The 63,139-nt window shown below is 42.5% G+C and overlaps 4 protein-coding genes across 4 annotated transcripts in view; all 4 read left to right on the top strand.

Annotated features, from left to right (window-relative positions):
• The window catches only part of LOC135511816 (zinc finger protein 691-like), a 5,901-nt gene extending 3,792 nt beyond the window's left edge, over positions 1-2,109 (top strand). The window contains exon 4 of the mRNA XM_064933295.1: positions 1-2,109. This exon is cut by the window's left edge and continues 1,706 nt beyond it. The gene's annotated coding sequence lies outside the window, so the exon portion shown is untranslated.
• A 17,357-nt stretch (positions 2,110-19,466) lies between these two features.
• Positions 19,467-37,078, top strand: LOC135511861 (zinc finger protein 263-like). Its single transcript, XM_064933360.1, has 4 exons — positions 19,467-19,787; positions 33,904-34,004; positions 34,147-34,261; positions 34,467-37,078. The coding sequence occupies exons 1-4, from the start codon at positions 19,583-19,585 to the stop codon at positions 35,567-35,569; spliced, it is 1,524 nt and encodes a 507-aa protein (XP_064789432.1). The 5' UTR covers positions 19,467-19,582; the 3' UTR covers positions 35,570-37,078.
• A 2,713-nt stretch (positions 37,079-39,791) lies between these two features.
• On the top strand, positions 39,792-42,707 carry LOC135511905 (uncharacterized). The gene is made up of 4 exons (XM_064933429.1): positions 39,792-40,247; positions 40,348-40,468; positions 40,620-40,734; positions 40,953-42,707. The coding sequence occupies exons 2-4, from the start codon at positions 40,439-40,441 to the stop codon at positions 41,444-41,446; spliced, it is 639 nt and encodes a 212-aa protein (XP_064789501.1). The 5' UTR covers positions 39,792-40,247; positions 40,348-40,438; the 3' UTR covers positions 41,447-42,707.
• A 9,057-nt stretch (positions 42,708-51,764) lies between these two features.
• LOC135511855 (zinc finger protein 26-like) lies at positions 51,765-60,264 on the top strand. The gene is made up of 4 exons (XM_064933347.1): positions 51,765-52,376; positions 55,014-55,135; positions 55,294-55,408; positions 55,626-60,264. The coding sequence occupies exons 1-4, from the start codon at positions 52,172-52,174 to the stop codon at positions 56,726-56,728; spliced, it is 1,545 nt and encodes a 514-aa protein (XP_064789419.1). The 5' UTR covers positions 51,765-52,171; the 3' UTR covers positions 56,729-60,264.
• The last annotated feature ends 2,875 nt before the right edge of the window (positions 60,265-63,139 follow it).

Here is a 63,139-nt window from a genome sequence, read left to right on the forward strand (position 1 = left end):
TAATAATTGCATAGTTTTTCTGTAACACTTTCTATGTAAAAATGTGTTACAGAAGGTAATTTGAGACATTTTGACAAGCTTTTCCTCCAAATTGATTTGTAAAATGGTTTTCATGTTTGACTGTTGACGGCTCTTCACTTTAATTTCAACAACCTATTTCCAACTGGTAATTTGTGTTTGTACCACAAAATCATAAAAACCATGCTATATTCAATAACATATATTTAATGAAAGAGTCAATTTGCCAAAATAAAAAGTTTTAGCTTCAATGTTCGAATAAATAGTAGGGGAGTGTTTATGTATGTGCCTTAAAAACCCTAAGTAAAGGACCTCAATGTAAATCAGCTATAATGCATCAATAGTTACTTGAAATATATCATGAAATTAAGTTTACATGAAACTAGTTTATGGTCTTTGTTTGCCAGCTGTGTTTTAAACAAGTTATATACTTTTTTCTCTCCTTTAATAAATACCATACCACATTTTCAGAATGGTTTCATTAGGTTGTGTCGATGAGAATGGAGATGACAATATCAAAGCTGCACACACGTACAGTTTTATCAATTGTGGCCACCTCCCTGTTTTCCATTTTGTACCGCGGAGTCTTCACAAACTGAAGAGGAAGTGGCCCATTAAGAATATGGAACCTCCCCTTCAAGACGCCGATCACCCACTTTATAACAAAATGCACATTCATATTTTCATAATATTATTTTGGTTCATGAAATATGTCATAGCCTTTCAACATAGTTTTGTCTTTCGGAACCACGACAGCCAACGCTCCGTCCTTGTTCATCCTATAACATCCTGACTCTTCTCCACTCTGCTGTTCTCGGGTGTGTTCAGCAGGATGCAACATTTTAAAACATTTGTACCTTTGGAACCAACCTGGTCTAAGAGCATTTCATATTATTCTGCAGGTAAATCTGAGACACTCCTTTTGGTATGATATGTTATATTTTGTATGGTATGTATTCATTTGTGGATGTCCATCACCCATTTCATATGATATGTTTCGAATTACAATTCAAATTATATCTTACGAATTTTCAAAATGTACAATGTGTTATGAAATTTCAAAACGTATGATATGTTACAAATTCTAGCTAGGTGGTTAACGTTAGCTAGCTGGCCAACATTAGCTGGGTTAGGGTTAAGTTAAAGGGTTAGGGGAAGGGTTAGCTAAAAGGGTTAGTGGAAGGGTTAACTAACATACAAAGTAGCTAAAAAGTAGTTAAAACATTGCTAAAATGCTAAACTTGTCCTTGATAAGATTCAAACTCGCAACCTTTAACGTTATGCATCCACCCCGACAAACCACCCTACTTTCATTTTTGCCCTAAGTAACCATCTGTCTTGTGTAACCAAATGTAACATATCATATCATACTAATTTGAGAGTCCCGGAGGTATATTTACTATGTTATGTCTAGTCTATGAGACCAGGCTGTTGGAACAGCCTGCTGGAGGATCTGACGGCCTCAGAGACGGGAGACATTTTTAAGAGAGAGCTCAAGACATACCTTTCTATCTGCTTTTATTTAGGGTAATTTTATTGTGCTATTTTATCTACCTGATATAATTTTATTTGCTTTATACAATTTTATTTATCTTATTTTCCTTCCAACAGTCTCTCTGGTTTCAGTGTTGTTTTATTACTCCTGTTATTATTTTAATATGATCTGTTTAATTTTAACATTTCCATTTGTCTAGATCATCTATTTTATCTTTAATTTTTATTTATTATTTTACTTTTTGTTTTAAAAACTTTGAAATGCATTCACTTGTAGAAATGTGCTCTATAAATAAAGTTTGATTTAACATAGAATTACGCCGTACCGTAGAACAAACATGTCTTTCTAACATGGAAATAAGGAATCCTTAGGAGTCCTTCCTCTTCCTAAAACACCAAGTACTTTAGAAGAAATAGGAAGGGTGTCAATACATTTGTCTGGCACTGTATGTTCAGGATATCAGGATGGTTGGACTTGGCTAGTTTGACTCTAATCGTCACTTGGGCATGCGAGTCTGCATCAATTCCTTCCTTGTATTAAATATTATCACTTGTTTTCATTTTTAATTGGAAAATAAATAAACCTATGTAAATATACACTGTTTTATTTTCTCCACAGAGAAGAAATCTTTCCATATTCCCTATCAGAAGCATCAGAAATATATTGCTCAAAAAAATAAAGGGAACACTTAAACAACACAATGTAACTCCAAGTCAATCACACTTCTGTGAAATCTAACTGTCCACTTAGGAAGCAACACTGATTGACAATAAATTTCACATGCTGTTGTGCAAATGGAATAGACAACAGGTGGAAATTATAGGCAATTAGCAAGACACCTTCAATAAAGGAGTGGTTCTGCAGGTGGTGACCACAGACCACTTCTCAGTTCCTATGCTTCCTCACTTTTGAATGCTGGCGGTGCTTTCACTCAAGTGGTAGCATGAGACGGAGTCTACAACCCACACAAGTGGCTCAGGTAGTGAAGCTCATCCAGGATGGCACATCAATGCGCGCTGTGGCAAGAAGGTTTGCTGTGTCTGTCAGCGTAGTGTCCAGAGCATGGAGGCGCTACCAGGAGACAGGCCAGTACATCAGGAGACGTGGAGGAGGCCGTAGGAGGGCAACAACCCAGCAGCAGGACCACTACCTCCGCCTTTGTGCTAGGAGGTGCAGGAGGAGCACTGCCAGAGCCCTGCAAAATGACCTCCAGCAGGCCACAAATGTGCATGTGTCTGCTCAAACGGTCAGAAACAGACTCCATGAGGGTGGTATGAGGGCCCGACGTTCACAGGTGGGGGTTGTGCTTACAGCCCAACATCGTGCAGGACGTTTGGCATTTGCCAGAGAACACCAAGATTGGCAAATTCGCCACTGGCGCCCTGTGCTCTTCACAAATGAAAGCGGGGTCACACTGAGCACATGTGACAGAGTCTGGAGATGCCGTGGAGAATGTTCTGCTGCCTGCAACATCCTCCAGCATGACTGGTTTGGCGGTGGGTCAGTCATGGTGTGGGGTGGCATTTCTTTGGGGGGCCGCACAGCCCATGTGCTCGCCAGAGGTAGCCTGACTGCCATTAGGTACCGAGATGAGATCCTCAGACCCCATGTGAGACCATATGCTGGTGCGGTTGGCCCTGGGTACCTCCTAATGCAAGACAATGCTCGACCTCCTGTGGCTGGAGTGTGTCAGCAGTTCCTGCAAGAGGAAGGCATTGATGCTATGGACTGGCCCGCCCGTTCCCCAGACCTGAATCCAATTGAGCACATCTGGGACATCAGGTCTCGCTCCATCCACCAACGCCACGATGCACCACAGACTGTCCAGGAGTTGGCGGATGCTTTAGTCCAGGTCTGGGAGTAGATCCCTCAGGAGACCATCACCCACCTCATCAGGAGCATGCCCAGGTGTTGTAGGGAGGTCATACAGGCACGTGGAGGCCACACACACTACTGAGCCTAATTTTGACTTGTTTTAAGGACATTACATCGAAGTTGGATCAGCCTGTAGTGTGGTTTTCCACTTTAATTTTGAGTGTGACTCCAAATTCAGACCTCCATGGGTTGATAAATTTGATTTCCACTGATAATTTTTGTGTGATTTTGTTGACAGCACATTCAACTATGTAAAGGAAAAAGTATTTAATAATATTTCATTCATTCAGATCTAGGATGTGTTATTTTAGTGTTCCCTTTATTTTTTGAGCAGTGTATATTTAAGCAAGGTAAATGATGACATATTGACATTATTTTATCAAAGATCAAGAGTTGCTGTTTTGAATGACTGATATGAATTACAATTATGTCAGAGTGCATCCTTATGTATCCAAATGATAAAATCATGTTCTCAACATTCTGTCATTTTTCAGTTCTAGAGTCAGTGATGCTGTTTCAGATCAAATTGCTTAGAAGAAAAAGGCTGTCTTGTGATACCATGGTCAAAATAATGTTTATAACACATTTCTAATGTACACTATTTAGACAAAAACCTGGTTACCTCTGCCAGTGTAGCGGACATAAGCTGAAGAATGGTTGCTCATGGTCACGTGAAGGTGAAGCCCCACCTGTGTCTCCAAAATCAATGTCTGCCCTCGGCCCAAGAGGGAGTTGGTTTGGTTTAATAGTAAAAAGTTGGTTACTCCTGCAGTAGACTCAGGGTTTGTATCCACTCTGTCACACCAGGAAGTTGAATTTCCAGCAAGGCAATAACCCCAAGCACACATCAAAATCACAATTTGCAATTGAAGGTCAAAAGTAATGCACTCTTTGGGCTCCCGAGTGGCGGTCGAAGGCACTGCATCTCAGTGCTAGAGGCATCACTACAGATACCCTGATTTTAACGGGGCTCCCGAGTGGCGTAGCGGTCTAAGGTACTGCATCTCAGTGCTAGAGCCGTCACTACAGATACCCTGATTTTAACGGGGCTCCCGAGTGGCGTAGCGGTCTAAGGTACTGCATCTCAGTGCTAGAGCCGTCACTACAGACACCCGGGTTCTATTCCAGGCTGTATCACAACCGGCCGTGATTGGGAGGCCCATAGGATGATGCACAATTGGCCCAGCGTCGGCCGGGTTTGGCCGGTGTAGGCTGTCATTGTAAATAAGTATTTGTTCTTAACTGACTTGCTTAGTTAAAAAAAGGTTAAATTAAAAACATATAAATAAGGAATAGGATGCCATCTGGAACGCACACCTAGCCTGTCATTTTTATTGAGAAATGTGATTAAAATTCAACCACTAAACTCACGCAGGCTGTCAGAAAGAAATGTACTATTGCCATAGTCAAAGCAGGGGAAAATTAAACACAGCTGCAGAACGGATGTGTGGAATATCACTGGGTGTGGAATAGATGAAAAGTGTTAATTCAAACAGAGAGGAATGTACACTGAACAAAAAATATAAACACAACATGTAAAGTGTTGGTCCCATGTTTCATGAACTGAAATAAAATATCCTAAAAATGTTCCCTAAACACAAAAAGTTTATTTCTCTCAAATTTTGAGCACAAATTTGTTTACATCCCTGTTAGTGACAATTTCTCCTTTGTCAAGATAATCCATCCACTTAACAGGTGTGGCATATCAAGAAGCTGATTAAACAGCATGATTATTACACAGGTGCATCTTGTGCAGTTTTGTCACACAACACAATGCCACAGATGTCTCAAGTTTGGAGGGAGCGTGCAATTGGCATGCTGACTGCAGGAATGTCCACCAGAGCTGTTGCCAGATAATATAATGTACATTTCTCTACCATAAACCGCCTTCAACGTTGTTTTAGAGAATTTGTCAGTACGTCCAACTGGTGTCACAATCGCAGACCACATGTATGGCGTGTGGCCAAGCGGTTTGTTCATGTCAACGTTGTGAACAGAGTGCCCCATGGTGGCGGTGGGTTTATGTTATGGGCAGGCATAAGCTACGGGCAACGAACACAATTGCATTTTATTGATGTCAATTTGAATGGACAGAGATCCTGTGACGAGATCCCAAGGCCCATTTTCGTGCCATCAACTCATGTTTCAGCATGATAATGCAAGGTCACATGTCGCAAGGATCTCCAACCATCCAAGCCATAAACTATTCTCTCTTCTTCCGCACGGCAAGTGGTACCGGTTCATCAAGTCTGGCACCAACAGGCTCTTGAACAGCTTCCATCCCCGAGCAATATGACTGATAAATAGCTAACAAAATAGCTACACGGACTATCTGAGTTAACCTTGTATCCTCATTGACCTTTTTATTTGTATTTTTGCACTGGCTCTATGCACACTCACAGGTTCCTACACACTCACACACACACACTCGCATCATCATCTGGTCACTCACAGAACAAGTATTTGATACACTGCCCGATTTTTCAGGTTTTCCTACTTACAAAGCATGTAGAGGTCTGTCATTTTTATCATAGGTACACTTCAACTGTGCGAGACGGAATCTAAAACAAAAATCCAGAAAATCACATTGTATGATTTTTAAATAATTAATTAGCATTTTATTGCATGACATAAGTAAGTATTTGATCACCTACCAACCAGTAAGAATTCCGGCTCTCACAGACCTGTTAGTATTTCTTTAAGAATCCCGCCTGGGATGGGCTACAGGACAATAGACAAGCAGCTTGGTGAGAAGGCAACAACTATTGGCGCAATTAATAGAAAATGGAAGAAGTTCAAGATGACGGTCAATCACCCTCGATCTGGGGCTCCATGCAAGATCTCACCTCGTGGGGCATCAATGATCATGAGGAAGGTGAGGGATCAGCCCAGAACTACACGGCAGGACCTGGTCAATGACCTGAAGAGAGCTGGGACCACAGTCTCAAAGAAAACCATTAGTGACCCACTACACCGTCATGGATTAAAATCCTGCAGCGCACGCAAGGTCCCCCTGCTCAAGCCAGCGCATGTCCAGGCCCGTCTGAAGTTTGCCAATGACCATCTGGATGATCCAGAGGAGGAATGGGAGGTCATTTGGTCTGATGAGACAAAAATATAGTTTTTTGGTCTAAACTCCACTCACCATGTTTGGAGGAAGAAGAAGGATGAGTACAACCCCAAGAACACCATCCCAACCGTGAAGCATGGAGGTGGAAACATCATTCTTTGGGGATGCTTTTCTGCAAAGGGGACAGGACGACTGCACCGTATTGAGGGGAGGATGGATGGAGCCATGTATCGCGAGATCTTGGCCAACAACCTCCTTCCCTCAGTAAGAGCATTGAAGATGGGTCGTGGCTGGGTCTTCCAGCATGACAATGACCCGAAACACACAGCCAGGGCAACTAAGGAGTGGCTTCGTAAGAAGCATCTCAAGGTCCTGGAGTGGCCTAGCCAGTCTCCAGACCTGAACCCAATTGAAAATCTTTGGAGGGAGCTGAAAGTCCGTATTGCCCAGCGACAGCCCCGAAACCTGAAGGATCTGGAGAAGGACTGTATGGAGGAGTGGGCCAAAATCCCTGCTGCAGTGTGTGCAAACCTGGTCAAGAACTACAGGAAACAAATGATCTCTGTAATTGCAAACAAAGGTTTCTGTACCAAAGTTCTGCTTTTCTGATGTATTAAATACTTATGTCATGCAATAAAATGCAAATTAATTACTTAAAAATCATACCATGTGATTTTCTGGATTTTTGTTTTAGATTCCGTCTCTCACAGTTGAAGTAACTATGAAGTAACTATGATAAAAATTACAGACCTCTACATGCTTTGTAAGTAGGAAAACATGCTAAATCGGCAGTGTATCAAATACTTGTTCTCCCCACTGTACATATATACTGACTCTACACACATGCACACCCACTCACATACAAGCTGCTGCTACTCTGTTTATCTTATATCCTGATGCCTAGTCACCTTACCCCTATACATATCTACCTCCATCACTCCAGTATCCCTGCACATTGTAAATATGGTATTGGAACTGACCCTGTATATAAAGTATGCTTACTTACTTATTGTGTTCTTCATATTTTTTTTAGGATTGCGTTTTTATCTTCTAGTGTTACACTGTTATTGACTATTGCATTGTTGGGTTTTGAGTTTGTAAGAAAGGCATTTCACTGTACTTGTGCATGTGACATTAAAATTTGAAACTTGATCTGCACATAATTCCTGGAAGCTCAAAATGTCCTAGTTCTTCCATGGCCTGCATACTCACCAGACATGTCACTCATTGAGCAAGTTTTGGATGCTCTGGATGGATGTGTACGACAGCTTGTTCCAGTTCCCAGCAATATCCAGCAGCATTGAATAGCCATTGAAGAGGAGTGAAACATTCCACAGGCCACAAAAGCCTGATCAATTCAATGTGAAGGACATCTGTCCCACTGCATAAGGCAAATGATGGTCACATCAGACACTGACAGTTTTTTTCATCCACGCCCCAACCTTTTTTTTAAGGTATCTGTGACCAACAGATTTATATCTGTATTCCCAGTCATGTGAAATCCATAGATTTGGGCCTAATGAATTTATTTCAATTGACTGATTTCCTTATATGAACTGTAACTCAGTAAAGTCTTTAAAATTATTGCATGTTGTGTTTATAGATTTGTTTATGTTGCATTTATATATTTTTTCATATTTCTGCATAATGCTAACAAAGCCTTTTCCCTGTAATTTTAATTTGATAGTATAAAGTATACTGTAGGCCTATCCTTCTTTTTCAGTCAATCAACCATTCACTGCTCCACCAGGTGTGTGGGAAACTTTGATCTTGTCCCTCCCTCCTCCACTGATAAATAAGGACTGATGCTGAGAGTGGTGGTGGGGGTACCCATGATGTATTGAGCATTTGGTTAAGAAAAAGTGAAGAAAAATAGCAGAGAGTATTGATTGATTTTATTTTAGGTAAAACACATTGTACAGTAAAAAAAGCATAATTTAAGAAAAAGAAAATCCAGAGGTGTCACGTCCTGACCAAGAGAGACCTTATTTTCTATGGTGGAGTACATCAGGGCGTGACTGGGGGAGTCTAGTTTATTATTTCTATGTGGGATTCTAGTTTTGTTTTCTATGTTGGTGATTTTGTATGATTCCCAATTAGAGGCCGCTGGTAATCGTTGTCTCTAATTGGAGATCATATTTAGGTAACTTTTTTCCACCTGTGTTTTGTGGGATATTGTTTATGCGTAGTTGCATGTTAGCACTCCATTGTCGTCACGTTTCGTTTATTCTTTATTGTTTTGTTGTGTGGTTCACTTACTTTAAATAAAAAAATATGTTGAACCCAGATCACGCTGCACGTTGGTCTGAGTATGCTTCCAACGATCGTGACAACAAGATGACACGTGAAAGTGTACAAACACTTATTTCTGGTGTGGTCCTCGGTTAAAGATATACTACTTTTCATTGAGCTATAAAGCATTTAGTGCTGCATCAGTGCAGCTTGTTATTATAGGTACAGTGTCAGTGATAATATTAGCATGTACAGTGCCTTGCGATAGTATTTGGTCGCCTTGAACTTTGCGACCTTTTGCCACATTTCAGGCTTCAAACATAAAGATATAAAACTGTATTTTTTGTGAAGAATCAACAACAAGTGGGACACAATCATGAAGTGGAACGACATTTATTGGAAATTTCTAACTTTTTTAACAAATCAAAAACTGAAAAATTGGATGTGCAAAACTATTCAGCCCCTTTACTTTCAGTGCAGCAAACTCTCTCCAGAAGTTCAGTGAGGATCTCTGAATGATCCAATGTTGACCTAAATGACTAATGATGATAAATACAATCCACCTGTGTGTAATCAAGTCTCCGTATAAATGCACCTGCACTGTGATAGTCTCAGAGGTCCGTTAAAAACGCAGAGAGCATCATGAAGAACAAGGAACACACCAGGCAGGTCCGAGATACTGTTGTGAAGAAGTTGCACTGAGAAGTACCACCTGCACTGAGAATGTCAAAAAGCTACAAGTTTGACCAGCTCTCACTTTTTCATCCATTGTACAGAGACAGAGGACACTGAATCAAAAAGCCTACCAGATGATACAAAGTGCTCATTGAAACAATTCAGCATTTCAGTTTTGTCATACATAGCAATAGAGTCCTTCAAAACACATGACGGTAATTCATTATCATTACTGTTACCAGACATAGACTTATTGACCTTGGCAAGATGCTGGAGGAAACAGGTATAAAAATATCTATGTCCACAGTAAAACGAGTCCTATATCGACATAAGCTGAAAGGCCAATCAGCAAGGAAGAAGCCACTGCTCCAAAACCGCCGTAAAAAAAAGCCAGACTACGGTGTGCAACTGCACATGGGGACAGCGATCATACTTTTTGGAGAAATGTCCTCTGGTCTGATGAAACAAAAAATAGAACTGTTTGGCCATAATGACCATCGTTATGTTCTTGGGGGGAGCGGGAGAAGAGGAGGATGTCATCAATGAAGACGAACTAGTTCAACATGTCATGGAGAACATAATTGACCAGAGTCTGGAACACAGCAGGGGCGTTGGTAAGGCCAAATGGCATTACCAAATACTCATAGTGGCTGCTGGCCATGTGGAAAGCGGTCTTCCACTCACCCCCCCCCCCCACCCCCCGTGTCCACACCAGGTGGTAGGCGTTCCATAGATCCAGCTTGGAAACCACGGGGGCCCCCTGGAGTGGCTCGAAGGCAGAGGAGGTGAGTGGTAGTGGGTAGCGGTTCTTCACCGTTATGTCATTGAGTCCCCAGTAGTTGATGCACAGGCTCAGGGTCTTGTCCACAAAGGAGAACCCTGCGCCAGCAAGAGAGGAAGAAGGATGGATAAATCCTCCAGCTCGGGAGTCCCCAATGTAGGTCTCCATAGCCTTGGTCTCCGGTACCAACAGCGAGTGCAGTCGTCCCTGGAGCGGAGTGGTGCTAGGTAGAAGGTCAATCCCGCAGTCATATGGTTGGTGTAGCAGAAGCGAAGTGGCCCGGGCCTTGTTGAACAACCCCCGAAGGTCCTGGTACTCAGCGGGAATGGCGGAGAGGTCCGGGGCAACTTCTGAGCCACCACGAAGACGTTACATAGTCTCTGGAAATGGTGACTCGGCCGTCTTCGGCGACTCTCAGGGAACCTCGGGTAGCCTCGGCTTCTCTCGGCAACGGGGCCATCGGGGACTTCCGGGATGCCTCGGAGGTGAGGTGGAATCCTTGCACGGGTGAGCAAATTCGAATCTCCTCTCCCTCTGTCGTTCCCGTAGTCGCCCAACGATCCTGATGGTCAAGGCGATGAGGGAATCGAAATCTATCTGCAATTCTTGGGCTGCAAGCTCGTCCTTGAACTCCTCTGAGACTCCGTGTAGGAACATGTCGAACAGTGCTTCCTGGTTCCTGGCACTCTCAGCTGCCAACGTGCTGAAATCCTACCAAAGCTGGAGTAGCTTCTGGGTAGCCTCTCTTCCGGAGAATGGGGCATCAAACACCTTCTTTACTTCTCCCCTGAACTCCTCCAGACTGACGCATATGGACAGCTGTTGCTCCCATACAGTTGTAGCACAGGCGAGCGCCTTCCCGGACATCAGCGTGATTAGGTACGCTATTTTAGAGCGGTCCGAGGGAGAGGAGGAGTGCTGAAGCTCAAAGATGAAGGCACACTGAGCTAGAAACCCCCGACAGGCTCTCCATTAAAGCATTCCGGGGGAGGTAAGAGGGGCTCCCGGGAAGGCAGAGTGAACGATGAAGCTGCGCTGCTAACTGCTGAGTTACTGAGGGGCTGTGAGGTTACCGTCATAGTAGGCTGCCTGCCAACCAACCCACAGAGTTTCTCCAGCAAGATGTCCAACGCCTGGGCATGGCGTTCGGCCAAGATGTGGACCCCTCCATAAGGCCACGAAGCAATTCCTTGTGCCTACCAATGGTGGCTCCTTGGGAGGAGATGGCATTGCGCAGCTCGTCCGAGTCTGCTGGGTCAGACATGGTCAGTTCGTACTATCACATTTCAGGTAAGACCCAGATGCAGACAACGTCGAAGTAACAACAGTTAATCGAACAGGTGCTGGCAAAAGACAGGTCAAGTGCAGGCAGAGGTCAGTAATCCAGATAGGTGGGGCAAAGGTACAGGACGGCAGGGTCAGGGTCAGGGCAGGCAGAATGGTCAACACCGGGGAAACTACGAAACAGGAACAATCAAGAGACAGAAGCAGAGGGGAAAACGCTGGTAGGCTTGACGAAACAAAACGAACTGGCAACAGACAAACAGAGACCACAGGTATAAATATACAGGGGATAATGGGGAAGATGGGCGACACCTGGAGGGGGATGGAGGTGAAAAGACAGGTGAAACAGATCAGGGTGTGACAGTTAGGGTCCAGATAAAGCTGTCCCAACAGCAGAGCTTTCTGTTCAGCACCATGGAGTGAATCATTACCACTGCAACACCTGGCTATCAGCGGAACATTATCTGGCAGCAAATGTGGTTTCTACTGACAATTGAGATGTACAAACTATGGCATAACGGGAGGACAAGAGGCAATCTGTAATTTTGATTCAGACATAAATGAGCATGCTAAGATGGACATAGTCTATATAAATATTTGTTCAACACTTTTAAAATGTACAGCAAGAGAATTCAGAACATGGGCCGTTCTTACAGTATTCTCCCTGTACACTAAGTCAGAACCGTAGAATAAATGAAGGGGGCATATAAGCAGACAATAAAAGCTCTTACAATAGTCGATGAATGCTATAGGCTACATGTGCACCACCAAGTCAGAGCAGTAAGTTATGAGGAGGAAAGAGACCAAATTATTAGGGTGAGGCACATGGGCTACTAACAGCTTACTACAAACATACACTTAGTATTACTTTCTTAGCTACAGTATACATATCTCCATGGCACATTACATCATTTATGGAGCAGCATACAATACATTTTTGGACTCACTTGAACAGGAAGGTGGCACGGCGATCCTTCTTGTGGGCAAATTTTGTCATCAAACTTTGTCATCAAAGTCTGGCATTCTCTGGATTTATGGTGCTTTCAAGACAACTGGGAACTCTGAAAAAAACAAGGTCGAACCATGACATCAGTGGTCTTAAGGTCGGAACTCTAGAAGAGGCCCGTGCTCCCGACTTGGAATTCCGAGTCGGATGACCGTTCAAAACGTATTTTCCCAGTCGGAGCTCATTTTTCAGTTGTCCCAGTTGTCTTGAACTCACTGAAGTCTGAGATTTCCCAGTACCAAGGTTCCAGTTGTTTTGAACGCGGCAGAAGTCATGCTGGTTTGACAGGATGGCCAATATATTTAACCTTTTTTGGCCCATGGTGTTGAATGTTTATCCTTTTAAGCTCTAAAAAGAGACCCATAAAGTCAGACTTGGGTCACACATCCACTCCACTGAATAGCAGGCTATTGATTGCTTTGCAATGCTTGCAGTTAGCCACTGATTCCTTCCAAACCACTCATTGTTGAATTTGTGATTTCCAACTTGTTGTGTAATGTCCAATGGCCGATGAGCACTGATACGTTTTTATCTATAACTATGTCTTTATATGACAAGGATTGAGAAGGATTTGCCTGTAGATTGTCGACATGATTCATGATGATGATTGCTTGTCTAGCTTGCTAGCTAAGATTGTGAAAGTATGATGTTGACAGGATCAGTCCAATCAAAGCTACGGTAAATATAACATGATTTGACGTCATTTTATCTGTGGCCAATGACCTTGAATTTATGAGCTCTCCCTGTATATTTTGAGGTGACGAAGTGTCCCCATGAGTGACAGAATACTGAGCCAATCACGGCGCAACCAGAGAACATTACCAACCTATACATTACATTACAAACCAATCTGGCTCTCAAACCATCACGGTCACCTAATAATCCCCAGTTTACAATTGGCTCATTCATCCGCCTCCTCTCCCCTGTAACTATTCCCCAGGTCGTTGCTGCAAATGAGAACGTGTTCTCAGTCATCTTACCTGTTAAAATAACGGATAAATAAAAATAAATAATACACTCCGTATTTTCCGCTGGCTGCTCCATCACCACAGAAAACACTGAGCTCGGCTGAAACACCGGCGTTTTGGACCTGCCTTACTCAAGAAAGCAAAAAAAAGACCATGTTTGTATGCGGCTTTATTAACCAAATTTTTGGGGGGTGACATTGTTTTCATACTGGTATGTGACATGTATTAATACCAAAATAACATGCAAAACAGGCAATAAACCGGTGGGGCTCAAAACCTGTGGGGCTCTGCCCCACCTGCCCTGAATGACGGGTTGCCCCTATACAGTATATACTGTAGGTCTATGGAGCAGACAGCTACACTGTAAAAATATAAAGTCTCAAAACACCATGATTGTGTAATGAAACCATGAAAATTAGTGCACCTAAGCTGAGATCTGGTGTTTGGAGGGTGTTTGAATGTAAACCCAATATAAATATTTTAATGCACAGAATGTGTGAAACTGTGAAACACCCAATGTGGTTCTTCAACCTTAATATTGGTGTTTTTAAGAGAGTGTTGTGAAAACAATTGGAGGGTTTCAGTGCATGTAAAGGGCAGCATTAAAACCAAAAAATTGTGTTTCTCATACAGTCAATGGTTTAGAAATTAAAATGGTTAATGTCCCAAATATTCATTGATATAAAGGGCCTACGGAGAATATTTTTTTGTGGAACTCCACCTTAATTTTTTCAATGCTTTATTTAGATGGACTAGAAATAGGAGGGGCAGTAAGATGGTACATTTCGCTGGAATTTTACCCACTCAACCACACTGTAAGAAATGATTCTCAGGTGATTTTTATTTTTTAATCTTGAAACAACCAACATATACTTCATAAAAATGAATGCAAGTCAAACAGAGCCAGTGTTCTAGTGATAACACTCCGGCTTAGACACCGGGGTTAAATTCCCTGGTCCAAGCCTTCAGTCTGTTTCTCCCACCTATAGTCCTTTCAGAAAGTATTCATACCCCTTGACTTTTTCCACATTTTATTGTGTTACAGACAGAATTGAAATCGTTAAATCAATTAAATTGAGAGCTTTTGTCACTGGCAAACACACATTACCTCATATTGTAAAAAAAAATACAAAAATAAAAACCTGAATGAATTAAAAGTGAAAAGCTGAAATAAGTATTCAACCCTTTTGTTATGCAAAGCCTAAATAAGTTTAGGAGTAAAGATTAGCTTAGTAAGTTACATAATACAGCCCCGCAGTGGAGGTTTCATATTATCCATAAAACCTAGCGGTCAAACAGGGAAATGGTTCCAATCATTGTTCCACCATTCATTTTTCCCATAGTTGATTTTAGAAACACTTAAAATAAAGGCTGTGTTTCATGTAGGCTTACTCTGGCGTGACGTTGTGATAACCAAATCTCGCTCTGACAAGATGACTTATCGGCCCTCAACCAATCATGCTATTTTGTTTGTTTTTTCGTGTTGTTCGTAACTTGTTTTGTACATAATGTTGCTGCTACTTTCTCCTATGACTGAAAGATCTTCTAAACAACAGAACTGGGATTGCTCACCTCGAAATGGACAAAGAAGTTTTTCAATGAGTCGCACGCGGGGGATATATTGTTGACACCTGACCAGGCCCCGATCCCCGTAATTCGCTGGAGAAGGAAACAGAGATTTTGAAGCAAAAGATCAGGGTTCCTTGTGAGGACCAGGCGATGAGTAGTTAATCTGCCCTTGCCCCCCATTCTGCTAGCTAACGTTCAATCGCTAGAAAATAAATGGGACGAACTGAAAGCACGTATATCCTATCAATGTAACATTAAAAACTGCTTCACCGAGTCGTGGATGAACGACGACATTAAGAACATAGAGCTGGCAGGTTATACACTCTATCGGCAAGACAGAACAGCACCCTCTGGTAAGACACGGAGTGGGGGCCTATGCATTCATGTAAACAACAGCTGGTGCACAAAATTGTTGCTTGCCTGAGGTTGAGTACCTTATGTTAATGATAAGCTGTAGACCACACTATTTACCCAGAAAATTATCTGTATTTTTCGTAGCTGTCTACATACCACCACAGAGCGATGTTGGAACTAAAACCGCAGTAAATGAGCTGTATACCGCCATAAGCAAACAGGAAAACGCTCATCCAGAGGCGGTGTTCCTAGTGGCCGGGGACTTTAATGCAGGGAAACTTAAATCAGTTTTACCGAATTTCTATCAACATGTCCAAAGTGCAAAGAGAGAAAAAAACATTCTTGACCACCTCTACTCCGTACAAAGCTCTCCCTCGCCGTCCATTTGGCAAATCTGACCATAACTCTATCCTCCTGATTCCTGCTTACAAGCAAAAATTAAAGCAGGAAGCACCAGTGACTCGGTCTATAAAAAAGTGGTCAGATGAAGCAGATGCTAAATTACAGGACTGTTTTGCTCGCACAGACTGGAATATGTTCCGGGATTCTTCCGATGGCGTTGAGGAGTACACCACATCAGTCACGGGCTTTATCAATAAGTGCATCAAGGATGTCATCCCCACAGTGACTGTACGTACATACCCCAATCAGAGGGTGGAAAAGCTGATGGAGAGGCTGTCTTCATTAAAGTGTAGGGATTCTATTGGAGGATATAGGTAGCACACATAAGGACATTTTTCTCTGTTGAGATAATTTCCTTATTCATTTCTAGCCAGATGTCAAATGTTCCTGTTTTGACTCATTTAATAGTGGGTTATGTGTTCTATATCAAATTAGCATACCCCCTGAGTCTCTTTCCTGTTTCACACCTGGTAGTTTGGTGCATGTGACTACCAGCTCTCTGTAACCTAGAGGGAAACGAGTGGGTCCGTCTCCTCTATACCATGTTTCTTGTAGGATGACAATGTATGTATTTCCAATTCATTTGATGAAGTCTGGGTTCCTGCTCTTTGGGCCAAAGGCAGATGACCTCAGTCCTTGTATATTCCAGGATGAGATAGTAAAATCTTTGTGTTCCATAGTGTCTAGTGTTGTTTTCGTGTGTTAAGGCTCAACCATTACAGTACGTGTGAGCAGAGCATGTTGAGCATCTGATACATACCTCTTAGATCACAGGAGGGAGCTTTGGTAACTGATGTGAAATGGCTAGCTAGTTAGCGGGGTGCGCGCTAATAGCGTTTCAATCGATGACGTCACTTGCTCTGAGACCTTGAAGTAGCTGCTCCCCTTGCTCTGCAAGGGCTGTGGCTTTTGTGGTGCGATGGGTAACGATGCTTTGTGGGTGTCAGTTGTTGAAGTGTGCAGAGGGTCCATGGTTCGAGGCGAGGAGAGGGATGGAAGCTATACTGTTACACCTTGTCACCTAGACAATCTGGACCCTTTCTTTCTAAAATTATCTGCCGAAATTGTTGCCACCCCTATTACTAGCCTGTTCAACCTCTCTTTCGTGTTGTCCTAGATTCCCAAAGATTGGCAAGCAGCTGCGGTCATCCCCCTCTTCAAAGGGGGGGACACTCTTGACCCAAACTGCTACAGACCTATATCTATCCTACCCTGCCTTTCTAAGATCTTTGAAAGCCAAGTCAACAAACAGATTACCGAACATTTCGAATCTCACCATACCTTCTCTGCTATGCAATCTGGTTTCAGAGCTGGTCATGGGTGCACCTCAGCCACGCTCAAGGTCCTAAACGATATCTTAACCGCCATCGATAAGAAACATTACTGTGCAGCCGTATTCATTGATCTGGCCAAGGCTTTCGACTCTGTCAATCACCACATCCTCATCGGCAGACTCGACAGCCTTGGTTTCTCAAATGATTGCCTCGCCTGGTTCACCAACTACTTCTCTGATAGAGTTCAGTGTGTCAAATCGGAGGGTCTGCTCTCCGGACCTCTGGCAGTCTCTATGGGGGTGCCACAGGGTTCAATTCTTGGACCGACTCTCTTCTCTGTATACATCAATGATGTCGCTCTTGTTGCTGGTGAGTCTCTGATCCACCTCTACACAGACGAAACTATTCTGTATACTTCTGGTCCTTCTTTGGACACTGTGTTAACAACCCTCCAGGCAAGCTTCAATGCCATACAACTCTCCTTCCGTGGCCTCCAATTGCTCTTAAATACAAGTAAAACTAAATGCATGCTCTTCAACCGATCGCTGCCTGCACCTGCCCTGCCCGAATACGTGGACAACTAGAAATACCTAGGTGTCTGGTTAGACTGTAAACTCTCCTTCCAGACCCACATCAAACATCTCCAATCCAAGTTAAATCTAGAATTGGCTTCCTATTTCGCAACAAAGCATCCTTCACTCATGCTGCCAAACATACCCTTGTAAAACTGACCATCCTACCAATCCTCGACTTCGGCGATGTCATTTACAAAATAGCCTCCAATACCATACTCAACCAATTGGATCCAGTCTATCACAGTGCAATCCGTTTTGTCACCATTACATTACATTACATTTAAGTCATTTAGCAGACGCTCTTATCCAGAGCGACTTACAAATTGGTGAATTCACCTTCTGACATCCAGTGGAACAGCCACTTTACAATAGTGCATCTAAATCATTTAAGGGGGGGTGAGAAGGATTACTTTATCCTATCCTAGGTATTCCTTGAAGAGGTGGGGTTTCAGGTGTCTCCGGAAGGTGGTGATTGACTCCGCTGTCCTGGCGTCGTGAGGGAGTTTGTTCCACCATTGGGGGGCCAGAGCAGCGAGCAGTCACCAAAGCCCCATATACTACCCACCATTGCAACCTGTACCCTCTCGTTGGCTGGCCCTCGCTTCATACTCGTCGCCAAACCAACTGGCTCCATGTCATCTACAAGACCCTGCTAGGTAAAGTCCCCCCTTATCTCAGCTCGCTGGTCACCATAGCATCACCCACCTGTAGCACGCGCTCCAGCAGGTATATCTCTCTGGTCACCCCCAAAACCAATTCTTTCTTTGGCCGCCTCTCCTTCCAGTTCTCTGCTGCCAATGACTGGAACGAACTACAAAAATCTCTGAAACTGGAAACACTTATCTCCCTCACTAGCTTTAAGCACCAACTGTCAGAGCAGCTCACAGATTACTGCACCTGTACATTGGCCACCTATAATTTAGCCCAAACAACTACCTCTTTCCCTACTGTATTTATTTTGCTCCTTTACACCCCATTATTTTTATTTCTACTTTGCACATTCTTCCACTGCAAATCTACCATTCCAGTGTTTTACTTGCTATATTGTATTTACTTTGCCACCATGGCCTTTTTTGTTGTTGTTGCCTTTACCTCCCTTATCTCACTTCATTTGCTCACATCGTATATAGACTTGTTTCTACTGTATTATTTACTGTATGTTTGTTTTACTCCATGTGCAACTCTGTGTCGTTGTATGTGTCGAACTGCTTTGCTTTATCTTGGCCAGGTCGCAATTGTAAATGATAACTTGTTCTCAACTTGCCTACCTGGTTAAATAAAGGTGAAAAATAATAATAATAATTGGCAACGAAGAAAAGCTATTTCTCCTCTGTGGCTAAATTATGGTATTTTTCATGGTGTAGTAGGCTATTCTGAATTATTTCATTTATTTCTGAACAGACAGCAGTTATTCTATAACTTTGGCAAATTATTTTAAATTTAAGTTCAATCAACTTCGATCGCTTTTATTCGAATTTATACAACGGACAATTCTTTTTCGTGCCACGAGAGGTACCGGATCTGGCCAAATAGGTTCCGGAACGAAACAGTCCAAAACATAGAGGTGCTGGACCCGGTTCAAATTAAGCACTGAATAGTATTTTATGCATTAATAACCATGTTTGTCACTGCATTGCACTGCACTCTCCCCTACATGTAGCCATATCTATTAATTTAAAAACAGATTACGTTTTTACGATCCGAATTCTTTATTTTTTCAAATTTGTATTTTTTGTAAATAGATATGGCTACCTTACATGCAGTCTGGTATATACCTTGGTATTTACTGGCCAGTGCTAATACCACCAATTTTGTAGGGATGTTGTAGTCTTATATTTACGGTAATAAATACTTACGCCACGAATTGAACGGAAGAGCGATTGCTCACACGTTACCCACTCACTACATTGTTGCCATTGATCAACATCTACGGATTGTTCATTGCACATTTTATATTATCTACTTCACATAGAGAATACACATCTGTAATTTGGGCAGGACAAGATGGCGAGCTGCAATTTTCAGGCGCAGTTGGTATCCATTATGGAGGTATTAGCTAAAGCTGCTGTAGCAGAAATAAACAAACGTGTAGATGATAGCTGTGCTGTTATACGTTTGGAAATGACCCAAAGCCAGCGAGATATTGATGTATTGAAAAGGAAGTGGCAAATGATGGAGAGCGAGCTGGAGAAGACGCGCAGACGAAAAGGTAGTTGTGTTATTATTCATGGTAAATTAATGTTGGAGAGTGGAGACCCCGACGTTGAATTTAATTGGATTCAACGTCGGGCATAAATGAGCCTTTGGATCAGGGAAGTTTCCTCTCACGATCTATAATGTTACCTTACAAGCTATAATTTTGAATAAAGTTATATTTGAACTTAATTTCCCGGCTGTCCGTGCAGTTAGTCTATTTGCAGGTAGGAATGTGAGAAATATATCCACAGAAAAATATCATTCAATTAACTTTTCATAGTGCTGGTTGTGTGTTCAGATTTATATCACCTGAAGTATGAGCTTAACGCCTCGATCACACTGACAGGGTTTTGCGCTTTGACAGGGCAATTGTGTTTTGGTCCACCAGAAGTACATTCATTTCCAATAGAATGCTGCGTTTGCCTTGCAGTATTGCATTGCATTGTGTTCTATGTGGCGCATACCGTGGATTTATCAAAAGTATACACCAAATTGTATGCGTAGAAGACTTGACATAAATGGTAGCATAAAGTGAATGTTGAACTTTTGTTGCACACACATCCAGATGATGATGCGTACCCTTTTGCGCAAAACTCTGTAGGTGTGATCAAGGTGTTATGGATGGTGAAATTCCTGAGAGGTTTCCTTCCTCTCATCAGCAACTGAGTTAGAAAGGACACCACCTTTTTTACCCATCTACCAATAGGTGCCCTTCTTTGCTAGGCATTGGAAAACCTCCCTGTTTTTTGTGGTTCAATCTGTGTTTGAAATTTACTGCTCGACTGAGGGACCTTATAGATATTTGTATGTGTGGGGCACAGAGATGATGTAGTCATTCAAAAAAATCATGTTAAACACTATTATTGCACACAGAATGAGTCCATGTAACTTACTATGTGACTTGTTAAGCAAATGTTTACTCCTGACCTTATTTAGGCATGCCATAACACAGGTGTTGAATACTTATTGATTCAAGACAATTTGTTAACATTTTGAAAAACACAATTCCACTTTGACATTATAAGGTGTTGTGTGTGTGCCAGTGACAGAAAATCTCAGTATAGTCCATTCAGGCTGTAACAATTTGTTTTGGAAAAAGTCAATGATTGTGAATACTTTCTGTAGGCACTGTATGTACATCTAGGTAGGGGTAAAGTGACTAGGCTACAGGATAGATGATAGACAGAGATGTAGCAGCAGCGCATGTGAAGCAGTAGCAGCATGGCAATTCAACTATAACAGAATGACACTTTGACTCTTTTGACTATTTTACTTTGAAATGTATGCCAAACAAAAACCATTTGTTTCAAAGTTTAACAAACCATACAACTCTATGCACAAGGACTACTTTTAACAATTTCCACTGAAACATTTACAAAAATGAATTTAGTAGAAGAACTGACGCAATCTTGGTAATGGAATTACTGTAAAATCTCCCACAGGTTTTTATGTGAACACATTTTCCCAAAACTCATTTTAATACGGCATCTGTTCTGAATTAAGATCAAAGGTGTCTGCAAAAAGATTGGGGTGTCAGCTATGACATGGCACCTTGCGTTAGAAAAAAACTATGATAACAGAATTACATCAAGGCTCCCTGATCTGTACCACACAAATGCATCATTATGGATATGAATGTCATTCTCCTCATGTTTCACAAGTTTGGACATCACAAAAAAGTAGTGTACAATACAGCAGTGCAGTAGAGTACAGTGCAGTAGAGTACAGTGCAGTAGAGTACAGTGCAGTAGAGTACAGTGCAGTAGAGTACAGTGCAGTGGAGTACAGTAGTGTTAGAGTGGGCTCATGGGTAGGTGTCAGTAAGAGCTAGGAGAGGTGACATTAACTGGAGAGTGAGAAAGTCAGAGAGAGAGATGGGTTGTCCAGACTCATACACTCTTGTTTTGACCACCAGACAACAGAAAGACAAATAAGAGTTATGAGCTGAAAGTAACAGTATGCCAGTGGAAGGGAGGACAGTAGCAGGTGACACAACTGGTTTGTGACTATTGTGATTTCTCATTTTAGCCAATTCAGTTGCAGTTATTCCATTACTGTATTTTTGGGGGGTGGGGGAATTAAGAGTATTATTCACTTAATAATTCTAAAACAAAATTGATATCAGTAAAATGACAGGTCTACCATTACTTGTTACTTCTGTGAACTTTCATTATTCTCCCTCGTGAGGGAGAGCGATATTAGAACATGTCTTGAAGATGTATGGTTTCTTGGAAACGGAATTACAAAGCACAAGGCAATATCTCTTAACTTACAGAAGGTAAACTATTTCTCAAACTAATTTTGTGTTGATATTGGTTGGCAGGGGTCTTTACATCAACATTGTGTTTTGATGTATTTCTAATACCTTATAAGACTTTCTGGTAGTTGTTTTCTAAGATCCCATTTTTGTTTGTTATCCAGAAATCAAAGCCTTTACCTATGCCTAATTTTTAAGATGGAAAATGGTTGAAAATTGTATATTTGCCTTCATTTCACAAATATAGGCTAGTAGCTTTCATCTGACACCCAATTCGATATGCTCCTATGAACTTTACGTGTGTGTGTGCTAGAGGTCGACTGATTATGATTTTTCAACGCCGATACTGATTAGTGGAGGACAAAAAATGCCGATACCGATTTAATCGGCCGATTTATAAAAAATAAAAAATAAAATGTATTTATGTGTGTATATATATACAGTGGGGCAAAAAAGTATTTAGTCAGCCACCAATTGTGCAAGTTCTCCCACTTAAAAATATGAGAGGCCTGTAATTTTCGTCATAGGTACACTTCAACTATGAAAATCACATTGTAGGATTTTTAATTAATTCATTTGCAAATGATGGTGGAAAATAAGTATATATATATATATACACACACACATTTTTGTAATAATGACAATTGCAACAATACTGAATAAACAATGAACACTTTTATTTTAACTTAATATAATACAAATTATGGGCTTTTGGATGGGTGTTCTTAAGGTGATTCCACAGGTTGGTGGTATGTTTTGATTTAGCCGTTGCTGACCACATGCTTACATCTTTATCACAAATAAGACACCTTGCTTTTCCTGGTGCCAATTCCATGTAATAGTCCCACACTGGTGCTCTGCTTTTCTCTGCCATCTGTAAAATACACACACACACACAGCTCTGAAGTGACAATGATACTGAAGAGTCTGCTTAGGAGACAAATACTTCAACTGTTTGAATAAAAATAGATTTTAAGTTACCTGTGATGAATGTTGAAAACAAAAACTGTCATTTCTATATGTAGGAAATCCTATTTTAATAATGGGCATGGTAAGAATTGACTACCAAAGTGCGCGTCATAATTCCCATGACACCTTCTAACAAAATCTGAAAAGCGGTTCCTTCATTAATTTATTCCATAGGATATTTTTAGATTCACTTAAAATAAGGTCGGTGTGTCGTGTAGGCTTACACCACCTTGCCAATTTTATAACTGTGTAGATATCCATAGGACAAGGTAACTCTGATCAATATTGGCTAAATATAAGCGAAGATAAAAAAAAAAATTGTAGAGTGGATTTATGAAAATATGTTGACAAACCTTACCTTATCCTTGTAATATTTGTGTTGTGGAGAAATGACCAGGCAGGAGACTGGAGTACAGTTCGTTTTCGTTTAGTCAAAACCCCTCGTGCTCTACAGTTCCCGGCACCCCAGTGTGCATGTGCATTTCCTATTAGGTGTAGTAACGTAACACTGCCGTAATGCATTACTGCTTAGTAACAGCACAGTAACTAACATAAACAGATGTAGATCCCAGTTACTACACTCCTCCCCCATAGTGTTTAACTCCCAGAGAACAAGGTAAATATGTTAGGTAACTACTAATGCAATATCTGAACAATGCATTCTTAAACATTTTTCAACTACTGGGTTGAAGCAGACTTTTCAGAGCCCAGCACAAATCCAGGGTATTATTCTGCCCCGAGATGGAGTTTGTGTCCTAATAACTAACCCAGGTAATGTCCTTTTTCTTTTTTATCTAGGACATATTAAAGTGTTTGTTTGTTTTACTGTCTGTTACCTCCTTAACCAGCTCAAGTCACAGGTCAAGCTTTTGAGGTGCTCTTCGCTGTCGAATAGGATATCTCCGCTCCTCCTGGGCTTCCTGTGGTGGGCCAGGTTCGGGTGGAAGGTCAGGCTCTGTCTCTGCCGGTACGTCCACAGTCAGGAGAATAGTCCTGGGGGTCGTTATTGTTCTTGTTCTCTCGGCATGTCTCTGCTGATGCGTTGGACCGTAGCAGATGATCCACATGAACGTTGACCTGGCGATGACCAATTTGGATTTGGTAAGTCAAAGGTCCTCTGCGTTGCAAGATCACACCTGAGTTCCACAGGCGCTTGGGGTGTCTGAAATCATGTACCATCACCCTCTCTTCCTCTTTGAATTCTCTGACAGTCTTTGAGTGTCTGTCGTGAGCTTTCTTCTGCTGTAGCTGGTGCTTTGCCACAGTGCTTGACAAGTCTGGTTTCAACAATGTCAGGCGGGTACATGGTTGGCGTTTCAGAAACAGTTCAGCTGGTGTACATTCCGTTACTGTGTCTGGGGTGTTACGGTAAGTAAACCAGAACTGGGGAAGCCTTTGGTGGGTGGGCACAGACTGAACCTCGAGTCTAGTCCAGGCCTTCTTAAAGGTTTGCATGGTTCTCTCCGCTGCTCCGTTTGATTGCGGATGGTAAGGTGGTGACAGGATGTGCCTTACTCCGTTGTTCTTGAGAAACATTTCAAAATCGTTTGACGAGAACGGAGGGCCATTGTCCGATACGAGCTCCTTGACTAGTCCAAAGGATGCAAACAGGTGTCTGAGAAGATCGATGGTCTTCTCAGCTGTGGTTAGTTGAGTAGGGAACACTTCCATCCACTTGGAATGGACATCGACAACAACAAGGAAATGTCGGCGTAATCCACATGGATGCATTCCCAAGGTGTAGCAGCTCTGGACCATGGATGAAAAGGTGCAGCAGCAGGCTTGTTGCGAACAGCTTCACAAGGTGAGCAGTGGCCTATATGCTGTTGAATGTCCCGATCCAGTCCAGGCCACCACAGATAACTGCGAGCGAGTGCTTTCATTCGAGTGATCCCTGGATGTCCCTCATGCAGATCAGATAGCAGTCTCCTCTGGAATGTGTGAGGTACCAACACCCTTGATCCCCACAGAACACACCCTTGATCAGTGGACAACTGGTCTTTCTTGTCGATGAATGGACGAAGGTTATCATCATTTACGAAGGTTGGCCAACCGCCTAATGTTAAGTCCAAGGCTTTGGAAAGCACTGGGTCTTTCCTTGTTTCCTCTGCTATGTCAGAAGCAGATATAGGCAGTTCATCAATGAGAGAGATCTGGAAGACTGCTCTATCATCTTCACTGTCGGAGTCACTATTGCACGGTAGTCTCGATAGTGCATCGACATTTGCGTGATCACTGGATCGTCTGTACTCAATCTCGTAGTCGTAGGCTAACAATATCAGAGCCCAACGTTGCATTCGTAGTGCAGCAAGGGTTGGTATAGCTGATTTTGGTCCAAGGATGGCCAACAGAGGCTTGTGATCTGTCAGCAGTTGGAACTTTCTTCCGTAGAGGTATTTGTGAAACTTCTTTACTCCGAATATTATGCTCAGGGCTTCCTTCTCAATTTGAGCATAATTTTTCTCACTTGGTGACAGAGTCCGTGATGCAAATGAAATAGGGTGTTCTTCACCTGATGGTAGAACATGTGAGATGACGGCTCCTACTCCGTATGGAGATGCATCACACGCGAGTCTCAACTTCATCTCTGTGTTGTAGTGGGCAAGCCAATTGCTCTTTAGCAGACCCTGTTTGCAAGTCTTGAATGCTGCTTCTTCGCATTGTGAGGACCAATTCCACTTTGTATCGGCCTGCAGCAGTTGGTGAAGCGGATGCAACAATGTGGACAAGTTTGCCACAAACTTTCCGTAATAGTTCAGGAGCCCCAAAAAGGACCTCAGCTCTGAGAGATGTGGGTGCTGGTGCGTTTACGATTGCTTCCACCTTGCTGTTGGTTGGGTGCAGGCCTTGTGCATCAATCTTGTATCCAAGATACTCCACTGAGTCCTGGAGGAACTCCACACTTGCTGCGTTTCATTCTCACTCCATATTTCTCCAGTCTTGACATCACTTTGTCCAGCACTACAAGGTGCTCACCAATGGTTGGTGCTGACACGAGGATGTCGTCCATGAAGCACACAACATGGTCTATACCGTCCAAGATCTGATCCATTGTGTGTTGGAATATCGCTGGAGCTGTCGAGATTCCATAGGCCAAGCGATTGAATCTGAATAGCCCCTTGTGTGTATTGATGGTCAGATACTGTTCTGACTCCGAATCCAGCTTCAGTTGCTGATAAGCGAATGCCAGGTCCACCTTACTGAAAACCTTCCCACCAGCTAGAGTGGCAAACAGATCTTCAGCGTTTGGTAGTGGATATTCCTCTGGTAGTATGCAGCGATTTACTGTGACCTTGTAGTCACCGCACATTCTGACTGTCTTGTCTTTCTTTGGAATTACAACAATGGGAGCGGCCCAGTCGCTCCTCGCTACTTTCGTGATTGTTATTCTTCTGTAGGCGGTCCAGTTCCTTCTCTACTGCTTCCTTAAGAGCATAGGAAACCGGACGTGGTTTGTGAAAGATAGGCTTGGTTCCTTCTTGCACTCTGACTTTTGCTGTGAAGTCATGTATTTCACCGTAGCCATCTTTGGAAAGTTCTTTGTGCGTCTCCAGCATGTTAGTGAGTAGCCTGACTCACTGGTTTGTCATTTCTCAGACTGAAGATTTCTCCCCAGTTCAACTTGATCTTTTGTAGCCAGTTTCTGCCTAGCAAGGCTGATTTTTCTCCTGTAACAATGACAAGCGGTAGCGTCCACTCCTTTCCCTCATACCGGACTGGTACCTGAATCTGCCCTAACACAGAAAGGCGGCTGGACGCGGGCTGAAAAGGGCACTCTTTCAGTTTTTCTTTGTAGAGTCTCTCTGGAACCAGAGATACAGACGCTCCGGTGTCCAGCTGCATTTTTACTGGTTTTCCCGCTAACTCCATGTTGAGATAGATTCCATCTTTTTGTTGTTGAGCTGTGTACACTGAACAGTTCCTCTACTGTTTCAGTTGTACCTTCCTCTTCTTGTGCTGTGTCTGACACTTTGTGCGCTCTTGCTGTGCGTTTTGAGGCCTTACACACTCTCTGTAAATGTCCAACCTTTCCACAATTGTGGCACTTTTCATTTTGGAATTGACATTCACTGTGCTGATGATTATCTCCCCCACATCTGTAGCAACTTGGCTTAGACCTTTTGAGATGTGGACTGCTTTGTTCTTGTGTAACCTTGAGGACTGAAAAAAGTGTGACTTTTTTGTGAGCTTTTTCCACCAAGTGCATCACTGAACTTGTGAACACCTTTCTGACGTTCTGCATGTCCCGATAGCTCAATAGTATCCCTGTGGGCAAGCTCGAGTCCAAGTGCTATATCACAGGCTTTCTTAAAGGTCAGGTCCTTCTCTGACAGGAGCCTTCTGTGATATGCTTCACCTGTGAGACCACATACAAACTTGTCTCGGAGAGCATCATCAAGAAATCGTGCAAACTCACATGTACTTGACAGCCTTTTTAAAGCAAGGATGTAGTCAGCCACGGTTTCCCCTTGACCCTGGTGACGTTGGTAATATCTGAAACGTTCTGCAATGATAATTGGCTTAGGCTTGAAATACCTTGAAAGAGTTTCCGTCAGTTCTGTATAGTTCAACTCCACTGCTTTTATGAGACCTTTCAGCAATCCATACTCAGTTGGACCCAAAACACTGAGAAATACATCTGCTTTCTTTTCATCTTTGATTTCATTTGCAGCCAGCCAACGCTCAAAACGCTCCAAATAGGAATCAAAATCCTCTTTTGTAGCCGCAAGTGATGTCACCGATTGAAACGCTATTTAGCGCGCACCACTAACTAAGCTAGCCGTTTCACATCCGTTACACTTGTTTTCCTTAATTTTCATCTAATTCTTCACTTCAGAATTTTCTGCAATTACTCGCTATTCTGGACTCCAATAGTCCTGCTACTTGGCAGCTCCTGAATAACGTACTAGCAGTGCTAGCAGTGCTTAGCCTTCTCTACTGGCGAAAGAAAATAAAAGTAGTAGAAGAAAATAAAAGTAAAAGTTGAAGTAGATCAAGACATTTCAAATTCAGCCGCAAGTTATTACAGGAATTATAACGCGTCGACTATTTCTCTCTAAACCATATACCTTTGACTATTACGAGCCTGCTGCTGCCTACCACCCCTCGGACTGCTCTGTCAAATATCAAATCATAGACTTTACTATAATAAACACACAGAAATCCGAGCCTTAGGACAAATCCGGAAACTATCATCTCGAAAACAAAACGTTTATTCCGTTCCGTATTTTATCTAACGGGTGGCATCCATGAGTATAAATATTCCTGTTACATTGAAGGTTGTGCAATGTTATGTCATAATTGCGTACAATTCTGGCAAATTAGTTCGCAAAGAGCCAGGCAGCCCAAACTGTTGCAAATACCCTGACTCTGCGTGCAATAAACGCAAGAGGTGACAATTTTACCTGGTTAATATTGCCTGATAACCTGGATTTCTTTTAGCTAAATATGCAGGTTTAAAAATATATACTTGTGTATTGATTTTAAGAAAGGCATTGATGTTTATGGTTAAGTACATATTGGAGCAATGACAGTCGTTGATTGATTGTTTTTTATAAGATAAGTTTAATGCTTGCTAGCAACTTACCTTGGCTTACTGCATTCGCATAACAGGCAGGCTCCTCGTGGAGTGCAATGTAATCAGGTGGTTAGAGCGTTGGACTAGTTAACTGTAAGGTTGCAAGATTGAATCCCCCGAGCTGACAGGGTAAAAATCTGTCGTTCTGACTCCTAGGCCGTCATTGAAAATAAGAATGTGTTCTTAACTGACTTGCCTAGTTAAATAAAATTGGCAAAATCGGTGCCCAAAAATACAGATTTCCGATTGTTATGAAAACTTGAAATCGGCCCTAATTAATTGGCCATTCCGATTAATCGGTCGACCTCTAGTGTGTGCGTGCATGCATTCACGCGCATAGAGTCAATGCAAGTTGGTTAGTTAAAGGTTCAATGCAGGTAGTTTGGGTAGCCATTTGATTAACTATTTAGCAGCCTTGATTTGCAGTCTTATTGGTTTGTGGTAGAAGCTGTTCAGGGTCCTATTGGTTCGTGGTAGAAGCTGTTCAGGGTCCTGTTGGTTCCAGACTTGGTGAACTGGTACCGTTTGCCTTGCGGTCTATAGCTATGGTGACTGGATTCTTCCTCTGACACCGCCTGGTATAAAGGTCCTGGATGGCAGGGAGCTCGACCCCAGTACTCACCACCCTCAATAGCGGCTTGTGGTCGGGGCCCTTGCAGTTGCCATACCAAGCAGTGATGGAGCCAGTCATGATGCTCTCAATGGTGCAGCTGTAGAATCTTTTGAGGATCTGAGGGCCCATCCTTCCTAAGGGGGAGGAGGCGCTGTCATGTCCTCTTCACAACTATGTGGGTGTGTGTGGATCATGTTAATTCCTAATTGATGTGAACACTGAGGAACTTGAAGTGCTCGCTCCTTCATTTCTTGTAGTCAACAATAATTGCTGACGTTAAAGGAGAGGTTTCTGTCTTTGCACCACACTACCAGGTCTCTGACATCCTCCCCCTGCCTCGTCGTCGGTGATCAGTTCTACCACCGTTGTTTTCAGCAAATTGATGGTGTTGGAGTCGTGCACCGCCACGCAATGGTGAGTGAACAGGGAGTACATGAGGGGAGCCATGACCAGCCTTTCAAACCATTTATTTTGCTATAGATGTGAATGCTTCGAAGCGATAGTAATTTAGGCAGGTTACCTTGGCGTTCTTGGGAACGGGGACAATGGTGGTCTGTTTGAAACAGGTTGTTATTACAGACCGGCTGGTCAGCGCATGGTCTGAGTACTCGTCCTGCTATTCCATCTGACCCCAGCCTTGCGAATGTTAATCTGTTTTAAAGGTCTTACTCACATTGGCTACAGAGAGCAAGATCACTACTGTGATCCGGAACAGCTGGTGCTCTCATGCATGGTTCAGTGTCAAGCAACACTGAACCATGCATGAGAGCACCACCTGTTAGCTCATCTGGTAGGCTCGTGTCGCTGGGCAGCTCGCGGCTGAGTTTCCTTTCTAATTCGTGATAGTTTGCCAGCCCTGCCACATCCGTAAAGCGTCAGAGCCGGCATAGTGGGATTCGATCTTAGTCCTCTATGGAAGCTTTGCCTGTTTGATGGCTCGTCGGAGTTTATAGCAGGATTTCTTAAAAGCGTCTGGATTAGTGTCCCGTTCCTTGAAAGCGGCAGCTGTAGGCTTTAGCTCAGTGCGGATGAAAACCATGGCTTCTGGTTATGGTATGTATGTACAGTCACTGTGGGGACAACATCGTTGATGCACTTATTAATGAAGCCGATGATTCTTCAGCGTTACCAGATGAATCCCGGAACATTTTCCAATCTGTGCAGTCCTGTAGCTTAGCATCCGCTTCATCTGACCACTTCCGTATTGAGCTTGTCACTGGTACTTTCTGTTTTATTTTTTTTGGAAGCAGGAAGATAGAGTTATTGTCTGATTTGCAAGAGGGAGGGCGAGGGAGGGCCTTGAATGCGTTTTTGTGTGTGGTGTAAAGGTGATCTCGAGTTCTGTCGCCTCTAGTTGCACAGGTGATGAACTACTGGTAACAATTTGGTAAAACGGATTTCAGTTTCCCTGCATTAAAATCAGCGGCCACAAGACACGCCGCCTCTGAATGTGCATTTTGTTGTTTGTTTATGGCCCTATACAGCTTGTTGCGTGTGGTCTTAGTGCCAGCATCTGTTTGGTGTTAAATGGCTACGAGAAATATAGTATGGTCTGCAGCTTATCAGGAGGTAAATCATGCGAGCAACAACTCAACACTTCCTTAACATTAAAGGTCACATACCAGCTGTTGTTAACAAAGAGACACCCACCTCTTCCCTTCGCCTTACCTGAATCTGCTATCTGGGCTTGATGATGCATGGAAAAACCAGCGAGATGTAAATTCGGCAAAAAAAGAAACTTTCAGACCCTGTCTTTCAAAGATAATTTGTAAAAATCAAAATAACTTCACAGATCTTCATTGTAAATGGTTTAAACACTGTTTTCCATGCTTGTTCAATGAACCATAAATAATTCATGAACATGCACCTGTGGAATGGTCATTAAGACACTAACAGCTTACAGATGGTAGGCAATTAAGGTCACAGTTATGAAAACTTAGGACAGTAAAGAGGCCTTTCTACTGACTCTGAAAAACACCAAAATAAATATGCCCAGGGTCCCTGCTAATCTGCGTGAACATGCCTAAGGCATGTTGCAAGGAGGCATGAGGACTGCAGATGTGGCCAGGGCAATACATTGCAACCTCTGTACTGTGTGACGCCTAAGACAGCACTACAGGGAGACAAGACGGACAGCTGATCATCCTCGCAGTGGCAGACCACGTGTAACAACACTTGCACAGGATCGGTACATCCGAACCTCACACCTGCGGGACAGGTACAGGATGGCAACAACAACTGCCCGAGTTACACCAGGAACGCACAGTCCCTCCACCAGTGCTCAGACTGTCCGCAATAGGCTGAGAGAGGCTGTACTGAGGGCTTGTAGGCCCGTTGTAAGGCAGGTCCTCACCAGACATCACAGACAACAACGTCGCCTATGAGTACAAACCCACCGTCCCTGGACCAGACAGGACTGGGAAAAAAGCTTTTCACTGACAAGTTGTGGTTTTGTCTCACCAGGGGTGATGGTCGGATTTGCGTTTATGGTCGAAGGAATGAGCGTTTCACCAAGGCCTGTACTCTGGAGCGGGATCGATTTGGAGGTGGAGGGTCCGTCATGGTCAGGGGCGGTGTGTCACAGCATAATCGGACTGAGCTTGTTGTCATTGCAGGCAATCTCAATGCTGTGCGTTACAGGGAAGACATCCTCCTCCCTCATGTGGTACCGTTCCTGCAGGCTCATCCTGACATGACCCTCCAGCATGACAATGCCACGAGCCATACTACTCGTTCTGTGCGTGATTTCCTGCAAGATAGGAATGTCGATGTTCTGCCATGGCCAGTGAGGAGCCCGGATCTCAATCCCATTGAGCACGTCTGGGACCTGTTGGATCGGAGAGTGAGGGCTTGGGCCATTCCCCCAGAAATGTCCGTGAACTTGCAGGTGTCTTGGTGGAAGAGTGGGGAAACAACTCACAGCAAGAACTGGCAAATCTGGTGCAGTCTTTGAGGAGATGCACTACAGTACTTAGTATCTGGTGTGGCCAACAGCTGCATTGACTGTTACTTTTGATTTTGACCACCCCCCTTTGTTCAGAAACACATTATTCAATTTCTGTTAGTCACATGTCTGTTGAACTTGTTCAGTTTGTCTCAGTTGTTTAATCTTGTTATGTTCATACAAATATTACACATGTTAAGTTTGCTGAAAATAAACGCAATTGACAGTGAGAGGACGTTTCTTTTTGGCTGAGTTCATGGCCTCGTTCAACCACGACTCTTGAGAAACATAGTATATTACAATTTTTCAGGTCCTGTTGATTGGATTTGAAAAGTGTAATTATACTTTCCTGTGGGTTATATTGTCTCACATTCCTATACTATAAATACAACAGTACGTGGACACCCCTTCAAATTAGTGGATTCTGCAATTTCAACCACACCTGTTGCTGACAGGTGTATAAAATTGAGCACATAGCCATGCAATTGCCATAGACAAACATTGGCAAGTAGAATGGCCTTAATGAACAGCTTGGTGACTTTCAACGTGGCACTCTCATAGGATGCCACCTTTCCAACAAGTCAATTCGTCAAATTTCTGCCTTGCTAGAGCTGTGCCGGTCAACTGTAAGTGCTGTTATTGTGAAGTGGAAACGTCTAGGAGCAACAACGCCAAGAGGTAGACCACACAAGCTCACAGATCGGGAGTGCTGAAGCGAGCACTCGCAACATTCACTACCGAGTTTGAAACTGCCTCTCGAAGCAACGTGAGCACAATAACTGTTTGTCGGGAGCTTCATGAAATTAGTTTCCATGGACGAGCAGCCACACACAATCCTAAGATTACCATGCGCAATGCCAAGCGTCGGCTGGAGTGGCATGAAGATCGCCACCGTTGGACTCTGGAGCAATGGAAACATGTTCTTTGGAGTGATAAATCACGCTTCACCATCTAGCAGTTCGACGGATGCCAGGAGAATGCTACCTGCTCAAATGCATAGTGCCAACTGTAAATTTGGTGGAGGAGGAATAATGGTCTGGGGCTGATTTTCATGGTTCAGCTAGGCCCCTTAGTTCCAGTGAAGGGAAATATTAACGCTACAGCATACAATGACATTCTAGATGATTCTGTGTTTCCAACAATTTGGGGAAGGCCCTTTCCTGTTTCAGAATGACAATGCCTCCGTGCTCAAAGGGAGGTCCATACAGAAATGGTATGAGATCGGTGTGGAATATCTTGTCTTGCCTGCACAGAGCCCTGACCTCAACCCCATCGAACATCTTTGGGATGAATTAGAACGCCGTCTGCGAGCCAGGCCTTATTGCCCAATATCAGTGTCCAAATATCACAAATATTCTTGTGGCTGAATGGAAGCAAGTCCTTGCAGCAATGTTCCAACATCTGGTGGAAAGCCTTCCCAGAAGAGTGGAGGCTGTTGTAGCAGCCAAGGGGGACCAACTCCATATTAATACCCATGATTTTCGAATGAGTTGTTCGACGAGCAGCTGTCCACATACTTTTGGTCATGTAATGTACATGCAAAAGGAACAAATACACTGACAACCAGTAAAGTAAGTTAAACTAATGTTTTATTTGACATTCTGGCTTGTAGACGTCGTGAGAGAACTTTCCTGCTCTATTTTTATGAAATTCTACATCGGGTCTCCAGGCTAGTAAATTGATTGGATATGGGAAACCCAAATGTGTGAATAGCTCTAATATTTGACTGAATACAATTATTTTCTTGCTTTTTACTCTATGGCATCAGAGAGATCTTCATATCCAGTCAAAATTGTTTTGAATAAGCAGAGGAGTAGCTCACAGTGCAGAGACGAAGAGCTGGCTCTAGAAGAGGACTCTCAACCCCAGGTGTGATACATCACCTTTAACAACTAAGATAAATTCTGATATTGGCTTATCAGGAGATTTTATCGCTTTTGTGTGATTCATGAGTATGAAAAGGGTTAGATATGCTGTGTGTCCAGAGTAATAACCTCAGTCCCTGTTACAGCCTACAGATGTGGAGCAGAGAGTGGAGACTGAACTCATACTGATCAAAGATGAGGAGACAGCAGAGGATGTGTGGAAGACTGACCCTCAGGAAGAGTTCAGGATCACTGGAGAGGGTGGGTGTGACCATAAGGGGTACGGCTCAGTCTGTCTATGGAAGACTGTGTGGGTGTGGTGGTATGCAAGTTCCAAATTGCTACATTGTTGTTTTATGTTCTGGCATATGTAGCGCACGTACACACAATCAGCTCTAAAGCAGTCATGTTTGGCTCTTAAGGGTCTTTTGTAATGTTTATTTTATGTTTATCCCCATATCTTTAGAATCTGGTTCCAAGCCTGGGAAACCACCATCCTTTGAGCAACGGCACTGTGATGAGGACTTCATCACACAACCCAATATATCTCCCAGAGACTCAGTGGAACATTACCCCAATTCTGATCGTCCAGAGGAACCAGGAACACCCCAGCTCGCATCTACAGAGGTGTTCAGCACAGAGCAGCACCGGCCGGATGAGGACTCACTAGACCTAGTGATGGTGAAAGAGGAGGAGCTGGATCAGACCACGGCCCTGGCTGGACCTGGCCAGTTTGTCATGGATGAGACTGATGGGAAGCTGTGGACCTCTGTGGATCCAGGCAGAGACACTGACCCTGTCTGCCACCCAGATTTCTCCTTTCATTCCACAGAAGAGTACTCTCAGAATATCTCAATTTACCCATCTCATAGTGGGCTGCCATCTGTTCCTACTATGACAGATGAAGTGGGGCCATCGCTTCACTCTTCTATATGGAAACCACATGCTAACATGTTCAGTGCAGCAAAACACATGACAAGACATGTCAGGACATTGGCTGATGAGACTAGACAACAGATGCCAGAGGGACAGAGCAGCGAGACGCTGAACTCAAATAATGATGGTAATAGTTTAGCTCTACAGCCAAGGCAGCATCAGTACAGGGCTTCAGAAGCAACAGTGAGATTGAGTGAGTGCATGACAGGGTCAAACATGGCCACCACCTCCACGTTCTCAGAATACAGCCTGAGTCGCAGTAGTTTTAACATGGTGAAGAGAATGAGGACTCAGTGGAGGTCAGGTGGCACCACTGAGAGGCGTTTCAGCTGCACCTTCTGTGGGAAGAGCTTCCAGCGTCTCTGCCAGCTCAAAGTACACCTCCGGAGTCACACCGGAGAGAAACCGTACACCTGTGAACAGTGTGGCAGGAGTTTCACCAAGCAGTGCAACCTGATCAGACATGCTGTGGTCCACAGTGGGGAGAAACCGTATGAGTGCACACAGTGTGGGAAATGCTTCACCCAGCGTTCCAATATGACATCACATCAGAGAACTCACATAGGAGAGATTGCAGTGTCTCCATACGTAGCACCTGCATACTCTGGGGATCCACACACAAGTTTAATGTAGTCTCAGAACAGATGGAACATAATTGCGTTATGCTTCGGAAACACTTTCTATGTAAATTTTGGTTTAGAATGTATTTTGAGAAATGTTGACAACCTTTTCCTCCTCATTGATTTGTGAAATGGTTTTCATGTTTCACTGTTCACGGATCCTCACTTTTTTTATTAATAACCTATTTATTTACATCTACTAACATTTAATATTTCTACCACAAAATCATAAAACCATACTATATTCAAGCAAATGTATTTAATGAAAGAGTCAATCTGTGCTTTTAGATGAATAATATGTAGGAGCCATTTAGTCTGTATTGTCTAGGTAGTGTCTGACTATCTGGGATGTCACGTCTTGCCACAAGGGACAGTCTCATATCAGGTCAGGTTAATAACTCAATTCAACTTGATTTTCAGTTAGGTTTGGAAATTACTCTGCTGCCTTAAAATGTTGAGTTACTGTATGTCTTTTCAAAATGAGGCAATAAAATATGTTTCAGTGTAATAGGCTATACATGTTTATACAACTTTATATTTTACATCAGGAAACTACACTTACTGTGTACATTGTCTAAACTGACACCACTGGGACTGTATAAAACTGGTCATCTGAATCAAAGTTCATTAGATGCTGTAGATGGCTAAATAGAGAAGAGAAAAATAATTATATGATTTGTAATTTCAAAGATTTACCTCTTCATTGATTTGCCTATCAACAGGGGCGGAGATAATTGAGTGAGCAGGAAGTCAACAAATTTAGTTATTTCGTACTTCATCGCTTGTGTGTACCTGTGTAGAGTCAAGGTAGGAACAGTCTTACATCTCCTTACTCTTTCTTATTTATTGTTCTTACATCAGTCATCCCGAAACTCGAAAGGTGTAACAGTGACCATGTGTTAAGGGTGGAATGGTAGGGGTCAGGGGGATGGCGAGGTGGGGTCAGGCTCAGAGGCTTCATGTTCTACGACAGGCCTGCAGGCACAACGATGTGCAATTCAATTGACTTCCACTGTAGTGAGATGGCTGCAGGAGGCAGGGAGGAGAGGGCCTCAGAACAGCCAGAGCTGTGGTTTGGGGTGTCGGGGTGTCCATCAGCATACTCATACACATTTTGATACATATTGTGTGTAAACAAATAATGTGCAAAATTTGGGACAGAAACACCAAGAAACAGGTGGATGTTATTCTAACTCGTAAATGTTCACGCACTCAAATAATTTCTCAAAGAATGGATGAATAGTCACAGTAATATACTGTTGATGTTTGTATGCTTACACTATCTGCATCTCTGTACAGGCAGTGGTGGAAAAAGTACTCTATTGTCATACTTGAGTAAAAGTAAAGATACCTTTAATATAAAATGACTAGTGACGCAGTGAAATACGACTTGAGAAGTCTAAAAGTATTTGGTTTTAAATATACTTAAGTATCAAAAGTAAATGGAATTGCTCAAATGTACTTAAGTATCAAAAGTATAAACCACTTCAAAATGTTTTATATTAAACAAACCAAATGGCAACATTCTATTTATTTATTGGCGGATAGCCAGGAGAACACTCCAACAGTCAGATATAATTTACAAACAAAGCATTTGTTTTTAGTGAGTCTGCCAGATCAGAGGCAGTAGGGATGACCAGGGATGATCGCTTGATAAGTGAAATGGATCATTTTCCTGGCAAAATGGTACTTTTGGGTGTCTGGGAAAATGTATTGAGTAAAAAGTACATTTTTTTTCTTTAGGAATGTAGTGAAGTAATATTTGGCAAAAAATATAAATAGTAAAGTACAGATACCCCAAAAACCTTAAGTAGTACTTTAAAGTATTTTTACTTAAGTGTGTGTGTGTGTGTTTGTGTGTGCTTACACTATTTCTCTGTGCTACTGTACGGGTGGGTTGGTTTGTGTGTGGGGGTCCTGTTCTGGTCTTGGAGGTGAACCCACACTGCTCCAGTGAACTGGTGTGTAGCGATGCACTGGGTGAGCTCTACTTCCTCTCCTGGAGAGAATAACCACCCAGTGTACACACAGTCATTATATACACACACTGCTGTATACACACACTGCTCCATACACACACAGAGCCCTAATTAACTTACTCTCTCACAGATATATCAGTACTGCTGTACTGTTATGCATATTCTCTCATGCAGCTCAATCAACACCACCTGTTATCTTCTACACACAATCTAATATACATACTCTTTATCTAATACCTCTACTTACACTACCGTTCAAAAGTTTGGGGTCACTTAGAAATGTTCTTGCCTAGAAGGCCAGGATCCCGGAGTCGCCTCTTCACTGTTGACGTTGAGACTGGTGTTTTGCTGGTACTATTTAATGAAGCTGCCAGTTGAGGACTTGTGAGGCGTCTGTTTCTCAAACTAGACACTCTATTGTGCTTGTCCTCTTGCTCAGTTGTGCACTGGGGCCTCCCACTCCTCTTTCTATTCTGGTTAGGGCCAGTTTGCGCTGTTCTGTGAAGATGGTTGTACACAGCGTTGTACGAGATCTTCTTTTTCTTGGCAATTAATCACATGGAATATCCTTAATTTCTCAGAAAAAGAATAGACTGATGAGTTTGAGAAAAAGTTTTGTTTCTGGCCGTTTTGAGCCTGTAATCAAACCCACAAATGCTGATGCTCCAGATACTCAACTGGTCTAAAGAAGGCTGTTTTTATTGCTTCTTTAATTAGCACAACAGTTTTCAGCTGTGCTAACATAATTGCTAAAGGGTTTTCTAAAAATCAGTTAGCCTTTTAAAGCTGCCACCCCCGTGCTTCACGGTTGGGATGGTGTTCTTCGGCTTGCAAGCCTCCCCCTTTTTCCGCCAAAGATAACGATGGTCATTATGGCCAAACAGTTCAAGTTTTGTTTCATCAGACCAGAGGACATTTCTCCAAAAAGTACAATCTTTGTACCCATGTGCAGTTGCAAACCGTGGATTTTTTTATGGTGACTTCTTCCTTGCTGAGCAGCCTTTCAGGTTATGTCGATATAGGACTCGTTTTTCTGTGGATATAGATACTTTTGTACCTGTTTTTTCCAGCATCTTCACAAGGTCCTTTGCGGTTGTTCTGGGATTGATTTGCACTTTTCCCACTAAAGTACGTTCATCTCTAGGAGACAGAACACGTCTCCTTCCTGAGAGGTATGACGGCTGCCTGGTCCCATGGTGTTTATACTTGCGTACCATTTTTTGTACAGATGAACGTGGTACCTTCAGGCGTTTGGAAATTGCTCCCAAGGATGAACCAGACTTGTGGAGGTTTAAAAAAAATAAAAAATTCTGAGGTCTTGGCTGATTTCTTTTGATTTTCCCATGATGTCAAGCAAAGAGGTGCTGAGTTTGAAGGTAGGCCTTGACTCAAATTATGTCAAATAGCCTATCAGAAGCTTAGAAAGCCATGACATCATTTTCTGGAATTTTCCAAGCTGTTTAAAGGCATAGTCAACTTAGTGTATGTAAATTTCTGTTCCACTGGAATTGTGAAACAATTGTTTGCGTCATACACTTAGTTTTAATGTCATTAAAACTTAGTGCATGTAAACTTCCGACTTCCAACTGTATGTACATGCCTTTAAAAACTTAAGAGAAGGACCTCAATGTAAATCCGCTATAATGCATGTAGTATGCAATAGTTACTTGAAATATATAAATGAAGTTTAATTTTAAGTTCACATTAAACTAGTTTTTTGTCCTTTGTTCCCCAGCTGTGTCAAACATGTTATTTCTCTTTTCTCTCCTTTAATAAATACCATACCACATTTTCAGAATGGTTTCATTAGGTTGTGTGGATGAGAATGGAGATGACAATATTTGATCATACATAAATAATGAATTTGAATGAATGGTTGAAAAGTGTTTTTGTATTTTACCACAATGTGTTGTGCATTATAAATGAAAATAGCCTTGGCTGCATTTATAATAATGTCTGCCACTGCACTCTCCCCAACATGTAGCCATATCTATTTAACTAAAAAAATAAGTTTTACTATCTGAATTCTTTGTCGTATTTTTTTGTAAATAGATATGGCTGCTCTACGTGCAGACAAGAATACACCTAGCCCAAACCGCTGCATGATGGCGGTACTTTTCCCTTTACGTCGTTTGTAACATGACACACGACGTAAAATATATAATACCGACATCCTGTGGCCGGTTGGGCCTGAATACACCCTGGTACTTTGCCAGTGTCAAACTATACCACATTTGAAGGGCTGTTGCAGTCTCATATTTACGGTAATACCTTATGAGTTGAACGGAAGTGCCATTACATACGAATATCCCACTTCCAACATTGCTGCTATTTATCAACAACATTGTTTGCGCGACTCGTTCTCTTCTTACACATACCAAATTGGGCCATTTGCCATAATGTTAAAACTATAAATAAACGGATTGTTTCTTACACATTGTCTAATTAGAGAATTGTATTCTATTTACTTAATCACAGAGAATCCTGGGTTGGACAAGATGGCCAGCTGCAATTTTCAGGCGCAGTTGGTATCCATTCTTGAGGTATTGGCTAAAGCAGCTGTAGCAGAAATAAGCAATCGTGTAGATGATAGCTGTGCTGTTATACGTTTGGAAATGACCCAAAGCCAGCGTGATATTGATGTACTGAAAAAGAAGTGTCAAATGATGGAGAGCGAGCTGAAGAAGACACGAGGACGAGTCAGGAGAAAAGGTAGTACTTCACGGTAATTTTAATTGCATTTTGAACAAATGAATAAAAACACAAATGTGTGAATATTTCTAATAATTGACTGAATACTATTATTTTCCAGGTTTTTACCCCATGTTATCAGAGAGATCTTCATATCCAGTCAAGATTGTTTTGAACAAGCAGAGGAGTAACTCACAGTGGGAGAAGACAGTATGGCAGTTGAAGAGGACTCTCATCTCCATGTGTGATACATCACCTTTTAGATTTATAGAGACCTGACCTTTTGGATCAATTCTGTTATTGGAATATCAGGAGAATTTACCGCTTTCGTGTGATTCATGAGTATAAAAAGATATGTTGTGTCCTGAGTAATAACCCCAGTCCCTGTTACAGCCTACAGATGTGGAGCAGAGAGTGGAGACTGAACCCATACTGATCAAAGATGAGGAGACAGCAGAGGACATGTGGAAGACTGACCCTCAGGAAGAGTTCAAGATCATTGGAGAGGGTGGGTGTGACCATAAGGGGGTACTGCTCTGTCTGTCTATGGAAGACTGTGTGGGTGTGGTGGTATGCACATTCCAAATTGCTACATTGCTGTCAGGTGTTTTATGTTCTGGCATATGGCGTGCATGTACGCACATAGTCCGTTCAAAAGCAGTCATATTTTGCAATTGTTAAGGGTCTTTTATAATGTTTAATTTATGTTGATCCCCAAATCTGTAGAGCCTGGTTCCAAGCCTGGGAAACCACCATCCTTTGAGCAACGGCACTGTGATGAGGACTTCACCACACAACCCAATATATCTCCCAGAGACTCTGTGGAACATTACCCCAATTCTGAACGTCCAGAGGATCCAGGATCACCCCGGCTCTCATCTACAAAGGTGTTCAGCACAGAGCAGCACCGGCCAGACGAGAACTCACGAAACTTAGTGATGGTGAAAAATGAGAAAGAGGAGGAGCTGGATCAGACCACAACCCTGGCAGGACCTGACCAGTTTGTCATGGATGACAATGATGGGCAGCTGTGGACCTCTGTGGGTCCAGGCAGAGACACTGACCCTGAAGGCCACCCAGATTTCTCCTTTCATTCCACAGAAGAGTACTCTCAGAATATCTCAATTTTCCCATCTCATAGTGGGCTGCCATCCATTCCTACGATGACCAATGAAGTGGAGCCACCGCTTCACTCTTCCTATATGGAAACCACATGCTAATATGTTCAGTGCAGCAAAACACATTAAAAGACATATCAGGACATCGGCTGATGAGAATAGACAACAGATGCCAGAGGGACAGAGTAGCGAGACGCTGAACTCAAATAATGTAGGTAATAGTTTAGCTCTACAGTCAAGGCAGCATCAGTACAGGGCTTCAGAAGCAACAGTGAGATTGAGTGAGTGTATGACAGGGTCAAACATGGCCACCACCTCCACCTTCTCTGGATACAGCCTGAGTCACAGTAGTTTTAACATGGTGAAGAGAATGAGGACTCAGTGGAGGTCGGGCGGCACCACCGAGAGGCGTTTCAGCTGCACCTTCTGTGGGAAGAGCTTCCAGCGTCTCTGCCAGCTCAAAGTACACCTCCGGAGTCACACCGGAGAGAAACCGTACACCTGTGAACAGTGTGGCAGGAGTTTTACCCAGCAGTGCAACCTGATCAGACATGCTATGGTCCACAGTGGGGAGAAACCGTATGAGTGCACACAGTGTGGGAAGTGCTTCACCCGACGCTCCAAAATGACATCACATCAGAGAACTCACATAGGAGAGAGTCCAGTGTCTCAATACATGGTACCTGCATACCCTGGGGATCCACACACAAGTTTAATGTAGTCTCAGAACAAATAGGAACATAATTTCAGTTTTTCTGTAACTCTTTCTACATGGAAATGTGGTGCAAAAGGTATTTTGACAAGCTTTTCCTCCAAATTGATTTGTGCTTTTCTTGTTTGATTGTTGAAGGCTTGATTTTGAGAGTCAATCTGTCTTTTAGATCAATAATACTAATACATGAGACCTATATGTAGAGCTTTTCAATGACCCAAATTTGCTTTACAATTGTTGAAAAAAATGATCACAAGACGGCACCAGACGAACAGCAGGAGAAACAAAGAGAAGGGGGAGGGGCTTAAAGTAAGGACAAAAGTGTGATGTGTAGGTGCTTTTTTTCAATTAGATTTGCTCAACTCCTGCGTGTTTTCTTCCTAGTCCTCTCTCGACTCCTTTGGAAAAAAGGTCAAAATAATGGGGGTGAGGAGAGTGATGTGGACGAAAATGTGCTTTTATGGAATGAGATGGTCCTTATCCATCAGGCAAAAGACATTTCCTGGGGTGGATCCCAAAATAAATGTGTAAAGCGGTGAAAAAAATGTAAGTTCGTTTTGCAGTACATTTTATACATAAAAGGTTAAGTAGCATATTGTTTTTAAATGTGTGCATGCTTTTCTCTGACGACAATACAACAGCTGATTCAAAGGGTGTGTGGAAGAAATGTTAACTCTTCTGTGCTAGGATACACTTGTGCTTCCTCGTCAAAAGGGGGGCTATCAAGAAGGGGGAGACGTCTTAGTTTGCCTAATAACGAATAGAGTACCACAGTATGAGTCATAATACCCATAAAACCTAGCGGTCAAACTAACATGGTTTCTATTGTTATTCCACCATAAATTGTTCCCATTGGGGATTTTAGAAACACTTCAAATAAGGGCTGCGTTTCATGTAGGCTTACCCTGACATGACATTTTGATAACCATGTAAATATCTCAATTAAGTATTTACCCCCCCCCCCCCCCCCACAAAAAAAGTAATGCTAATTAGCTGCTAATGTGGCTATCATAAGAACTACAAATGCCATGATGATCTAGACAAGACTGTCGAGGCAAAGGTAAGAATCTCTGGATTAACTATCTGTTAGCTAAATGTAGTAATGAATAAACTCGCAAAATGTTTTTCAATTGACAGTTCCGTGAACTGTCTTGTGCAAGTTGCAAATTGACACAATACCTGTTCGCAAAGGCATCAGTGAGAGATGACATGCAGGAGCTTGCAGGGATTTGTAGTTTTGCATAATGTCTACGTTGACGCTAATTAGCATTTTCGAATCTGAGTAAATAGAGTCGAATATATTGATTAAAGTTACCTTGTCCGAAAGATTTACATGGTTATCAAAACGTTAAGATAATGCATCCACCTGACAGGGTTAGGGTTAGGTAGCATATCAAGAAGCTGATTAAACAGCATGATCATTACAGAGGTGCACTTTGTGCTGGGGACAAAAAAAGGCCACTCTGAAATATGCAGTTTTGTCATACAACACAATGCCACAAATGTCTCAAGTTTTGAGGGAGCGTGCAATTGGCATGCTGACTGCCGAAATGTCTACCAGAGCTGTTTCCAGATAATTTAATATGAATTTCTTTACCATAAGCAGCCTCCAAAGTCTCAATACATGGTACCCGCATACCCTTGGGATCCACACACAAGTTTAATGTAGTCTCAGACCAGATGGAACAAAGTTAATAATTGGATAACATTTTCTATGGGAAAAGTTGGTACATAAGGTATTTTGAGACATTTTGACTAGATTTTCCTCTGAATTCATTTGTGAAATGTTTTTCATGTTTGACTGTTAAGGGCTCCTCATTTTTATTTTATTTCAATAACTTATTTAAAAAAAAACATTTCTCATTTACAATGTGACTCCAAAATGTGACACAATACATTATTTATTAGGAATTTATATTGGGCACAACATAATCCGAAACACAACCAAAACAAACTGCAAATGCATCCAACAAGTTTGTAGAGTCACAAGCTTGATTTAGTCATTACGTGCTTGGAATATGGGACCAAATACTAAACATTTGACGACATGTAATACACTACAGTTGAAGTCAGAAGTTTACATACACCTTAGCCAAATACATTTAAACTCAGTTTTTCACAATTCCTGACATTTAATCCTTGTAAAAATTCCCTGTCTTAGGTCAGTTAGGATCACCACTTTATTTTAAGAATGTGAAATGTCAGAATAATAGTAGAGAGAATGATTTATTTCAGCTTTTATTTATTTCATCACATTCCTAGTGGGTCAGAAGTTCACATACACTCAATTAATATTTGGTAGCCTTGCCTTTAAACTGTTAACCTGAAATGTTTGACCCAAGTTAATCTTCCACAAGCTTCCCACAATAAGTTGGGTGAATTTTGGCCCATTCCTCCTGACAGAGCTGGTGTAACTTAGTCAGGTTTGTAGGCCTCCTTGCTCGCACATGCTTTTTCAGTTCTGCCCACACATTTTCTATAGGATTGAGGTCAGGGCTTTGTGATGGCCAATCCAATACCTTGACTTTGTTGTCCTTAAGCCATTTTGCCACAACTTTGGAAGTATGCTTGGGGTCATTGTCCATCTGGAAGACCAATTTGAGAACAAGCTTTAACTTCCTGACTGATGTCTTGAGATGTTGCTTCAATATATCCAGATAATTTCCCTCATGAAGCCATCTATTTTGTGAAGTACACCAGTCCCTCCTGCAGCAAAGCACCCCAACAACAAGATGCTGCCACCCCCGTGCTTCACAGTTGGGATGGTGTTCTTTGGCTTGCAAGCCTCCCCCTTTTTCCTCCAAACATAACAATGGTCATTATGGCCAAACAGTTCTATTTTTGTTTCATCAGACCAGAGGACATTTCTGCAAAGCCTTTCAGGTTCGTTCGATATAGGACTAGTTTTACTGTGGATATAGTAAATGATGACAAGCATACCCATAACATGATGCAGCCACCACCATGCTTGAAAATATGAAGAGTGGTACTCAGTGATGTGTTGTTGGATTTGCCCCAAACGCTTTGTATTCAGGACATAAAGTTAATTTCTTTGCCACAATTTTTGCAGTTTTACTATAGTGCCTTATTGCAAACAGGATGCGTGTTTTGGGATATTTTTATTCTGTACAAGCATCCTTCATTTCCAGCAGCAGCATACCACCCTGCATCGGACACTAGATGCTGCTGGAAGTGGTATTGGAGGGCCAGTAGGAGGCACCCTTTCCTCTGGTCTGAAAAAATATCCCAATGAACCAGGACAGTGATTGGGGACATTGCCCTGTGTCGGGTGCCATCTTTCGGATGGGATGTTAAATGGGTGTCCTGAATCTATGGCCACTAAAGAGCCCATGGCACTTATCGTAAGAATAGGGTTGTTAACCCCGGTTTCCAGGCTAAAATCCCAATCTTGCCCTCATACGATCACCTAATCCAACCGATCTTACAATTGACTCCTTCATCCGATCCCCTGTAACTATTCCCCAGGTTGTTGCTGTAAATGAGAATGTGTTCTCAGTACACCAAAAGAAGACCACCAAATACTCTTGAAATCTCCATCCCTAACTACAACATTTTCAGACAAGATAGAAAGGCCAAAGGGGTGGTGTTGCAATCTACTGCAGAGAGAGCCTGCAGAGTTCTGTCCTACTATCCAGGTCTGTACCCAAACAATTTGAACTTCTACGTTTAAAAATCCACCTCTCTAAAAACAAGTCTCTCACTGTTGCCGCCTGCTATAGACCACCCTCTGCCCCCAGCTGTGCTCTGGACACCATGTGTGAACTGATTGCCCCCATCTATCTTTAGAGCTCGTGCTGCTAGGTGACCTGAACTGCAACGTGCTTAACACCCCAGCCATCCTGCAATCTTAGCTTGATGCCCTCAATCTGACACAAATTATCAATGGTACCACCCCAAAGCCTTAAACACGGGCACCCTCATAGATCTCATCCTAACCAACTTGCCCTCCAAATACACCTCTGCTGTTTTCAACCAAGATCTCAGCAATCACTGCCTCATAGCCTGCATCCGTAATGGGTCAGTGGTCAAATGACCTCCACTCATCACTGTCAAACACTTCAGCGAGCAGGCCTTTCTAATAGACCTGGCCTGGGATCCTGGAAGGATATTGACCTCATTCCGTCAGTAGAGGATGCCTGTTTTTTTATTTTTATGCCTTCCTCACCATCTAAAATAAGCACGCCCCATTCAAGACATTTAGAACCAGAAACAGATATAGCCATTGGTTCTCTCCAGACCTGACTGCCCTTAACCAACACAAAAACATCCTATGGCGTTCTGTATTAGCATTGAACAGCCCCTGTGATATGCAACTTTTCAGGGAAGTCAGAAACCAATACACACAGGCAGTTAGAAAAGCCAAGGCTAGCTTTTTCAAGCAGAAATTTGCTTCCTGCAACACAAACTCAAAACTAAATGCATGCTCTTCAACCAATCGCTGCCTCCACCTGCCCGCCCATCCAGCATCACTACTCTGGACAGTTCTGACTTAGAATATGTTGACAACTACAAATACCTAGGTGTCTGGTTAGACTGTGAACTCTCCTTACAGACTCACATCAAACATCTCCAATCCAAAGTTAAATCTCGAATTGGCTTCTTATTTTGCAACAAAGCATCCTTCACTCATGCTGCCAAACATACCCTTGTCAAACTGACCATCCTACCGATCCTCGACTTCGGCGATGTCGTTTACAAAATAGCCTCCAATACCCTACTCAATAAATTGGATGCAGTCTATCACAGTACAATCCGTTTTGTCACCAATGCCCCATCTACTACCCACCACTGCGACCTGTACACTCTCGTTGGCTGGCCCTCGCTTCATACTCCTCGCCAAACCCACTGGCTCCATGTCATCTACAAGACCCTGCTAGGTAAAGTCCCCACTTATCTCAGCTCGCTGGTCACCATAGCAGCACCCACCTGTAGCATGCGTTCCAGCAGGTACTGTATATCTCCCTGGTCACCCCCAAAACCAATTCTTCCATTGGCCGCACCTCCTTCCAGTTCTCTGCTGCCAATGACTGGAACGAACTACAAAAATCTCTGAAACTGGAAACACTTATCTCCCTCAATAGCTTTAAGCACCAGCTGTCAGAGCAGCTCACAGATTACTGCACCTGTACATAGCCCAACTATAATTTAGCCCAAACAACTACCTCTTCCCCTACTGTATTTATTTTGCTCCTTTGCACCCCATTATTTATTTTTCTACTTTGCACATTCTTCCACTGCAAATCTACCATTCCAGTGTTTTACTTGCTGTATTGTATTTACTTTGCCACCATGGCCTTTTTTGCCTTTACCTCCCAAATCTCACCTCATTTGCTCACATTATATATAGACTTATTTTTCTACTGTGTTATTGACTGTATGTTTGTTTTACACCATCTGTAACTGTGTTGTTGTATGTGTCGAACTGCTTTATCTTTGCCAGGTCGCAATTGTAAATGAGAACTTCAAATCAAATTTTATTTGTCACATACACATGGTTAGCAGATGTTAATGCGAGTGTAGCGAAATGCTTGTGCTTCTAGTTCCGACAATGCAGTAATAACCAACAAGTAATCTAACTAACAATTCCTAAACTACTGTCTTATACACAGTGTAAGGGGATAAAGAATATGTACATAAGGATATATGAATGAGTGATGGTACAGAGCAGCATAGGCAAGATACAGTAGATGGTATCGAGTACAGTATATACATATGAGATGAGTATGTAAACAAAGTGGCATAGTTAAAGTGGCTAGTGACATGTATTACATAAGGGTGCAGTCGATGATATAGAGTACAGTATATACGTATGCATATGAGATGAATAATGTAGGGTAAGTAACATTATATAAGGTAGCATTGTTTAAAGTGGCTAGTGATATATTTACATCATTTCCCATCAATTCCCATTATTAAAGTGGCTGGAGTTGAGTCGGTGTCAGTGTGTTGGCAGCAGCCACTCAATGTTAGTGGTGGCTGTTTAACAGTCTGATGGCCTTGAGATAAAAGCTGTTTTTCAGTCTCTCGGTCCCAGCTTTGATGCACCTGTACTGACCTCGCCTTCTGGATGATAGCAGGGTGAACAGGCAGTGGCTCGGGTGGTTGATGTCCTTGATGATCTTTATGGCCTTCCCGTAACATCGGGTGGTGTAGGTGTCCTGGAGGGCAGGTAGTTTGCCCCCGGTGATGCGTTGTGCAGACCTCCCTACCCTCTGGAGAGCCTTACGGTTGAGGGCGGAGCAGTTGCCGTACCAGGCGGTGATACAGCCCGCCAGGATGCTCTCGATTGTGCATCTGTAGAAGTTTGTGAGTGCTTTTGGTGACTAGCCGAATTTCTTCAGCCTCCTGAGGTTGAAGAGGCGGTGCTGCGCCTTCTTCACGATGCTGTCTGTGTGAGTGGACCAATTCAGTTTGTCAGTTTGACTGTTCCATCGATGTGGATAGGGAGGTGTTCCCTCTGCTGTTTCCTGAAGTCCACAATCATCTCCTTGGTTTTGTTGACGTTGAGTGTGAGGTTATTTTCCTGACACCACACTCCGAGGGCCCTCACATCCTCCCTGTAGGCTGTCTCGTTGTTGTTGGTAATCAAGCCTACCACTGTTGTGTTGTCCGCAAACTTGATGATTGAGTTGGAGGCGTGCATGGCCACGCAGTCGTGGGTGAACAGGGAGTACAGGAGAGGGCTCAGAACGCACCCTTGTGGGGCCCCAGTGTTGAGGATCAGCGGGGAGGAGATGTTGTTACCTACCCTCACCACCTGGGGGCGGCCCGTCAGGAAGTCCAGTACCCAGTTGCACAGGGCGGGGTCGAGACCCAGGGTCTCGAGCTTGATGAAGAGCTTGGAGGGTACTATGGTGTTGAATGCCGAGCTGTAGTCGATGAACAGCATTCTCACATAGGTATTCCTCTTGTCCAGATGGGTTAGGGCAGTGTGCAGTGTGGTTGAGATTGCATCGTCTGTGGACCTATTTGGGCGGTAAGCAAATTGGAGTGGGTCTAGGGTGTCAGGTAGGGTGGAGGTGATATGGTCCTTGACTAGTCTCTCAAAGCACTTCATGATGACGGAAGTGAGTGCTACGGGGCGGTAGTCGTTTAGCTCAGTTACCTTAGCTTTCTTGGGAACAGGAACAATGGTGGCCCTCTTGAAGCATGTGGGAGCAGCAGACTGGTATAGGGATTGATTGAATATGTCCATAAACACACCAGCCAGCTGGTCTGCGCATGCTCTGAGGGCGCGGCTGGGGATGCCGTCTGGGCCTGCAGCCTTGCGAGGGTTAACACGTTTAAATGTTTTACTCACCTCGGCTGCAGTGAAGGTTTCCGTTGCAGGCCGTGTCAGTGGCACTGTATTGTCCTCAAAGCGGGCAAAAAAAGTTATTTAGTCTGCCTGGGAGCAAGACATCCTGGTCCGTGACTGGGCTGGATTTCTTCCTGTAGTCCGTGATTGACTGTAGACCCTGCCACATCCCTCTTGTGTCTGAGCCGTTGAATTGAGATTCTACTTTGTCTCTGTACTGACGCTTAGCTTGTTTGATAGCCTTACGGAGGGAATAGCTGCACTGTTTGTATTCAGTATTGTTACCAGACACCTTGCCCTGATTGAAAGCAGTGGTTCTCGCTTGTTCTCAACTTGCCTACCTGGTTAAGTAAAGGTGAAATAAAAAAATAGAAGTCAACTTACCTAGTAAAATAAAGGTTTAATAGAAAATGTACTCTGTCATTTAGGTTAGTATTGTGGAGTAACTACAATCATTGGGGTAAAGTACTTAAGTACCACTTAAGTTGTATTTTGGGGAATCTTTACTATTTATATTTTTGAAAACTTTTTACTTCACTACATTCCTCAAGAAAATAATGTACTTTTTACTACATACATTTTCTCTGACACCCGAAAGTACTTGTTACATTTTGCATGCTTAGCAGGACAGGAAAATGGTCCAATTCACACACTTATCAAGAGAACATCCCTGGTTATCCCTACTGCGTCTGATCTGACTCACTAAACACAAACACTTCATTTATAAGTTGTCTGAATGTTGGAGTGTGCCCCTGGCTAAGGGCTAAGAAAACAAGAACATTGTGCCATCTGGTTTGCTTAATGTAAAGAATTTGAAGTTATTTATACTTTTACTTTTGATACTTAAGTATATTTATTGCCAAATACTTTTCATATTTTACTGGTTGACTTTCACTTTTACTTGAGTCATTTTCTATTAAGGTATGTTTGCTTTGACTCAAGGTTGACAATTAGGTACTTTCTCCACCACTGACTACAATGTTTTGCTGTCCTCTGTTTCTCCAATCACAGCCATTAAACTATACAGTGGGGCAAAAAAGTATTTAGTCAGCCACCAATTGTGCAAGTTCTCCCACTTAAAAAGACTTATTTTCCACCATAATTTGCAAATAAATTCATTAAAAATCCTACATTGTGATTTTCTGGATTTTTGTCTGTCATTGTTGAAGTGTACCTATAATTAAAATTACAGGCCTCTCGTCTTTTTACGTGGGAGAACTTGCACAATTGGTGGCTGACTAAATACTTTTTTGCCCCACTGTAACTGTTTTTAAGTCACCATTGGCCTCATGGTGAAATCCCTGTGCTGTTTCCTTCCTCTTGCAACTGAGTTAGGAAGGCCATCTGTGTCTTTGTAGTGACTGGGTGTATTGATACACCATCCAAAGTGTAAGTATAAACTTCACCATGCTCAAAGGGATATTCAATGTTTTTATTTATTTATTTCATTTTTATTTAACCAGGCAGGCTAGTTGAGAACAAGTTCTCATTTACAACTGTGACCTGGCCAGGATAAAGCAAAGCAGTTAGACGCAAACAACAGCACACAGTTACACATGGAATAAACAAACATACTGTCAATAATGCAGTAGAAAAATTCCATATACAGTGTGTGCAAATGAGGTAGGATGAGGGAGGTAAGACAATAAATAGGCCATAGTGGCGAAACAATTACAATAAAACAAACACTGGAGTGATAGATGTGCAGAAGATGAATGTGCAAGTAGAGATACTGGGGTGCAAAGGAGCAAAATAAATAACAGTATGGGGATGAGGTAGTTGGATGGGCTATGTACAGGTGCAGTCTGCTTTTAGAATGATTTTATTTTACCCATCTAGCAATAGGGCCCTTTCTTCGTGAGGCATTGGAAAACTTCCCTGGTCATGTGATTGAATTTGTGCTTGAAAGTCACTGCTTGACTGAGGCACCTTACAGATAATTGTAAGTGTGGGGTACAGAGATGAGGTAGTCATTCAAAAATCATGTTAAAACACTATTATTGCACACAGTCCATTTTGAATGAATTAGTAAAAATGTCTAAAAACATAATTCGACTTTGACAATATGGAGTATTGTGTGTATGCCAGTGATACGAAATCCAAATGTAATCCATTTTAAATGCAGGTTGTCACATAACATCACGTGGAAAATATCAAGGGCTGTGAATACTTTCCTAAGGCCTATTATGCATTAATAACCAAGTGTGCCACCTGCATTTTTTTTTGTCTTCGAGATATGGCTACCTTTCACTGTATATGCAAATTAGAATATACCCTGTTATTTGCTGGCCAGTGCTAATTCATAACATTTTTGAAAGGGTGTTGCACTCTGATGTTTACGGTAATAAATACATTTAACGAGATGAACTGAAGAGCGATGGCAGGGGCTTCAAGACTTCACAGCAGAAACACTACAAGGACTATTGTCGCTAGGAAATGTCCCGCCCTAACAGGAGTCGTTCGAGCCTGTGTAGGGACCTGATAAGAACTTTTTTTTCTTATTTTTTTTTTTAAACAGAAAAGCAGGTTGATGTTTTTTTAATTCATATTTTACTTACATATTTCAATTTTTGGGATCCTTATTATTAACCCGCACAGTAGGTGGCGGAATGCACATCACATTGTTGCGAACGCCATTATACCACAGAAGAAGAAGAACAATTGCGAGTAACTCCCGCTTCACTACATTGTTGTCATTTATCAACATATACGGCTTGTTTTTTGCACGTTATCCTTGGAAATTGAATAGTATTTACTTCACACAAGGAATACGCATCTGTAATTTGGGCTAGACAAGATGGCGAGCTGCAATTTTCAGGCGCAGTTGGTGTCGGTTATGGAGGTATTGGCTAAAGCAGCAGTAGCAGAAATAAACAAACGTGTAGATGATAGCTGTGCTGTTATACGTTTGGAAATGACCCAAAGCCAGCGAGATATTGATGTACTGAAAAGGAAGTGGCAAATGATGGAGAGCGAGCTGGAGAAGACGCGCAGACGAAAAGGTACTGTTAGTTGATGTGTTACTTTTTATTGTAAATGTATAGCCTGGAACGTCAGAATTATACTGGATTCAACGTCCGGCATAAATGAGCATTTGGATCAGGAAAGTTGACTCACGATCTCTACCAATCAGAATGTAAAAAAATAGTTTAATTTACTTTACCAGTTGGGCCGTTGGCATGTAGGAATATGTGTGAGCCACAGGAAAGTATAATTAAATAAACTTTTCAAAGTGCCTGTGGTATATTCATTTTTCTATCACCTGAAGCATGCACACAATTTGAAAATACATGCATACTTGCCAAGCTCCGGCATGGTTTTGTACATGCTTCAGGTTATAGAAATCTGAATGCACTATTTATTTAATTAGGCAAGTCAGTTAATACTAAGAACAAATTCTTATTTTACAATGATGACCAAACCCTCCCCTAAACCAGGATGACGCTGGGCCAATTGTGCTTTGCCCTATGTGACTCCCGATCACAACCATTTGTGATACAGCCCGGGATTGAACCAGGGCCTGTAGTTATGCTGTGCCACTCAAGAGCACTTTGAAAGGTTGATTTTATTATACTTTCCTGTGGATATTGTCTCACAATCAAATTGTATTTGTCACATGCGACGAATACAACAGGTGTAACGTAAACTCTTACATCGCCTTGGTCCGTATAATTGCCCTTACTTTAGCTCCCCAAAAACGTAATACTTACAGATCAACTATAATGTCAATACCATTGTAAAGCACAATTTCTCCCCTTTCCAACATAATCAATTACATGACCTAAACGCGGCCCTTTTCTGCATAATTCAAGCAGGCAATGAGCCCCGTCGGGTCTTTTTAAACTTATCACCTTATCGCTTCTAAAATGTAAATAAAACACGATAAAGAGTTCTTATATAATGTGTCATTACATACCTATTTGAAGGTTTGTGTCGAATTTGAATCAGGTTTTTAGGGTGGTGCTAAAGTGATCTTAGACATTAACAATTGTACACCTCTACAAGTCTGGTTCATCCATGGGAGCAATTTCCAAACGCCTGAAGGTACCACGTTCATCTGTACAAACAATAGTATGCAAGTATAAACACCATGGGACCATGCAGTTGTCATACTTCTCAGGAAGGAGACTCATTGTGTCTCCTAGAGATGAATGTACTTTGGTGCGAAAAGTGCAATTCAATCCCAGAACAACAGCAAAGGACCTTGTGAAGAAGCTGGAGGAAAAGGGTACAAAAGTATCTATATCCACAGTGAAAACGAGTCCTATATCGACATAACCTGAAAGGCCGCTCAGCATGGAGAAGCCACTGCTCCATAACCGCCATTAAAAAAATGCCAGACTATGGATTTGCAACCGCACATGGGGACAAAGTTCGTACTTTCTGGAGAAATCTCCTCTGGTCTGATGAAACAAAAATAGAACTGTTTGGCCATAATGACCATCGTTGTGTTTGGAGGGAAAAGGGGGAGGCTTGTGCGGGTGCTTTGCTGCAGGAGGGACTGGTGCACTTCACAAAATAGATGGCTTCATGAGGGAAATTATCTGGATATATTGAAGCAACATCTCAAGACATCACTCAGGAAGTTAAAGCTTGGTCGCAAATGGGTCTTCCAAATGGACAATGACCCCAAGCATACTTCCAAAGTTGTGGCAAAATGGCTTAAGGACAGCAAAGTCAAGGTATTGGAGTGGCCATCACAAATACCTGATCTCAATCCCATAGATCATGTGTGGGCAGAACTGAAAAAGCATGTGCGAGCAAGGAGGCCGACAAACCTGACTCAGTTACACCAGCTCTGTCAAGAGGAATAGGCCATAATTCACCCATCTTGTTGTGGAAGGCTACCTGAAACATTTGACCCATGTTAAACTATTTAAAGGCAATGCTACCAAATACTAATTAAGTGTATGTAAACTTCTGACCCACTGAGAATGTGATGAAATAAAAGCTGAAATTAATCATTCTCTCTACTATTATTCTGACATTTCACATTCTTAAAATAAAGTGGTGATCCTAACTGACCTAAGACAGGGAATTTTTACTAGGATTAAATGTCAGGAATTGTGAAACTGAGTTTAAATGTATTTGGCTAAGGTGTATGTAAACTTCTGACTTCAACTGTATGTACATGCAGGTAGGGGGAAAAGTGACTTGGCAATCAGGATAAATAATACAGAGTAATAGCAGCGTATGTGAAGTGTGTGTTTTGTGTGCTTGTGTATGTGTGTGTTGGAGTGTGAGTGTGGATAGAGCTGGTGCAAGAGAGTCAGTGCAAGTAGTCAGGGAAGCCATTTGATTAACTATTCAGCAGTCTTATGGCTTGGTGGGTAGAAGCTGTTCAGGAGCCTTTTGTTCCCAGACTTGGCACTCCGGTACCGCTTGCCATACCGCTTTTCCTACTAGCACAAGGATCAACGACAACTGGTTAAGTAAGTTAAAATATGATTTTATTCAACATTCTGGCTTGTGAGGTCGTGAGAGAACTTTCCTGATCATGACGCTCATTTATGCCCGATATAGAATTCAAAGAAAATTTTACGTCGCATCTCCAGACTAGTAAATTGATAGTATATGCAAAACCCAAATATGTGTATAGCCTAATATTTAATATTTGACTGAAAACAATTATTTTCCAGGTTTTTACCCCGTGGCTTCAGACAGATCTTCATATCCAGTCAAGATTGTTTTGAAAAAACAGAGGAGTAACTCACAGTGCAGAGACGAAGAGCTGGCTGTTGAAGAGGACTCTCAACCCCAGGTATGATATATCACCTTTAACAATTACAGAGACCTGACATGTTGATCAATTCTGATATTGGATTATCAGGAGATTTTATCGCTTTTGTGTGATTCATGAGTATGAAAAGGGTTAGATATGGTGTGTGTCCAAAGTAATAACCTCTTTCCCTGTTACAGCCTACTGATGTGGAGCAGAGAGTGGAGACTGAACCCATACTGATCAAAGATGAGGAGACAGCAGAGGACGTGTGGAAGACTGACCCTCAGGAAGAGCTCAGGATCACTGGAGAGGGTGGGTGTGACCATAAGGGCTACTGCTCTGTCTGTCTATGGAAGAATGTGTGAGTGTGGTGGTATGCACATTCCAAATTGCTACATTGGTTTTGGGTGCTTCATGTTCTGGCATATGGAGTGCACATACACATACAGTCAGTTCTAAAGCGGTCGTATTTTGCAACAGTTAAGGGTATTTTGTTAAGTTTATTTTATGTTTATCCCCAAATCTTTAGAGTCTGGTTCCAAGCCTGGGAAACCACCATCCTTTGAGCAACGGCACTGTGATGAGGACTTCATCACACAACCCAATATATCTCCCAGAGACTCAGTGGAACATTACCCCAATTCTGATCGTCCAGAGGAACCAGGCACACCCCGGCTCGCATCTACAGAGGTGTTCAGTACAGAGCAGCACCGGCCAGACAAGGACTCACTAGACCTAGTTATGGTGAAAGAGGAGGAGTTGGATCAGACCATGACCCTGGCAGGACCTGACCAGTTTGTCATGGATGAGACTGATGGGCAGCTGTGGACCTCTGTGGATACAGGCAGAGACACTGACCCTGATGGTCACCCGGATTTCTCCTTTCATTCCACAGAAGAGTACTCTCAGAATATCTCAATGGTCCCGTCTCATAGTGGGCTGCCATCTGTTCCTACTATGACAGATGATGTAGGGCCATCGCTTCACTCTTCTATATGGAAACCACATGCAAACATGTTCAGTGCAACAGCACACATGAAAAGACATGTCAGGACATTGGCTGATGAGACTAGACAACAGATGCCAGAGGGACAGAGCAGTGAGATGCTGAACTCAAGTAATGTAGGTAATAGTGTAGCTCTACAGCCAAGACTGCATCAATACAGGGCTTCAGAAGCAACAGTGAGATTGAGTGAGTGCATGACAGGGTCAAACATGGCCACCACCTCCACCTTCTCTGGATACAGCCTGAGTCACAGTAGTTTTAACATGGTGAAGAGAATGAGGAGTCAGTGGAGATCAGGTGGCACCACTGAGAGGCGTTTCAGCTGCACCTTTTGTGGGAAGAGCTTCCAGCGTCTCTGCCAGCTCAAAGAACACCTCCGGAGTCACACCGGAGAGAAACCGTACACCTGTGAACAGTGTGGCAGGAGTTTTACCAAGCAGTGCAACCTGATCAGACATGCTATGGTCCACAGTGGGGAGAAACCGTATGAGTGTACACAGTGTGGGAAATGCTTCACCCGGCGCTCCAAAATGACGTCACATCAGAGAACTCACATAGCAGAGAATGCAGTGTCTCAATACATGGTACCCGCATACCCTGGGGATCCACACACAAGTTTAATGTAGTCTCAGAACAGATGGAACAAATATAAACTGAATTGCATTGTTTTTCGCTAACACTTTCTGTGTGAAATTGTGGTACAGAAGGTATTTTGAGACGTTTTGACAAGTTTTTCCTCCGAATTGATATGTGAATATGTTTTCATGTTTGACTGATGGCTCATCACTTTCATTATAACAACTTATTTACAACTGGTAACAATGTGTGTTTGTACCACAAAATCATAAAAACAACGTTATATAATAAATAATCATATTCATTTCATGAGAGTCAATCTGCACTTTTAGATGAATGATAATACATGGGACAATTATATAGCGCTTCTCAATGACCTAAAGTCTATTTAGAATTGTAGAAACTAAAACAAAAAGACCACTACAAGACAACACCAGCAGGGAGAAACTTAAAAAAATGAAAAGAAGGGGGAGGGCCTTAAAGTAGGGAAAATAGTGTGATGTGTCCTCAGTCCTCGTCTTTTTTTGAAAAAGGTCCAATGTAATGGAGGAGTAGCGACGGGGAGAGTGATGTACATAAATGTGCTTGTATTTAATGAGACAGTCCTTGTCCACTTGAGCATCATCAGGGAAGGACGGTTACAGGGATGGATCCCAAAATAAATGAGTAAAGTGATAATTTGTTTAAGTTAGTTGTGCAAGACATTTTATAGATAAAAGGATAAATAGCATATCATTTTTAAAGGTGAACTGCACTCACTGATTGCGCTTGTGATACTTCCGGTGCTCATTAAGAAATACAGCAGCCATTCCTGAAGGCCAAAATAGTTGTCTTTGTGGTTTAATGTGGATGTTTCTTTGCCCCTTCAATCACAACAAACAAACAGGGACAAGGCTGATTAACAGTGAGTTAAGCTAGCTTTGATACAATTGAATGCATTCAACTGCAATGTGTATTTTTAGGGGTAATCAGAGAGGAGCGGGGGGCTACCTTAATCAACATCCACGTCATCGGCACCTGTGGAACAGTCTTGCTCAGGGATAGGATGACAGATTTTTAACATGTCAGCCCAAGGATTCGGTCCAGCAACCTTTTGGTGACTGGCCAAACGCTCCTACCCACCAGACTACCTGCCTGACTTAGAGGTTTTGAAGTTAACTTCTCTTGATCTCAAGATGATCTGCTAATTCAGTTCTATGTGTAGACTAAAGCCTGTGTTGACCTTGTGTTTAGCCAACCTGACAGCAGCTAGCTAGCTAGCACAGTTTCGAGATAGGCTTGCTGGGTGATATTTCTCTGTCAAATCAGTTACAGTGCATTCAGAAAGTATTCATATCCATTGACTTATTCCACACTTTGTGTTACAGCCTGAATTCAAAATGTATTATTTAAAAAAATTACACACTACCCCATAATGATAGTGATAACATATTTTTTTGCAAATGCATTGAAAATTAAATACAGTATTCACATCCCTGAGTCAATACATGTTAGAATCACCTTTGGCAGCGATTACAGCTGTGAGGCTTTCTGGGTAAGTCTTTAAGAGCTTTGCACCTAGATTGTACAATATTTGCATATTATTATTTTTTAAATTCTTCAAGCTCTGGCAAGTTGGTTGTTGAACATTGCCAGACAGCTATTTTAAAGTATTGCCATAGATTTTCAAGCAGATTGTAACCACCCATTAACATTTTAATGTTGTCTTGTAAGCAACTCCAGTGTATATTTGTTATTATATCCAGAACATAAAGTTTATTTCTTTGCCACATTTTTTGCAGTTTTACTTTAGTTCCTTATTGCAAACAGGATGTATGATTTTGATTTTTTTTATTCTGTACAGGCTTCCTTCTTTTAGCTCTGTCATTTAGGTTAGTATTGTGGAGTAATTACAATGTTAAGCTGTCCTCCATTTGATCCTATCATTCATTCAACTCTAACTGTTTTAAAGTCATCATTGGCCTTGCCATGAAATCCCTGAGCAGTTTTCTTCCTCTCTGGCAACTGAGTTAGGAAGTCTGGCTACTGAGGATGCCTTTATCTTTGTATTGACTGGGTGTATTGATACACCATCTCAAAGTGTAATTAATGCTCAAAGGGATATTCAATATCTGCTTTTTTTTACCCATCTAAACTCAGCAAAAAAAGAAACGTCTCCTTTTCAGGACCCTGTCTTTCAAAGATAATTCGTCAAAAATCCAAATAACGTCACAGATCTTCATTGCAAAGGGTTTAAACACTGTTTCCCATGCTTGTTCAATGGACCATAAACAATTAATGAACATGCACCTGTGGAACAGTCATTAAGACACTAACAGCTTACAGACGGTAGGCAGTTAAGGTAACAGTTATGAACACTTAGGACACCAAAGAGGCCTTTCTACTGCCTCTGAAAAACACCAAAAGAAAGATGCCCAGGGTCCCTGCTCATCTGTGTGAATGTGCCTTAGGCATGCTGCAAGGAGACATGAGGACTACAGATTTGGCCAGGGCAATAAATTGCAATGGCTGTACTGTGAGACGCCTAAGACAGCGCTACAGGGAGATAGGATGGACAGTTGATCTTCTTCGCAGTGGCAGACCACGTGTGGCAACACCTACACAGGATTGGTACATCCGAACATCACACCTGCGGAACAGGTACAGGATGGCACCAACATCTACCCGAGTTACACCAGGAACGCACAATCTCTCCATCAGTGCTCAGACTGTCCGCAATAGGCTGAGAGAGGCTGGACTGAGGACTTGTAGGCCTGTTGTAAGGCTGGTCCTCACCAGACATCACCGGGCACAAACCCACCGTCCCTGGACCAGACAGGACTGGCAAAAAGTGCTCTTCACTGACGAGTCATGGTTTTGTCTCACCAGTGGTGATGGTCAGATTTGCATTTATGGTTGAAGGAATGAGCGTTACACCGAGGCCTGTACTCTGGAGCGGGATCTATTTGGAGGTGGAGGGTCCGTCATGGTCTGGGGCGGTGTGTCACAGCATCATCGGACTGAGCTTGTTGTCATTGCAGGCAATCTCAACGCTGTACGTTACAGGGAAGACATCCTCCTCCCTCATGTGGTACCCTTCCGGCAGGCTCATCCTGACATGACCCTCCAGCATGACAATGCCACCAACCATACTGCTCGTTCTGTGCGTGATTTCCTGCAAGACAGGAATGTCAGTATTCTGCCATGGCCAGTGAAGAGCCCTGATCTCAATCCCATTGCGTATGTCTGGGACCTGTTGGATCGGAGGGTGAGGGCTAGGGCCATTCTCCCCAGAAATGTCCGGGAACTTGCAGGTGTCTTGGTGGAAGAGTGGGGAAACAACTCACAGAAAGAACTTGCAAATCTGGTGCACTCCATGAGGAGGAGATTCACTGCAGTACTTAATGCAGCTAAGTGGCCACACCAGATACTGACTGTTACTTTTGATTTTGACCCCTCCCCCCTTTGTTCAGGGACACATTATTCCATTTCTGTTTGTCACATGTCTGTGGAACGTGTTCAGTTTATGTCTCAGTTCTTGAATCTTATGTCCATACAAATATTTACCCATGTTAAGTTTGCTGAAAATAAAAGCAGTTGACAGTGAGAGGACGTTTCTTTTTTTGCTGAGTTTACTAATAGTTTCCTTTCTTTGAGGCATTGGAAAACCTCCCTGGTCTTTGTGGTTGAATCGGTTTGAAATGCAATGCTCGACTGAGGGACCTTACAATTATCTGTATGTGTGGGGTATAGAGATGAGGTAGTCATTCAAAAATCATGTTACACTTATTGCACACCGAATGAGTCCATGCAACCTATGTGATTTGTTAGGCACATTTTTACTCCTGAACTTATTTATGCTTGCCATAACATAAGGGTTGAATACTTATTGACTGAAGACATTTCAGATTTTCATTTGTAAAAATGTCTAAAAACATAATTCCACTTTGACATTATAGGGTATTGTGTGTTGGCCAGTCACATATCTATTTAATCCATTTTAAATTCAGGGAAAATGTGGGGGGAAAGTCAAGGGGTGGGAATTCTTTCTGCAGGCACTGTATGCCAAGATAGCAAGAAGTACCAGTGTCTGGAATGTGTAATGAGAAACTAGTTCTACACCTTGCTACACTGACTTGCCTCGTTAAATAAAAGCTTGCTACTTGAATATTTATCATCTGATGTATCGGTTAGTAGCCTACAGAGTAATATGAGAAGAGTGCAATTGCTGAACTTATGTAGATATCCTAAACAAAGTGTTTTGATAACTTGCAAGTGTAACAGTTCCATGTAGAATAAACCATCATTCACATAATACTGTAGAAGCAGTGAGTGTTCTTCTAATATAACAATGTTCAAATATTACACTGGTCTTTCATCTTCTATTGTCATTCACAGCTGTTAAAAATACAGTATCAGCATTTTGTCTGGTGTAATAAAATGTTCTCATTTACACTTTGTAGAACATTTTGACACTAGAATTTATGTTTTTAACTCATATCATGCCACATAAGCCGTTTATAACCAGAGAAGTTGGTTCTAGAATCTATCCTCTTTAAATGTGTTCATGCTTTTCTCCTCCGACATTACAACTGCTGATTCAAAGGGGGTGTGGCAGATATCAAAACTCTTGAGAAGGGCCCAATTGCGGCCTGAAATTCGTGGCATTCCTGCATCTGCAGGAACCTTTCTTTATACTGCAAGTTAGCTAGCACACTGTGTCCCAGCTAACTAGCAAGTTAGCTTGCACATGGTGCCCCACATCCTCCCACCTGCTGTGCTAGCGATAGGCGGGGGAGACACCGGAGTTTTTTCCCCTCTGGTTGCACATGTGACATGCTGTTAGAAATGAGGTAAAACTGATTTAAGTTTGCATGCAATGATTGCACATGGCCAATAGAACGGATGGTAGTGGAGGTTTACTCACTCGCCTACGAATTCTCAGAAGGCAGCCTGACCTCCTTTTTCTCCGTCTTCACTCAAATGAAAGGGATTTGGGCTTTTTCTTTGAGAAAGCAGTATATACTTCACATCGGACTCATTAAAGAAACATTCTTTGTCCAGTTCAAGGTGTTCTGATGTCCAGAATCTCTTTTTGGGCATAAGAGACGGTAGCAGCAACATTATGTACAAAACAAATAAAAAAATAAGTTACAAATAAATAACAAAACAGCACAGTTGGTTAGGAGCCCGTAAAACGTCAGCCATCCCCTCCGGCTCCACCATTCTTGGTGGGAGAGAGTTCCAGAGCCTTGGTGCAACCCTGGAGAAGGCCCTGTCGCCGAAGATCTGGAGCTTGGACTTAGGAACGGCAAGGAGGCCTGCTGTAGAGAAATGGAGTAGGCGTGTGGGTTGGTAGGGGAGAAGAAGGTTGTAGAGGTAAGGTGCTGAAGGGCTTTGTAGGTCAGAAGTAGGATCTTGTAGTTAACAAGTTGGGAGAAAGGGAGCCAGTGGCGATCATGGAGGACAGGGGTGATGTGCTGCAAGGACTTAGTGTGGGTAAAGAGTCGAGCTGCAGTGTTCGGAACCATTTACAGCTTATGAAGGGAGCTTGCATTGATGCCGGAGAGTAGTAAGTTGCAGTACTCCAGACGAGAGGTGATGAATGCGTAGATGAGGGTTTCAAAGGGAGGACCTGACTTTGGCAATATTGTGGAAGAAGGTGTAAGAATGAGGATTTGACAGTGTCGGATGTGGTGGTCGAAGGAATGTCACTTTTAATTTTAGGGTATTTTCATACATATCTGTTTTACCGTTTAGAAATGAATGCACTTTATGTATCTAGTCCTCCCATTTAAAAGTGTCATAAGTAATTATGGTGTGTTAATACATTATTTACCATAGATTTCTATTGGGCACAACATAATCTGAAACACAACCAAAAAAACTGCAAATGCATCCAAGTTTGTAGTGTCACAAGCTTGATGTCCTCATTACATGCTAGGAATATGGGACCAAATAATAAACTTGTGTCACTTTGGAGTGGTGGCGGTGGGATTCTGGTATGTGCGGGTATAAGCTACGGATAACGAACACAGTTGCATTTTATCAATGGCAATTTGAATGCACAGAAATACCATGACGAGATCCTGAAGCCCATTGTTGTGCCATTCATCCGCCGCCATCCCCTCATGTTTCAGCATGATAATGCACGGCCCCATGTTGCAAAGATCTGTACACAATTCCTGGAATCTAAAAATGTCCCAGTTCTTCCATGGCTTGCATACTCACCAGACATGTCATCCATTGAGCATGTTTGGGATGCTCTGTATCCACGTGTCGGAGAGCGTGTTCCAGTTCCTGCCAATATCCAGCAACTTCTCACAGTCATTGAAGAGGAGTGAGACAACATTCCACAGAACACAATCAACAGTCTGATCAACTTTATTTGAAGGAGATGTGTCGTGCTGCATAAGGCAAATGGTGGTCACACCATTGACTGGTTTTCTGATCCACGCCCCTACCTTTTTTTTAAAGTATCT

Source organism: Oncorhynchus masou, chromosome 3 (genome assembly GCF_036934945.1).
Source record: "Oncorhynchus masou masou isolate Uvic2021 chromosome 3, UVic_Omas_1.1, whole genome shotgun sequence".
NCBI lineage: Eukaryota > Metazoa > Chordata > Actinopteri > Salmoniformes > Salmonidae > Oncorhynchus > Oncorhynchus masou.

What these genes read in the sequence shown, in the direction of transcription:
- LOC135511861 (XM_064933360.1), top strand. Translation starts at nt 19,583, where the DNA reads ATGGCGAGCTGCAATTTTCAGGCGCAGTTGGTATCCATTATGGAGGTA. An exon ending in AAGAGGACTCTCAACCCCAG is followed by an intron (nt 34,005 to 34,146) that starts GTGTGATACATC and finishes TCCCTGTTACAG; the next exon opens with CCTACAGATGTGGAGCAGAG. An exon ending in GTTCAGGATCACTGGAGAGG is followed by an intron (nt 34,262 to 34,466) that starts GTGGGTGTGACC and finishes CCATATCTTTAG; the next exon opens with AATCTGGTTCCAAGCCTGGG.
- LOC135511905 (XM_064933429.1), top strand. Translation starts at nt 40,439, where the DNA reads ATGGCAGTTGAAGAGGACTCTCATCTCCAT. An exon ending in AAGAGGACTCTCATCTCCAT is followed by an intron (nt 40,469 to 40,619) that starts GTGTGATACATC and finishes TCCCTGTTACAG; the next exon opens with CCTACAGATGTGGAGCAGAG. An exon ending in GTTCAAGATCATTGGAGAGG is followed by an intron (nt 40,735 to 40,952) that starts GTGGGTGTGACC and finishes CCAAATCTGTAG; the next exon opens with AGCCTGGTTCCAAGCCTGGG.
- LOC135511855 (XM_064933347.1), top strand. Translation starts at nt 52,172, where the DNA reads ATGGCGAGCTGCAATTTTCAGGCGCAGTTGGTGTCGGTTATGGAGGTA. An exon ending in GAAGACGCGCAGACGAAAAG is followed by an intron (nt 52,377 to 55,013) that starts GTACTGTTAGTT and finishes ATTATTTTCCAG; the next exon opens with GTTTTTACCCCGTGGCTTCA. An exon ending in GCTCAGGATCACTGGAGAGG is followed by an intron (nt 55,409 to 55,625) that starts GTGGGTGTGACC and finishes CCAAATCTTTAG; the next exon opens with AGTCTGGTTCCAAGCCTGGG.